This window comes from Octopus sinensis, linkage group LG8, assembly GCF_006345805.1.
Source record: "Octopus sinensis linkage group LG8, ASM634580v1, whole genome shotgun sequence".
Taxonomy (NCBI): Eukaryota; Metazoa; Mollusca; class Cephalopoda; order Octopoda; family Octopodidae; genus Octopus; species Octopus sinensis.
In genome coordinates this window covers 67653444-67725532 of record NC_043004.1, presented here as the reverse complement: position 1 = coordinate 67725532, position 72089 = coordinate 67653444, and the positions used below count along the sequence as shown (strand labels likewise).

The following is a 72089-nucleotide window of genomic DNA, read 5'->3' as shown; positions in this document are numbered from 1 at the left end:
TGGCCGTCTATTTATTTTATCTCCCACTAGCGATGTAAATGAGGGTAGGTACATGCAGCGGAAGCCGATGTGAGAGCTTCTTCCATAGTAAATACCGTAGTAATGTGTGTTCTAACACAGCACACACATTGAACTCGGGATAAATATCACCTTTCGTGATTAATACTGGTTCTTTTGAAATTGTATATATATATATATACATACATACATACATACATGCATACATACATACATACATACATATATACATATATATATATATATATATATATATATATATATGTTAGTGAGTGTATGTCTGTTTCTTTGTGGGTGGGTCGTTTTGTTTGTACCTCACCGCTTGACAACAGGACTCAGTTTACGTATCGTTACCATAGCAACTCGGACAAAGATCCTGACAGCATAACTGCCTCACTTAAAATAAGTAGTGAGATCAATTAGTTTGAGTAACTGTACAAGGTAGTATTTCAGTATGCTCACAGTCCAAAGTTTGATAATGTATATAGTGAAAAAGCGCTTGTTACTTTGGGGACACCATGCACTAGATTTAAACTGTATAATATAAGCACAAAGGTCCGTTTCTGAATTCCTTAAGAATCATACCTTTATAGGTTTCCTATCTTCCTGCTCGTTAATGAAAGGAAACGTGGTGATTGTGTAAGTTGATGATGGTACAAACTATAAATTTCAATATGTTGTATTTGAAGCCTTCCACTTCAGTTTTTACCCTTACGGCTCTATCTCTATCTCTCCCTGGCTGCAACTAATGTAAAACCCTCTGGATATATCATTTAAATATTTTATTGTCATAACTGATAAGTAGATATTCGCGTATCAAAGAAATTGAATAGTAAACCAATTATTGAGAAGTATCACGAGAAAAGATTGTGATAAATTCCAGTTGTCATCTAGCTCTCTTCATAAATTGCATTCTCATTAAGAACCTTTAACATGTGTCTATGTTACTTCACCATCTCTGTTACTTTCACTGGGAATATAAACACGATTTGAGGGCGATATATAGTAACTTGTATAATGGACCGGTGTTCATCAATATTGCCTTCCATGACAGCTTGGCATGTGAAATCCATTCGGATGATTTGTGGTCGGAGAATGGATGAGCTATCTTTGTCCAGTGATTAAAATGTGTGCGAATAGTATGATCTATGCGTTAATGCCTGCACACAGCATGACAAAACAACAACAACAACAACTAGAACACATCTCCAACAGCAACAGCACAAAACGACATAGAACTACCAAGTTGAAGTAAATATAATTCTAGAAATAAAATAAAATAATATTACTATATTTGAATAAATAAAAAGATTTGAATACGTTAACAGTATTCATCATGATAAATAATTCCCTCTCTCCTATTCCAATAGTGTATTATGGTAAGCAAATATATCATTTCTCAATATCCGAATGGATATGGGATGACACTCTGATTCGAATCCCAATACACAACACAACAGCGTTATTTGCGATTATCAACAACCATCACAACACCAGCAACAACAACACAAAGATTTGGGCTTTATATGATATTCAGCTGGAACAGAAAATTAAAGCCATTGTAATCCTGGAGCAAAGACGTTTCCTTTGCACCCTAGTCTTCTAGGTATCTCACTGAGAAACGGTTTCAGTTCCAGTTGTCTCCCTTAAAATACTCTGAGAAATAAGTCGACAGAGTATTTTCTATGGTTGAAGCTACAAAACGTAAACTATCTGCAGTCGTTGGTGATGATCTTTAGAGCCAAGTCAGGATTGATTGAGAAAACAAGGTCACTTTGTTTTATTTTCAAGGGCAATATGTTTTTAAAAAAATGCAATCGAGTGGTAGAATCATAATATAGTCGAACAAAATGCTTAGGTGCATTACGTCCGGCGTGTTAATTTCTAAAATTAAATTCACCACAGGCAGACATTGCCATTCATCCCTTCTGGGTGGATAAAATAAAGTACCATTCAAGTACTGTGTTCGACATAATCGTCTTCTGTCCACCCATCAAAATTGCTGCTAGTAAACCTTGCCTTCCCTTAAGAGGAATGTTGTGGCATCCTTCATTATATGCGAAGGTAACTGAGGAACCAGCCTTATGCATCTGAAGGCCCAAGAATAAAATATATAGGACTGCATTAATCGGATGCATAATGTATTTTTTGATTATAATAATTTATAAGTTGAGGGATATTTTGCTGCCGTTTCTAGCAGATCAACTGATTATGTAGGGACATGTTATTGGTTTGGTGTTAGACTCCATAGCTTTCTAGATGTTAGTTATCAAAGATATGACAAACATCCTAATCAACCATATATGCATTCGTCTGACTCCATTTATCTCTTCATATATGCCTATTGACAAATTATTGATATATAATACTGACAGACATTTGCAATGCTCTCCCTTATTTGTCACCGGGTCACATTCAGGGATGTAACACGTGTTACGTGATATATGTAGGGGTTTATAATTATGCATCAATATGAAAACGGAGTTGAGTAAATGATGATGTAAACAAATATGCACAAACACGCGCGTGCACACGGACACACACGCTTGTATGTTTGTGTATATGTAAGATCGCTAGCCACCACACGTTCTTTATTTTCTTTCCTTGTTTCATTCTGTGTTCCTTTCTGTAGAAGAGCGTAGGCTCGAAACGTTAAAGAATTTTTCGCTTCCCGAGCGTTATACTAATACATCTGTTTGTTGTCTACAGCACCTCTCTTCGTCGTTTTTTTGTGAATTCTCCCCCTATATCTATCTATCTATCTATATCTCTATCTCTCTATCTATCTATCTATCTGTCTATCTATCTCTCTATCTCACTATTCCTCTCTCTCTATATATATACGAATATATATATGTGTGTATGTGTTTATATATATATATATATATAGACATACGCACATATACATATATGCGTATACATACATATATATATGAATATATATATTATATATATATATATATATATATGCATATATATATATATGTGTGTGTGCATGTATATATATATGTATATATATATATATATATATATATATATATATATATATATATATATATATATATATATATGTAGGAGTCGAAAATGTAAGTTCGTTAAATGAATATAGAATCAATATTAATTAAAATACGTATCATTTTAAGAATTCAATACAATCTGCAAACGGAATTTAATTTTCTCATGAACACCTGTGTTCAAACTGACCACATATCATACTGTATTTGTGCGCATTCTCCGTTAAATGACTTCCCTCAATTCATGGAGCAAAATGTATCGTTTGAGTATCCCTATAAGAAATGTCTAATGGCGTGAATTTTTTTGAACATAAAGGGTATTGCACTGAACTCTTTTGCGCAATCCATTTGCTTGGGAAAATTTCATCAATGTAGGGCATTTTCATTTCTGTTGTAGTGTAGATGTGTCCACATCTTTAAAGTTTTTTTGAATGTTGACGAGACACATCATCTTGGAAAATTGAGGTAAAAAAGACCATTCACATTACTGTCAAAAAAAAAAAAGAAACGAAGATACTCGATTTTATCAATAAATGCACCTTGTTAAACTACTGAGACGTAAGGATGCTTATTTTAGAAATTCATAATCGATTTGAGCAACTAGAGTTTGTGACTGGCATCTTATTGTATCAAGCATAATAAAATGAGGGAAACATTGGACATTTGGAAGACTCGAGGATCGGTGTCCCTGAATTCTGTTATCCTTGGAACTTTTCTGAACAAATTTATTTCAATGGCGTTTATGGTTAACTCGTGCGAAAAATTAATACAGAATTGAAGCTCTATTTAGAGAAAACAGCTATATTTCAATTTGATATATTCACACCAATTGGGAAAAGGCACGCGGAAAGTTACTGAGTGTGTCAGTAATTCGTCTTCCAAATGTAGGAAAACTATTACGTCAAGGACGCAATCTATATTGGAAAGACAAATATACTTCGTAACCTACTATGCTTAGTGTAATATATGAAAAAAATATCCGTTTCGTTTAAGTAAAAATAAATGTCTCTATATACCTTTGATCAGAAAACACGAGATTGCAGCTTAGATGTCTTTACCAAACGTAATAGACGAGCAAACAAAGTCGATAGATTTTAACCGGGACTTGAAATGGCATCACTAAATCCGTTTACAGGAAATTGCCTTATACGCTGCAGAATACAACATACTGTCTAAATACGATATTGTTCAACTGAGCTGGATTCCATATGTTTCGTTTTAACATTCAATGAATAAAGTCATCCATTAGGAATTGAATCTAAAATATATGGAAAAGATCTGGCTGAAGCAATGAACAATATATATATCCCCGTTCACCGAATCTCTCTCTCTCTCTCTCTTTCTTTCTCTCTCTCTTCATTTTAGACATTTTCTACCCCATAGGAAAACATTTTCTGTCGGCTGACATCCATTCTTGTCTTGATTTGTCAAGAGAATCACTAGCAAAATATCTGATGGGAGATGGAAAGAATGGTAACATAAAAGACCTGAAAAACCCAAACCGTCAAAAACAAAGCAAAAAGTATATAAATATAAAAAAAAGTATAAAAGAAATAACAGAAATAATTATTGCGAGAGAACTCTGTTTTGATGTGTTTACATTTGGCATTATTCTATTTCTGTGTTTTGTGCAGAGTTTTGTGTCTTGGTGATCACAACATTGTGCTTGTGTGGTCGTATCGGAATAAGACTTGAATGGAAAAATAATATTAGAGACGATGTTAGTGCAATATATATATAATATATATTATATATATTATATATATATATATATTATATATATATATATATATATATATATATATTATATATATATATATATATATATATATATATTATATATAATATATATATATATATGTATATATATATATATTATATATATATATATATATATATATATTATATATATATATATATACATAGTGTGCGTGTATGTGTGTGTGTATGTGTGCATGTGTGTGTGCTTTTCAATACAAAGGGCCAATAAAACAAGAGTAAGGTATCAACGCAGCAGCAGCGGTCGCGTCAGCACTAGCAACAGCACCAGCAACAAATGTGTACCACGATTATGACAACGAAACAGGAAACGAAAATATAATTACAGCAACAGTAACAAGAACAATGTGAGAAGATGTAGCAGATTTATGGGGGGGGGGTAGTGGAAGGACTACAAAGGAAAAAACAGTGTTACTTTGTTTCTACCGACGACGGGGGAATAAGAAGCAGAGGCGGTTTATGACTGTAACGACCAGGAAAGAGAGACATGATGAGAATGATAATGATGATTGTGATGATGATTATATTAAAAGAGGCTTTGGTGCTTGCAATTGAACAATAAATAAATAGACAGATAAATAAATAAAATAAATAAAATATTGGCGGAGCAAGAGAATAGGAAAGAAAGGTATGAAAGAGATGACTGCGTTGGGGAATTAGTTAAAAAGGAAGTGAAAGAAAATCGGATGAATGAGAGCAGCAGCGAAGGAAGTAAAGCAAGTGGAACAGAAGAAGGTGGATAGAAAAAGAGAAATGGGGATGTTGAGGGAAAACGAAAGAAATTATAGAATACTGTAATAACACCAACGACAAAAAGCGGCTATAAATGATAAGATTTAATATCAAGAACAAAAAAAGAAATCAAAAATAAGAAAAGAACTGCGGTATTAATATTTAGAACCAGGAAATAGATCGTCGCAGAGAATCAGTGGAGAAGCGAACAGAATTGGTTGCTGTTTATAGTTTATGATGTTTAGTTTCTAAGTTTTCAGTTCAAATCTCGCCCAGGCTGCTCTTGGTCTTTTATATTTCCGGGTGCAATGAAACAAACTACCTTGAGGGTAGCGAGCTGATTTTGTGGACGAACGTGACAGGAAGTATGATATGCCCACGGGTATATGGCGTAGTGGTTAAGAGCGTGGACTACTCCCCCAAAGATTCCGATTTCGATTCCAAGCAGTGACCTGAAGAATAACAATACTGATGATAATAATAATATAATAATAATAATAATAATAATAATAATAATAATAATATAATAATAATAATAATAATAATAATAATAATAATGATAATGATAATAATAATAATAATAATAATAATAATAATAATGATGATGATAATAATAATAATATTAATAATAATAATAATAATAGTATAATAATAATAATGATGATGATAACAATAATAATAATAATAATAATAATAATAATAATAATAATAATAATAATAATGATAATATTAATAATAATAATAATAATAATAATTATAATAATGATAATAATAAATAATAATAATAATAATAATAATAATAATAATAATAATAATAATAATAATAATAAAACCATGTCTCAAGGAAATCCAAAAGATTGTGCTAACAAGTACTGCCCACATCCTTAGAAAAACCCTATCAATGTAAATGTTTGTGTTGTATTACATGGAGATATTTCTCTACTTCCCGTCCCCAAGCTTTCAGCTATATTTCAACAACTCTTAACCTTCTCTTGCCCTAGGGCACTGGTTGTGCCCCGGCAAGTGATTGCATCAAATATGCAGATTAAAAGTAAATGACAATAATAATAATAATAAAATAATAATAATAATAATAATAATAATAATAATAATAATAATAATAGAAACAATTCCTATCATAGTAGGTGCATTAGGCATGATAAAAAATATTCAGACAAATACATAACAAAAACACCAGGACTTACAAACACATATATCATACAGAAAATTGCACTACTAGGCACTGCACACATCCTACGCAGAACACTTTCCATACAATAACCATCAGAGCATCACAACAAATCACAGCACATACCCAAGGCACACAGAGCTGCGCTCGGTAGTGAAGTGAAAGCACGCTATAAAAATAAAACTACTGAATAATAATAATAATAAATAATATAATAATAATAATAAAATAATAATAATAATAATAATATAATAATAATAATAATAATAATAATAATAATAACACAACAGAAACAAGATGGTATAAGCACACACCAGAAAAGGTCACAGAAAACGAGAAAGCAACCATACTCTGGGATATGCCGATACACACAGATAGAGAAATTAAGGCCAACAGACCAGATATAGTTGTCAGAGATCATGAAGAAAGAAATGCTTTCTAATTGATGTATCAATACCGGCAGATGACAACGTTTCTCTAAAAGAAATGGAGAAACTTTCAAAATACAAAGACCTGGAAATAGAGGTAACCAGAATGTGGATTCTAAAAACAGAAACTATTCCTATCATAGTAGGTGCATTAGGCATGATAAAAAAATATTCAGACAAATACATAACAAAAACACCAGGACTTACAAACACATATAACATACAGAAAATTGCACTACTAGGCACTGCACACATCCTACGCAGAACACTTTCCATACAATAACCATCAGAGCATCACAACAAATCACAGCACATACCTAAGGCACACAGAGCTGCGCTCGGTAGTGACGTGAAAGCACGCTATAAAAATAAAACTACTGAATAATAATAATAATAATAATAATAATAATAATAATAATAATAATAATAATAATAATAATAATAATAATAATAAAGCTTCATTCTATCATCAAGGAAAGCAAAAAAATTGCTATTGATCTCGTGCAGGATACCCAAACTGAACAACCCGAGGGAAGTACGGCAACTATTGTTGCAAAGAAGGTGAAAATGATGGCAATGAAAAAGCGCACGAGCAATTGGCTGACAGGTGGGAGGAGAAACCTCTGCACGGCAAATATGTGACCCGCAGCAAACAAGCTGATGTTGACCAGAAGCAAACCCATCAGTGGCTGCGGAGCTCAGGGCTAAAAGCAGAGAGCGAAGGTTTCATCCTGGCTGCTCAAGACCAAAGCCTATTAACCCGGAACTACCAGGCCAATGTGATGAAAAATGGAGCAGACCCAAAATGCCGATTCTGCAACGACATGATTGAAACAGTGGACCACCTAATCTCTGGATGTAAAGTCTTAGCACCAGTGGAGTATAAATTAAGACATGACAGAGTTGCCAATATCTCCACTGGCTAATAAGTCGGCATTACAATATCAAAACTGCCGACAAGTGGTATAATCACCACCCTGAGGCTGTAACTGAAGGAGAAAATGTAACCATTCTGTGGGACTTTCCAGTATATACAGACCGAACCATCAAGGCCAATAAACCAGATATTGTTGTGAAAGACCAAAACAATAAAGTTTGCTTATTGATCGACATGAGCATCCCCTGTGATCATAATATCTCAGCGAAAGAGTTTGACAAGCTCAGAAAATATAAATACCTACTCATTGAATTTGAGAAAATGTGGCATCTCAAGGCGGTTACAATACCAGTGATCGTAGGAGCACTAGGAATGATCAAGAAGGGAACCGAAAATTATATGAGAATGATCCCTGGCTTACCATCCCTGCAAGAAGTGCAAAAGATTGTCTTAACTGGTACATCACACGTATTGAGAAGAGCATTGTCGATGTGAGAACTGTTGCTGCTCATGTATTTTAATTTAACTTTAAAAAAAAAAAAAAAAAATGAACGAACTACTGAGTTTGGTTTAATGGCCTACCAATATACACTATGAGTTTCTTTGCCCTAGGAGTCGGGAAGACACTCGGCAAGAAATGGAAGAAGAAAAAAAGAAGAAAAAAAAAAAATAATAATAATAAGTAATACCTTAGGAATGAGAACTCAGGTTTGAAATTTCCCCAAGACACCTGAATAAGGCTGGAGGGTATATCAACCGAAACGTTGTTAACAACAAACAAGATGTGGACGAATATCCGTCGAATGTAAATCATGTAAATAAAGTATGATATCGGTCTGTGCAGTGATTAGTTATTTCCTTGCCCTACCCCTTATGAGATTTCTCAAAAAATATTAATTTATCTTTTTATCTTTCTTATTTATGTCATAGCACATCGGCCATGCTAGAACAATACCTTGTTCAATTCTAGTGGAACGAATCGACTCCAATAATTAATTCTACTTGTTCTACTTATTCTATCCGTCTCTTTTGCCGGTCGTTATGTTGCTATGGAGGTTAACCGACCAACACCTGGTCGAGGAAAACAGAGGGACACATACATACATACATACCTACATAACCTCTTTCTTTCTCTCTCACGGTCTCTCTCTATCTCTCTCTTTCTCCCCCCTCTCTCTCTCTATCTCTCCATATATATATATATATATATATATATATATATATATATATATATATATATATATATATATATATGAGATAGTATGTATGGTTGGTGATTGATGTGGTTAAAAATTTCTCATTTCCAATTGTATCTCGCCTCAAAATCTGAAAAGCGCCAAGGGAACCGGTTATTTTGGTTAGAAGGAAAAAATCTTATTTTGTATAATATTATTGAATACTTTTGCCATGAAGACTTAAATATACATAGTCCTTAGTCTGTGATTTTTCATGTTATTTCACTCGTGCATATATATATATAGATATATATATATATAAATATATATACATAGCAAAGTTACTTCAGTTTCTGTCACAAGGCTTTGGCCGGTCCGAGTTTACAGGAAAATACTCTTACGAAAGTGCTACAAGCCATGAGTGAAATCGGGGTAATGTGGTTGGAAAGCAGGCTTTTTACCTCACAGCTACATCTGCGCCTAGTTTAAGAGTGGAGATGTGTCCTTCCTGAATAAAAAAAACATTAGATTTAGTTCTTCCCAAAACTCGTGACCATTTTCCTGTTGTCGCACACGTTTGAGTAAGTGTACATGTATGTGTGTGCGTGTTAGCTTGCATGTCTCTTTCCGTATCATTTCTGAGTTTGATACCACGTTGCTTTGTGATATGCCGTCTAACTTAGCGCTACGACAAATAAGAGAACGAAAAGCACAACACATGAAAATATCTGTTGCTGTTCATTTTCGATACGATTTGCAAAACCCATTCAAATCGGAGCCCTGTTATCACTGCAGTGCAATGACCGACGAAATATGTGACAAGAATACAGAATTTTAACGAGCGGTCACGGACGGAACACTTCGAAATTTTAATTAATATACAAATATAATGCGCAATACTATTTCACTGCACCAATGCTCCAATATATTCCTTATTACATAATTTTCCACCACCACCACCACCACCACCACCACCACCACCAACATCACCACCACCACCACCTACCATCAACATCACTACCACCACCACCTACCATCATTTTACTACCATTGCTGCTGCTGCTAATACTACTACTACTACTACTACTACTACTACTACTACTACTACTACTACTACTACTACTACTACTACTACTCAGCAATCACCAATAGCTATCGCTACAACCTTATGCTCGAATAACGGGTGTGTATGTGCATGAGCATAAGGTATTATTAGAAATCAATACTAATATATTATATAACTAAGTGGAAATATGCAGAAATATTAATCACTTTTGAAAATTAATATCTCTAATGGATTACTGTATTAAAGATTTTAAAGATTTTACTTCAATATAAAACCCCTTTAGCTACTGTATTATATTGAGAAACTACATGATCTGCGACTTCTGTTAACGTACATCACCAAGAGACCGTTGACGAATAGCTCAAACTTCAAGAAGTTAGTTAATAAATGAGTGATTTAATAATAAACTTCGTGATTATAGTTATGAATTTATGAATTTTATACGGAGAAGTTTAGGTAGACTTCAAGTGTGTAGGTCCAAACCGTATATATTTATTTATTACCCACAAAAGGGCTAAACATACAGGGGACAAACAAGGACAGACATGGGATTACGTCGATTACATCGACCCCAGTGCGTAACTAGTACTTTATTTATCGAGCCCTAAAGGATGAAAGCTAAAGTCGACTTCGGCGTAATTTGAACTCATAACGTAATAGCAGACGAAATACCTATTTCTTTACTACCCACAAGGGGCTAAACACAGAGGGGACAAACAAGGACAGACAAACAGATTAAGTCGATTACATCGACCCTAGTACGTAACTGGTACTTAATTCATCGACCCCGAAAGGATGAAAGGCAAAGTCGACCTCGGCGGAATTTGAACTCAGAACGGCAGACGAAATACGGCTACGCATTTCGCCCGGCGTTCTAACGTTTCTGCCAGCTCGCCGCCTTATATGTCCAAATCGTATACAGTAGTCCCTCGCCAGTGGAGACGTAATGGCCCAGTTGCTAGGGCAGTGGACACGCGTTCGGAGGATCACGGTTTCGATTCCCAGACCGGGCGTTGTATGTGTTTATTGTGCGAAAATACCTAAAGCTCCACTAATCTCCGTCAGGGGGTGGGGTGGGTTGTTCGACCCCTTTTGTACTCTTTCGCCTATAATTTTTCTCACTGTCTCTTCCTGTTTCTTGAGTAACGCTGCGATGGAGTGGCGCCCGTCCAGCTGGGAGCAACACATACACAGAAACCGGGAAACCGGTCCCATGAGCCTGCCTAGGCTTGTGAAGGGCGCATAAATAAATAAAAATCTCTCGCCATATCGCGGTTCACCCATCGCGATTTATTATTTAAGCTTTCGTCGACTCATCTGTAGTGTTGTTTTGCATTTATAATAAAATAAATATATGCAAAAAATAGTACAAAATTATACAATACAGTACTGTTTCTACTTCGAAGATTTTCACCTGTCGCAGGAGGTTTTGTAACATAACACCCGCAAGATTCGGGGGATTATTGAAGTTCGAAATCCCTACCCAAGAAGGTAAATTTGAAGTCTAAATTTTATAGACATAGGTATGGCCGGGCGCTTAAACCATGTACTTTCGGGTTCGGTCCTTCTGCACGACACCTTGGGTAAGTGTCTTTCACTGTAGCTCCGGGTCAATGAATGCCTTGTAAGTGAATATGGTAGAGCGTTATATATATAATTGGGTGTGTATGTGACTATTTTTCTGTCCTACACGCCGATGGACAAACGGTGTTGGTTTGTTTGCGTCTCCATAAAATAGCTGCAGACATAATAGAAAATAAACCTAGCCTGAATAGGAAACTAGAATGGAACACTAGCACACACCACAACATATGACGTTAGAGGATCCCAATAAACTGGTTACGTTATAAGTAAAACCGAAAACATAATAAATAAAATACACAGATAAATAAACAAATAGAAATAAATAACTATACATTTTTATTTATTATTATTATTACTAGTATGGTTGTTATACATACATACAAGCATATGTAATGATAATAATCAGTGGATGTAAACACATGAACAAAATAAGAATAAACAAAAACAGTAACAACAAAAACAACGTATATAAACAGAAGATACAAATATTTACAGGCATCCCCCACACACTAAATAAACATAGACGCACATAGAGATATAAGCATGCGCAAATGAAGACATACAATAGAAATAGAAAATGGCTGACAGTTAGTAAGGAGAGACACAAATAAGTAAGAAGAAAACAAAGGACCACTGATGCGGTCACAGGAGTGTGACGAAAGAACTCTGGCCGAAATAAGATTAAGATTAATGTAAAAAATAAATAACACTGAAGCAAAGTAACACCAAATATATAGTGCGTGTGTTTTTATTGGCTAAACTGGCAAAATGACCATTCCGAAATATAATAATATAACAATATATATATATATATATATATATATATATATATATATATATATATATATATATATATATACTTGAATAAGATGGGTCATCAATGAATGACCTACGTTAGACGATCTTTTATTAATTGTAACTTGTCTTTTCACTGGGATAATTAAACAAGGAATTGGAGACAATCGCCAGTGATCACTGAGAGAGTGGAAATAATTTAACGGAATTCGAAATTTCGAAAATATCATTATTATACTACAGTATATAAAACTTCCTGTAAGACCGCCATTATCATTACTATTATAAATGTAATAATAACTTTAGCACTATTCAGTTTAACTTAACTTGAAGTGGTTACATTTACTATCGTACTCACTTTTTCACCGTTTTTGAGGAATGTGATAGGCTGATATAGAAATATAAGATCTTTAATATAACCAATTTTTTAACAACTAGAAAATTCCAATAAATATATATATATAAAGTGATGTGATAAAATGTCGCATATATGTTGTCGGACGCTCTATTTTCCTGAGCTTTTGGATAGCTAAGAACGTAGTAAATACCATTTCATAGGAACTTAATATCATTAATATGTGTAGAAATAGGCGTCTCTTCTAATGGTTATTCAATTTCTGTGAAAGTAAATGTGTTGTAATTGAATGCACAAATGAAATTGTAATTCAGAGCCCGAATGTTCATTATGCAAACGACGTTAAGAGGCAAGCGGTATCAGAAGGCAAGATATATTTCCACCAACTTCCATTTCTTGAAATTGTGAGATATCTATTTAAAATAGAAAAAAATACCCGAGACAGTTTTTAATGTCATCATTCAGCAACAAATTCATTCTGGAAATGTTATTAAAAAAAAAAAAAAATCTCAGACGAAATCTTAGGAAATTCCTGAGATCGTGTACGGAGATGGCTTCATTACCTCAGAAGTGTATTCGTTAGTAGGCATAAATTTACCTGATGAGGGTCATAATCATGAAGAATTAAGCTCCATACCTTGAGTAATAAGCAAATTAACACAGCATGTTTGAGGTATTCGTAAGAAGGCGTCTGAGATAAAGAAAGTAGTTGTGCATGATTTGTAAAACTTGTGAAACATTTATCTCTATATCTATAAACGGCAAAACGTCTGTGTATCTGTGTGTCTGTGTGTCCGTTATACAAATCCAGTTTTTACGTAAAAGGCTTGTATTTTCTATGGGCTTTCAAAACTGTCTTAGGGTGGTTGTGAAGACCTTTTCGTTTCCCTAGTCACCCAAGAAAACCGTTAAAAATCGATTAACCGACCCCTTATGCCCATACGTTATGGGCACATACGCATTGACAAATCCAGTGAATAAAAAGTTCCAACTAGCTCATAAACAACAAAACGCGCCCGGGTTGAAATGCGATAAGATTCTCAGGTCTTGATTTAGTGAGATATTTTACCCGCGACCGGGCAACGCACAAAAAGCAGTAGCACTAGACCCGGTAACACCGTGTCATAGTGCTAGTTTGGTAATAAACCTGTATTATGAATGGCACATGTTCGAATCCTGCCAAAATCGCTTTATTTTTCTATCCATCTCTATGGTGTCAGCAAAATATGGTAGTAGTCATGGAATGAGTATTTCAACTAACGTCACCTCAAAGTTGCCGAGATCTTGCCTCATGAGAAAAACATTGTCCAAGACACAACAACTGCGTCGTATTTCAACGCACGTTTTCAAACAGTTGGCTATTTTTTTATTGCAATTCATAAAAGAACAACAACTAAAACATAACAATAAAGAACTAAATGAACAACAAGGTGGGGAGAAAATAAAAATGGGTCAGTGTTTACACTAGAATTCACGAATGTTTTATCTGTTTTTCTTTTTACTTATATATTTTCGTGTTTGATTCTTTATAAAACATATGATGTAATGATAAAACTTGAGAAATTATATGCATGAATTCTTCAGTTTAGGTTGAAAGCTGTCAGTTAAGGCAAATACACAAGTTCTGTGTTGTTTCTTTTTTTTTTCTTTGTTTTTCTCTCTCTGTTTCTCCTTCTAGGTTTTTCTCTTTGAAACAAAGGAATAAACAAACACATTGAAAGCGAACATATATTTCAAGATAAACTTCCAGACATCGAAATAAACAATGTTCCAAGGTATTTAACACCCATCACCTTTATCTTCTCAATCTTTTATTGTACACGTTTCATTTCTTACAACGTTCAACTTTTCTAGTTTTCAAAAGAGCATTAGTCATTATTTTCTTTTATATAATAATTATTCATTTTAAATATCTATTTACTTATTTATTTATGTATTTATTGAAGTAGGTTATTTGTTTATTCTTCATCTAGTTTGCGTGTACTGGTTTGTTTGTTTGTTTTTTTCAACATTCTGCTTCATTGATAATGTTCATTAATCAAACGTGTCTTGCAAAGACACACACACACACACACATATATATTTATACACGCACACAAATACATGCATACATACATATTGTACGTGTGTAGATGATATGTATCTGTGTTCAGGAATGTACATCTATCTATCTATCTATCTATCTATCTATCTATCTATCTATCTATCTATCTATCTATCTATCTATCTATCTATCTATCTATCTATCTATCTATCTATCTATCTATCTATCTATCTACTTACCTATATACCTACCTACCTACCTACCTACCTATCAACCATTTTATATGTGTGTATATATGTGGAAATGTATATGTAAAAGTTCACACATAAATACACAGACACGCTCATATACGCGCGCTATTTCTTTTGCTCTCACACAAGTAACACAGACGTTCATGTATGTGTGTGAGTATATATATATATATATATATATATATATATATATAGATACATACATACATACACACATATATATATATATATATATATTATATATATATATACATACATACATACATATATATATATATGTGCTCGTACACACACAAATGCCCACTATTTGCTTTTTTCTCACACAACTAGTACACACATTCATTCGTATATGTGTGTGTGTGTGTGTGTGTGTGTGTGTGTAAATGCATGCGTATATACACACGTACATACACGCACACACATTTATATAACACTGAGTTCATGGTTCTTGCCAAATTTTTGCAGCGACAAGGCGATAGTTGATATGATATCAAACAGAAACGTAGTTCTTTTACAGAGCGTGTATGTTAAGTCTCTTCTATTTGATGTAACTCCACTACACAGCCCAGAAGCGTGTATCTTCTCGAATGTAAAATGTTAATGTCTAGATAAGTAAACAAAACTTCCACTTGTATCATTGGATTTTAGAAGGAAGAAGGGAGAAAGAAAGAGCTTATTACTCGTTTCTATTTTATTCCTTTTGAGTAGGTATATTTCTCCTGTTTTGATATCAGAACAGAGACGAATTATTCCAACAAATAAAGAATTCTTCTGGTGCGTAAGAAATTCATGTCGGAGACATGAAAGTGGAATTTCAAAATCTGCCGAAATTTGATATTTGGAAACTTAGAAGGCCAGAATCCTTCGAAATAAGCAACTGGATGTTATTTATTCGGTGAGAATAAATAACATCCAGCGGCATTTCTCCATTTATTACACCGAGTTTAAATTCCATCGTGAGAAATTTTGTCTTCCATCCTTTGGTACTCCATAAAATAAGTACCAGTTCAGTAAGTTGGTTCGTCATTTTGTCTTTTAGCCAATACTTGAAGCTAATATCACACACCGAGTTCGATCATTAAGAAGACTACATATGAATTGAGGTGGAGCAAATTAAAGGAGTAGACCCCATTAATTAAGCCTTGTTCATATTGCAGACCTTGAGAAAGGGAAAGCAAGGTTTTCCTCTGTGGGATTTGAACTTATAATGATGCGCTCTATCTATAATCATACAATTTGAAGAATTACAATTCGTCACAAGCGAAAATGGATTGGGAATAGTATGTATCAATTAAAGAAAGTTTCAACAGTATAATATTTGAGATATTACTGTAAAACCACTCACACCCCATATAATTCTACACTCCGCCTTCATCTCTCAATTATTCATTGCCCATTCTCCCCTACTCGTCGGACAAAAGCCTTCTACGCATGCTAGTACAATGTTAACTTCTCTTAAAGACAAGTGGGTATTTCGTCATCACCAGTTACAATGTTAAGAATTCTGAGATTGACTCAAGGGAATTTTGCACAATGTTTTGAAAATCAATTAGTTTCCATTTCCACACTGCTTCCATTTCGTTATTAGCTCCCTCTCTCTCTCTCTCCCACCCGTCATTTGTTTCTACAAGTGCCCCACCCACATACTATTCGTCTACTCCTCCACAATGTTTCTCCTCTTCTGTTAAGTTCTCACCATCAACGTCGTTCTCGTTTTCGTCGTCGTCGTCATCATCAGGATCATCATCATTATCATCATCATCATCATCAGCACCACCATCATCATCATCATCACCACCACTACCACCACCACCACCATCATCATCATCATCATCATCATCATCATCAACACCACCACCATCATCATCACCATCATCATCACCATCATCATCACCATCATCACCATCATCATCATCACCATCATCACCATCATCATCATCATCATCATCTTCAACAACAACATCCACCTCCTCTTAATCATCATCCTAAACAACCACATCCTCCTCCACCTCCTCATCGATAACGATAGCATCATCACATTAATCAATTTAAGTCGTATATTAAAAATTGCTTTCTTACGCAATGTCTGCTTTTGTGCTAATTTCTATCTATCTATCTATCTATCTATCTATCTATCTATCTATCTATCTATCTATCTATCTATCTATCTATTTATCTATATATATATACATATATATATATCCATCTGTCTATCTCTCTCTCTCTCTTTATATATATATATAAATATATTTATATATATATATATATATAATATATATATATATATATATATATATATATATATATATATATATATTAAATATATATGCCTATTGCATACTTTCTATCAATCTCTTTCCCCCCCTCTCTCTCTCTCTCTATATATATATATATATATATATATCTATCTTTATACATATGTATATATGTATATATATATATATATATATATAAATGTATATATCTATATTAGCACTATTTCCAGGCTCGTGGGCTCTTGCGTTCTATGCACGCGCGAATTAAGCTAAACTTGGATGAAGTTCAATCAAAATTCAATTATTTTGGTTTTAAAATCAAGCATTTAATGCCCTCTATTTTTGCGCTTATGTGTTCCATTTCCTCAATAGGAAGTACCCAGAGGCGATTCATAAATTTTTGTTGATCAAATAATTGCATTGTTTAATTATTCTTTTAGATCAGTATTTCTCAACGGGGATTTCAGGGGAGAGTTTCAGGGAGTCTCTGGTGATGTATCGTGATGATCAAAAATCTGGCCTGCTAAAATTTGGTTAAAGTGATTCAAAATGCAGACTCAACGCAAAATGGTCACATTTAATTCAAAGCATTAAAAATGGTATGAAAACAATTGGTATGTGTTCACAAAGTCCAAACGATTAATACGAAAAAACCCTTCAGGCTACATCCTGAAAATTCATTTCTTGCCGAATTTCTACAATGTTTACGGCGATTCGTTTTTATATCTTGATTTTTTATTTTTCATGCAATTTACGCATGCTTGCACGCGTGGTGAACGCAGTTCACGTCGAACAGCTGACTGAATAAAGTTCACTGTTCAATGCATGGGATAAGGCCTAAACAAACACATTATCGATTTTTGCACTTGCGAGATGAATTTCGGAACAGAAATAGCGCAGTTCAATTTTCATTAGCCTAAACTTATAATCGAACGAATAGCACATATTTCAAAGTGTGAAGATTGGTTCTTATTCCACCTGTCTTTTTTGTGTAACTAGTAATTCATAGAGATGTAACCAGACAAACAACGGTTTTCAGGTAGGGCACACACCCAGGTCTGTGCTTATGCTGTCTCTTTTATCAATTAACAGTAATGTATCCTACGTCAATTTATAGTGGTGTACACTATATCATTCCACAATCTTATACATTATGTCAACTGATACTGTTACATTCCATAACTTTGCACAGCGTATATTCTCTCTGTATTTGCAATACTATATTCCATGTAAATTGACAACAGTATACTGCATATTCTTCATTTGATATATTTCATGTCACAAGACAGTGTTATATTCCATATGATTTCGCATTGGTATATTCTATATCCTTTAACATTCCGTGTCAATGGACACATAATACATGCAATACAGTCAAATACATTCAGTCTTTGGCTTCAATTGATAATCGTGTAATTGATACCTACAATTTACAATTGGAGATTGTAAATTGCTAGAGAAATACCCAAAATGCTAACGAAAAACCTTCAAGTTCCAGCCAAAATATAAAAGTGTTACAGTCACAAATGCAAATCTAATTGTCATTATCACAGACAGCTTCCTGACAATCATCTTCAGGTCCATGGACATTATAAATGCGTTTTGTAGCGACACCACTTTGACTGGAATAATTTTTGTCTTCCGCTAAAAAAAAAAAAAATGTACAATCGTGCTGCTAAAAATAGCAGCCAGAAAAACTACAAGTTATAAGTTACTGTTTTAAAATACAAGGACACACTACATAATGTGTTGTGTTCCTTTATACAGAGATGACTGACTGGTCTTCCTTGTTGATGTATCTGTAACCATTAGTCTACATGATCAGAGCTGTCGAAAGGCTAAGCAACAGCTTGACCATCTAGAAATAGTAGTCAAATTGCAGCAAATCAAACGCTCTCATTTTCAAAAAAAACAAAAGGACAACATTCTGTGAGCCTATTATGTAAGAACAATAGGTTGGTCCCGTATAAGAATATGGCTGATACGAATCAACAATAGCCTCTGTAAAGAAACCAGAGCAGTTAAAATATGAGACTAGTTAGATATCGACCGTTTATATGCTAATATTCTCCCCAGCCATTTTAACTCAGCTAACTGTGAACTTTAACGAAGAAAATGGTAATAGAATACGGAAATTTTCCGCAATAATGATTATATATTATCTCAGAACTGTCTTCCTCTTTCTTTTTCTCTTTAAGAAACAAAATTTTACAATAATTTATCTTACATAATTGCGTCAGAGTTAAATGATTTTCAGTTGTTTTATTTTTGCAAAGAACTTCTGATTACTATGTCAAATGCAGCAGAAGGAATAATGCAAATCGTGAAAAAATATATAAAAGCAAGGAAAAAAGAAACAAAAATTACTACGATAAACAACAAAGGAAAGAAAAATACCTGTAAAATGTAATCAACAAAGCACTAAACAGCTAAAGAGGAGGGAAAAATAATAGATAAAACAGATACAGAAAGAACAATGATATCAATGTCTTGATTACTTAGTAGAATTAAAACTTTTAGCAATGATCACATGTTTAAAACAAAAGCAATAAGACGAACAAGAAAAGATAAAAAAAGATATTGTTGCTTAGAAACGATAGTAATAATGGCAAGAAGTGAAGGAGAAGATGTAGATATAAAAAAAGAAAGAGTAGAATAATTATTTAAGTGGAGAATTCAAAGAAGCATTACAAGCCTAAACAAATGGCGTTTGAAATAGAAAATGACATCAAATCGAATTGGAACTGTGATAACAATTAACAAGATGAATAATAAGTTTTTTTCTAATTATAGCACAAGACCAGGAATTTAGGGTCGAGAGGAAATCACGAGTAGAAAAATCTCAGTAATTGATTGGTACGTTAGTTTATCGACCCTGAGAAAATGAAATCAAGTATACCTCGGCTGAATTATAATTCAGTTGATTAAGTGCTGAAAGAAATAGCGCAAAGGATTTTTGTTCTGTGCACTAACTATTCAACACGGCCCAAGTATTAAGGCCATCAATTACTAGGAAGCGGGTGAATTGATTGCATCGACCCTGGTGTTAAACTGTTTCTTATTTATAGACACCCAATAAAGGTAAAGTCCACCTTGGCGGCATTTGAACATAAAATGTAAATATCACAGATTTGCTTGTCAGTTGTTTGACCTTAACCAGTTGACCATGTCCCTTAGTGGCTGACGATATGTGCATTTCTGATCACGAGCAGAAGTAGTGGGGGAGCATCATAGCCATGTGTTGAGAGGAATTCTTTGGAGTTTGAATAATTCACCTCTGGAAACATGGGTGTTTCGTTCAACATCCTTAAACAACCCTTACTCAGGGACATGTTAAGCGGGATGGGTTACTCGACCAAAGCAAATTTCTAACTGGGCCTCACCTGCAAGGTCATGTGCTGTTTATCTTGATATGCGATCACCATGTCGCGCACATATGGTTGTGATGCATGTGCCTAGTGTACCCTTATCAGATGGGGAGTCATGATGGGTATACTGCGCTTTGTATATTTTACCCTAGTGTCACTTTGATGGCATGCACTGTTCTCTCACTCAACAATAATAATAATAATAATAATAATAATAATAATAATAATAGCCAGCAGATTCGCGGAAGGGGATAAGTCGATTTCATCGATACCGGTTCTCTACTGACAGAGCCCGGCGTGTTCTTGTACATAAAAAAAGAATAAAAGTCGAACAGCTCATGCGTAAATATACATAATTTCATTGCATTAATCAGAATTGTGTCTCGGCAGGAGACACAGATGCGGGCAGCGGCATCAAACTCCCTTGTTGACCAAGTGCCGCGTATCAGAGGTGGATTCACATACTAGTGTAGCTCATTCAACGGTGGTGCCCCAGCATGGCCGCAGCCTTCGGGCTCAAACATTTTTAAGGATTTAAGGATTATATATATATAATATATATATATATATATATATATATATATATATATATAAATTCATATAAATAAGGATACGATCGTTAATTTAAATGAAATAACGATCTTAACGATCTTATCAAGTGGCCAGCATGGAAATAAACCTTCAAAGGTAATAGTTATTATCAAAAATTATAACTTAGTGTATCTACGAGATACTGCCATGCTGAAAATAACAGCCAGTATATGATTCTAAAACCACCTTAAGTGTCCATATAGTACAGTAAAATTATCGGATAATTGTTTACTAGTTTTATTTTGTCTTTTCTTCTTCTCTCCTTGTGCTATATAAACACTTAAGGTGGTTTTTGAGTCAGATACTGGCTGCTATTTTCAGCATGGCGGTATCTCGTCGTAGATACCCTAAGTTATGATTTATATATATATATATATATATATATATATATATATATATATATATATTATATATATATATATATATAATATATATATATATATATATATATTATATATATATCTTAATACAATTAGATTATGCAATGATATATTAATATATTAGATTCATTTAGCACATTATAGTATAAGTGGCTCGCAAGCAATTAAAAAGCAAAATTGGATTAATAAATAAACGGTGCAATATAGCAACAGCAACCTACCCTGAAAACCACAAAAAACACTAACCTCATTATTTTTACGGGAAACGGGCGTAGCAAGCTAAATTCATCTTTCCCTTGTGAGATAACTCGCCAAAAAGAAATAGCTGGACACACACACACACACACACACACACACACACATACACACACACACACACACACACACACACACATATTGAAAGGTTGATAGAGTCACTATCGCGCAGAGCAACAAGGTAACAAGAATTTCGTCTGTCTTTATGTAATGAGTTTAGTTCTGGTGATGTCTATTTTGGCTGCCATCCCTTTCTAGATAGATGGAATCAATACAGGCTGAACATTGTGGTTGATGAAATCGATTTACACCCTCCCTCCAAATTGTCTGCCTTGTGCAATACACATACTTGAAATCAGTATTCATATTGCATAAAGGAGACTGGCTGGATTACTAAAATCTTTCAGCGCATGTTTGAGAGACCTCCTTCGGACATGAATGCCCATGAGATTGCACCTAGAAAGTTACCCTCCGAGGTACAAGTCACGCAAGGTTGTTTATGGAAGGCCACCAGTCGTCCATGCGTACCAGACTCCCATCCCTACATCGCTGATTTTATCCAAGAGAAAGGCAAAGGCCGATACAGCTTGGCACCTATGATGTCGCAACTCATTTCTACAGCTGAGTTAACTGGAGCAACGTGAAATAAAGTGTCTTGCCCAAGAACACAACACGCAGCCCGGTCCGGGAATCGAACTCACAACCTCACGTTCGTAAGCTCGACGCTCTAATCACTGAGTCATGCAACTTCACATGTATACAACTGGTCTAAAGTACAAGTAATCATTGGTACACCGCTCCTAATGTGATACATTGCTATAGGAGCATGCACAGAAAAAAATGATTGCCCAATATGAAGCCACACCGATATGTACTAGGCAAAATAATTACTTAGCATATTCATGTCTCGTATACGTCTGAGTTCAAATGTGAAAATATCGACGGCGTATTCCTTGCTATCTAACACAATATCGAAAACATGAACACCGTCTAAACATAGCAAAAACCCTCGCCGTATTGATGGTATTCAAAATATGTCTAAGCGGCAACTTTAAAAGTTTACATAATATAATTGCATTGGCGATTGTAATATACGAGTTTTAATTAAATATATTTAATGTTCTTTGTTTCGACGCAATTCCATTGCTTACAGTGACTCAATAAAATGTAGCAGATGTTTTACATAATAAAGTTTATGTGTTGTTTCGAAATTCTGAACGAACGAAACATCTGCAGCAGATTTCGAAGAAAGATAGGCGCCGATGTTGCAATACGTGATTGTGCGAAGTATATACTATCTTTATATAACTTGGAATGACAATATATTTCTTATCAGTAATATGTGCTGACCAAAAATACATACATTCTTCAGAATATGCTGATAATTGACATAATCATACCCTGAAAATCATAGGAGGCAAGCAGTATCTAAGTTGTTATTCAAACGGTTAGAAATAGTAGCAAACGGTCAAAAGATTCCCTACTACCTTAGCAAAAGAAGGACTCATTAGAATTCTAACAAAATATATGGTCGCGACAAAATTTGGCCAGATGTAATTTTCATAATTTGAAATTTCAAGCTAATTGAAATAAAGTGAAATGGGACATTGCACAAATTTATATAGCTAAGGATCTATAGGAAATAACGTACTTAAAAGGAAACTTGTCACTTTTTAATTTTAGGTAGGAGAAACGAATACGAACCCTTGAGAGTGACACTCAAAGCAAGGGGAGATAATTTAAAAAAATTAGATAAGTTTCACGGGTAATTACCCGAAATGTCTGTTTGGTCGACAAGATCTAATAAGATGCGAACAAGTCCTTGGCTATCACTGTACTTGATAACAAAAAGCAGACTTCACTTTTACGCAAATATCACTAAATTCATGTGAATTGTTTTGGAACGCTTTAACCGATCCTTATACTTTAGAGTTACTAACAAATGCCACAGAATTTTGTTTACTTTTACTAAAAGACAAACCATTGAACATTTTACAGATGTCCTGTAGTAATTGATCTTAGTCTGTTTTTATGAAGGGTATTCCTTTCAAGCACGCATTCATTCTATTGCTCTGTAGATGAATAGTCGTTCTACATACACGCATATGTATCCATAACAGAATTTTCAATATGCCACCTTCAAAGGAAATCTATGAAATATATAATGAATGCATTGTTTGAGCTGCAATTAATAAAAAGACAAACAAAATTTTTCTGGTTTCGCTCGGGTGACAGTTTTAACTATCGCAATCTGGCCAACTGCTTAAATTTAGCGGATTTTCACTCTGTTGCAGATATTTAGATCTAGCCTCCGGTTTCAGGATAGCTTTAGAATTCCATCCCAATCATCTCAACTGCTTCATAAATGTTCATAAGTTCTATATTTTCTCTTGAGTAAAATATATGGAAAATACACGAGTTAAATTGTATTTCCTCTTTATTACCGTTAACTCAACAGCAAATGTTACATTACGCCATACAGCTATGTGAAGTAATGAGATAACCTTTACGTAACCGTTTTATTTATTTGGAATATTAAGGAAATTCTCTTTTACATTATACCTGCTTAGCTAAATAAATGATGCAGTAATGCAGCCCTTCACAGACATGAAAAGATACAACGATGGTGATTGAAAACACTTTCATCCAGGGTCTGGCCGATTGGGGTTGATTAGGGTAAAACAACAGCAAAAATTATACAGCGGTGATTCATATGGTTCGTATACAATTCTATAATTGTTATATATTCAGTGATCAATATATACGCGAGTTTACGCGTAGATGTACATGTATGAATGCATGTATGCATGTATGTTTGTATGTATGTATCGATACATACATACACGCACATAAGCATACACTCGTGCGTACTTGCGCAAATACACACGAGCACATGCCACATTTGAATATTCAAAATGGGAAGTTGTGAGCCATTACAGAAGCCTTGACAATGTACATTCGTAGCCTCTTCTAACTCATTATTTTACAATTCCGTTGCCATATATCGCTTTGTATGTTGCTTCCTTTTACTTCACCACAATTACTGCTTATTCAGTCTTTATGTTTAGCTAATGTATTCCTTGGAGGATAACATTTCGCCTGCATCAACCACACTAACCAACCTCTGCCACGTCAGATGTGAAGCAAAAGCAAATTAAGATTACCATTTATTTCTTAGTTTACCAATTTATTTTATGATGACATGTGTGCTCTGATTAACAAAATCAGAAAGGTATATGTATGTGTGTATGAGTATATATATACACAAGTGTTTAATTGTCTGCCAAAACATCTGACGAGCCTCCGTGGAGTGGATGCAGACGTTTTCAAACGTGTACTTCACCTCTGGCTCACCGAGATCCAGGGATGAGCCAATATCTAAGCAAGAAACTCAAAAGAGGGCAGTAACATCGTACTCCATCCTTCACCAAAAGCCTCTCCGTAAAAGGTGGAAAGTGGAATGATGATCACAATGGCGGTGCTTCAGCATGGCCACAGTCATTGGACTGAAGCAGTTAAAAGAATAAAAGAAAGTATATATATATATATATATATATAATATATATATATATATGGTTGGTTGGCATCCTTTTTGTCTCGGGAGACAATGGAGTTGCGCATAAAGTAGTCTAGTCCGGCTTTTACATTTCATGCCCAAATACATTTCCTGCTGTGGCTGTGTAGTCCTATCTTGGACAAACACTCCGTCTGGCAGGGACCGCAAATGTAGCGAATACTGTTCCTGGCTGGTTGTAAAGTCATAGTTTCTTGTTGACGTAATTTCTTGTCTTTCCATTTCTCCTCTCTCTCTCTGTCATTCCTTTGTATTCCCTCTTTTACGGTACGTCGCCATTCTCCACGGTTGCTGGCAATTGCTTCCCAACTGCTAATATTGATGTTGCAGGCCTTCATGTCCCTTTTGCAAACATCCTTGTAACGTAAGAACGGTCTATCCACAGACCTAGCACACCTAGCAAGCTCTCCATAGAGCCTGTCCTTGGGGATTCTGCCATCTTTCATACGGCTAGCACCCCCAAGCCATCTCATACGTCCTTGTGTGAGTCCAGCTGAGTCTGGAACTCGTGTCAGGCAGGGTCGTCACTCCCTGAAGTAGTGAAGAAGTTCGCTACCCATTACCTTTTCAAATAATGCTAAATTATTATAAATTTTTCATTTTTTTGTCTACGTTTGTTTTATATATTTATTTTCAACCACTAATCTTCATCATTAGCAGTAGCAGAAGCAGCTGTTGTAGTAGCAGCAGCAATATCACTATCACCTAACCATACTAGAGGCAGCGGTAACAGCAGTAGTAATGGCTGTAGCAGCAGCAGCAGTAGACGTAGTGGCAGCAGCAACAGCAGCAGTAGTAGTAGCAGAAGCAGCGGTGGCAGCAGCAGCAGCACTAGCAGCAGCAACAGTGGTAGCAATAGTAGCAGTAGTAGTGACAGCAGCAGCAGTGGTAGCAGCAGCAGTAGTAGTAGTAGTAGTCGTAGTAGCTGTAGTAGCAGCAACAGAAGCAGCAGTAGTAGCAGTAGAAGTTGTAGCAGCGGCAACAACAGCAGCAGCAGCAGCTGTATTAGTAGTAGTAGTAGTAGTAGTAGTAGTAGTAGTAGTAGTAGTAGTAGTTGGTTAGCAAGAGGTAATCTATAAATAGATTCAGCAGATGGTGGCGAGGTCAGCCATAGAGACAAAGGACAAGAGACCCTTCGGGTCAAGAGAGGTCAAAACTTGTTTACTACTACCAGTTGATACTGGGAGCGCTGCCTTGAAAAGCTATTCAACTTGTTATATTTGCAATTAATGGTAGGAAAATAATAACAATAATATATATACACACACATACATATGCATATGTATACACAAACACACACATATTATCTGATATTCACGTCGATGATTTTGTAAATTTCTGAATTCAATTGTGTTGTTGCAATAAAAGTTGTAAAAGTTGTGTTTACGTATTTGGGTAATATATTAAAGTGTTTAAGTATTCTTCAGATGTTCGTTTGTCTGTCTATTTGGAGAATACAATAAGACTTTTGCAACGCACATTAGTTGTAGATATTAAAGATTTTTTTTATTTTTATTTTAAGCTGACCGTTTGGGTGTTCGATAGTTGTAGGTATGTAAGTTTCCTAACTTATTTTATTTTGAGGGATATTTAAAATATTTACAGGGAATTGTAAATATTCCAGTCTTTGGGAACAGTAGGAGGAAGAGCAGGTTCACCTTGTTGGATTTCTAAATTTCTTTTTCTTCTGGAATTTTTCTTTTATTTTTAAAAGTTTTGCTGTGGTTTACAGTTTTTGTAGTTGTGCACTATGTATGTATATATATATATATATATATATATAGTGGTTGTATACTGTCAACTTAACGTGACAGTCCCGTAAAGGGAGTTACGCCACCGCTGTTTAGCCCTAGGAAGCATCGACGCCTCCTGTCACATTTCCTGTGTCCTTATATATTTAGGAAGGGGAGACAAACACCCCCAACAGCTAGGCCTGCATCTAGAGATATGCATGTTTCTGGGTCTTGCCCATCATCAGTCTAGAGTAGGAAGGCCTGCTAGCTGAAGATAATTGTCTAGACTTCGTATATATATATATATTTTTTTTTTTCAGTGAAGTTTGTATATATTAGCAGGTGCTTACTTCCATAATTATTTATCGTGCATTTAATTGTGTTGTTACAATAAAAGGCATTTTTAGATATTCTGATGGTCAAGGGAGAAGGGACGACAAAATGTTCACACAAAATTGGAGATATATATGTTTCTAAATTTTTTGTTAGATGTTCGTTTGTATGTCCAAAGCTGTAGATATGTAAGTTCCTTAACTTATTTTGAGGGAAATTCAAATTACTCACAGAAAACAGTAGATCTTCCAGTTTTTTACAGTTGTATTTTCAGAGCAGCGAAGAACACGTCCAGCCTCTGTCACTAGTGTTCCGTTATTTATGGGGTCCATAAAACGTGTTTCATGGAACGAGATAAAAATTTCATTTAATATGAACTGGCAGAATTGTAAACACGGCAGAAAATAGTTTTCGCGGTATTTCTTTGAGTTCCGAGCTCAAATTCCACCGAATCGACTTTGCCCTTCATCTTTTTTCCAGTCGGAAATATATATGCATGTCGAGTACTGGGGGCCGATGCAATAGTTTTAATCCCTCCCTGGAAATTGCTGGACATGTACCCAAATGTGAAACTAATAATCACGGGATATAAATGCCAGCTACTATAAGTTGCATTCCATTGATATTAAAATAGTGTAACCAGCCATTTATTGTCGGATAATCATTCAGGTTCCTGGTTGTGAGAGCAAGTATGCGTGTGCATGCACACACATACACGTATATAATATATTATATATATATGTATATATATGTGTGTGTGTGTGTGTGTGTGTGTGTGTCACGGGATCCCGTGACCGATCAGGCTATCAGATGTTGCTACCCATCGCTGGTCACAATGCGCTCCGTATTGTTCTTGCCTTCAAATGAGGCTACCCCGCTGGCTAAGCGAGAAGACCAACGGAAGAAACAGTGAGAGAAAGTTGTGGCGAAAGAGTACAGCAGTGATCGCCACCACCCCCTACCGGAGCCTCGTGGAGCTTTAGGTATTTTCGCTCAATAAACATTCAGCACGTCAGGTCTGGGAATCGAAACCGCGATCCTTCGACCGCTAGTCCGCTGCCCTAACCACTGGTACATTGCACCTCTACATACATATATATACATATATATATATATATATATATATATATATATATATATATTATATATATATATATATATAATATATATATATATGCATACATATACATACATATATATATATATATTATATATATATATATATATTATATATATATATATATATATATATATATATATATATATATATACATATATACATATATATAAATGAACGTTTGAGCAGCTCATTTTATTTTATCACACTAATTAGGGAATCCTCATGAAAACATCGAATGCTGAGAACAAATGTTATTGCTGAGACTATCCAAGAACGCACTTTAACAAAAAAAACCATCACATGAACTAGAGATGCGTTTCAAGAACGATACCATTTCGATATTTATGGCTGCATTTCTAATCGATCTCAGACTAATAATAGACAACAGGACAACACTGAGTGAACTGGACCACTGAAGTTGTAATCATAGTAATGATAACATTATCGATATTGATGATGATAATAATAATAATAATAATAATAATAATAATAATGATAATAATAATAATAACAATAATAATGATAACAACAACAATGTTAATAAAAATAATAATAATGATGATAATAATAATAATAATAATAATATAATAATAATAATAATAATGATATAATAATAATAACAATAATAATGATAACAACAACAATGTTAATAAAAATAATAATAATGATGATAATAATAATAATAATAATAATAATAATAATAATAATAATAATAATAATAATAATAATAATGATAATAATAATGAGGAGGAGGAGGATGACTCAAAATCCACCGCAATGAGGAGAAATCTCTGAAATTATCCCCTCACACCAACCCCGCAATTTCGCTTCCCATTCTATCCACACATTCATAATTTCAACTCATCTCTTACCCCGTCTCGCCGCGCTTCCTCGCATCCTCTCATCCTTTTTTTCCTTATTTTCCTTCCTTAATCTGCTGTAACAAGTCCTAATGATGTCTCCAAAACAAAAGATTTCGCCACCATTAAGGCAGAGAAGTGGACTTGAAAAATTACATTATTAAATAAACGCATTGATTGATAGCTGTCGTATCGAATGGAGTTCAAGAGAGAAAACTTTGTGGAAGGAAGGAAGGTCAACTATCAAATAATATAAGGAAGAACACGATGACTATAAATAGTCGGCTGATGTTAGTTGGCAACATTCCCATCAGCTTATCTGTTCAGTTCTGCCGGGAAGTGTGTCTCGCTCTCTCTCTCTCTATGTCGCTTTGTGCATATATATATACATATATGTATGTATATTCATATACATACATATATACATATATATAAAGACGAATTACAATAACATATATATGTATATATAATGGTGTACGTATAATTATAGATGTCTATAGTTGTGTATATGTATATATCCATATATACATGCATATATGTATATCTATATTTATATGCATAATTGTATATTTGAATATCTATATGCGCATATAAATATATATATATATATATATATATATATGTGCGTGTGTGTGTGTGTACGCATATATATATATATATATATATATATATATATACATATATATAGATATATATATATATATATATACAGACTTACATATATATATGTATATATATATGGATATATATACATATATATGCCTATATTTAGTGGATGGTAAAAGAGAGATAGAAAAGGAGAGAGGGGAGGGAAAGAGACGGACACGAATGTTGCTGTGGTGTGGTGTTATGGATGACCACACATGAACAGAATGCAAAGAAGCGTTTTAAATAGATTTGTATGTCGAGTTTTGTTGACTTTGAATTAAAAACAACAGACAAAACGATAGAACACAAAGTCTGTTCACATAAACACTTACAGAAATATGCATTATGCGTATATGTCGTATGTTATACGTGTTGGGGTATAAACTGATATTTATGTGTCTGTGTTCATGTGTAACATAACAGAGTAAGACACAATCACACACTCATATGTATGTGTCTACGTACGTATGTATGTATGTATGTATGTATGTATGTATGTATGTATGTATGTATGTATGTATGTATGTATATATATATATATATATATATATATATATATATATATATATATATATATAAACACATTTCTAAGTATATTTCAAAGTTGATAAATATCGTCTCCCTTTTATTTCTCTCATTTCTTTATCCTCTCTCACTGTTTGTGGGTAGGTTTGTGTGTGTGTTTGTACATATATATATATATATATATAATATATATATATATATATATATGTGCATATGTTTGCACACACATAGAGCTACAAACATATATATATATATATATACGTATACATCTATATATATGTGTGTCTATGTGCGTGTGTTTGTGTGTGTGTGTGTGTTTATCTATAGCGTAATTTTTTGTGTGAAGAGGCATACATCTATATATGTTTCCTTCTCGTTGTTTGGGCGGTGAATAATGTTTGCGTGTATAAATATTGGTGCGCGCGCGCGCGATTGTGCCCGTCTATTCACTTCCAAAATTTTATACGTTAAATTATTAATGGATTTCTATAATACTCGTAAACAGATTCGGTGTTACGCAGCCGTGTATATACGCAAATATACTCACACCACATACAAGCCACCCATCCACGTACACCCGCCCCCACACACGCTTGATGTTTACTATCATCATCATCCTTATTATCAAAATCATCATAATCATCATCATCGTCATCGTAGTCATCATCGTCAACATCCTGGTTTGTATTCTGTCTTCAAAACGAAGACGAATAGAAGACATTATTCAAGTCGAATGCTGGTTGCTGTTTGACTAAAACAATCCGGAATAGGCAGACTCAGCTCTTGTAGCCATACCTGAAAGCTTATTTGAATAATTTCTATTTTGTTTTTCTGATAGTTCTTACTGCATCTCTATTTGATCTCAGGTATCACCTCCTGAATTTTCTCTGGTGGAAATTGCACATTCAATCGACAGGGTTTTCCTGGATCATAGGTGTTCGTGAATCTCCTGTCTGTATTCACTCTTTGTTTGGTAGGCCTCAATCAAACATTGTACAGTTTCCCTAGGGGGCAATCATCCCCGTTCAACGAATCCTTCTTATTTTAATCATGCTCTGCTGAGCGTGGATGGGACTTTAGCGGATGTCCTTCATGGAGGTATCCTTAGACCCTTCAGTTTCTTTAGACACTTAAAATAACTGCACTTAACGTTGAAGATCCGCGTATGAAGATATTTTGAAAATAACTCGCGTAGTGATGACCGTGCTAAGTATTATTACGGTTTGTCTTTTGGCAAGGCATAATACCCTTACAGCCACCCTTCCAGTGGCATGTGAAGTCATGGGGCCGCAGCATGGAGGATTGTGAAGAATTAGTGGTAAACTCATTTGAGCCAACGGTGCTTCTCACGTTAAATCCTAGAGGATTAACGGTCAGGATCACCAAGCCCAATCCAGAGAGTAACTGCGACACATCGATACAGGAGGCGTCTATGGTTGTATAATCAGCTAATGAAAGATTCATACTAACTCAATCTCCCAATTCAAATTCATTAAAATTAAACTGGATGGTGACAGAGAATCATTGGAATCTGCGGAAACAGCAAAAGCAAGCAAAGAAACAAAAAAAAGCATTTTGAAAATGATATAGAAGCTCCTAAAGGTTTGCACTTATTACAATAGATATCGCACGAGTCGGTGGGGTGGACGATAAGAAGAGAAGAGGCGAGTGCGATGGGAACATTTTAGAGGAAGTGAGAAGAGTCCAGCTAGCTGCAAAGAACAGAAACCATATTGTAGTAGTAGAAATGGCAGAGAGAGAGAGAGAGAGAGAGAGAGAGAGAGAGAGAGAGAGAGAGAGAGAGAGGACACAGAATGTCTGGGTATCAGAGGATGGAGGACGTCTGTGAGTGACTTAGTAGTTAATCTATCAGGTGGCCAAAACATTGGGAGTAAAATTGGCTAAATAGAAACTGTGGAACGCTGCCAAATGAAGTACAACTAATTTAAAGAGCCAACTTTATCTCACACCAAATATCTAACCAATGAGTGAGAATGAAGAAACCTGTGACACACAGCTCCCTCGCAACAGAATTACTTATCTGATATTTCGTAGGTTGCCAAATATAATGCGAAATTTGTAGTGAAATGAACTAAGTCTAGAAATTTCAGTGAAATTTTTGAAGTTACTTCTGTGAGTAAATTATGAACTTACTTTTATCAGTAATTCCGTCCAAACAGAGCAAAAAAAAGGAAAAATTAAACACAAAAGCGTTTAATTATAAGCAAATTTAACGAAGTGTACAGATTAAAGTGAAATTTATGAAATTACTCATGTCAATAAATTATGAAATTACTTTCATCAATAATTATGAACTTCTTTCTTTCAGTAATTTGTCGTTATTGTTTGTAAATAGCGATTGAAAACTTACAGTGAATGTAATAGAGACCGAACTTAAAGTGAAACAATGGTGACTAAAAATATATACTGAAAAATGAAAAAAGGATTGAGAGTGAGTGAGTGAGTGAGTTAGAGAGAGAGAGAGAGGAGAGAGAGAGAGAGAGAGAGAGAGAGATAGTTAGACAAAGAAATAATATAGGTCTAGACAGGTAGATATAGGTAGATAAGATACAGACAGATACATACAGAGAGATAGGTATATATACAGATAGAGAGATGGAGATAGAGAGAAACACATATATATAGATATAGATATAGATAGGCAGATATATCAACATAGATAGATATAGAAAGAGAGATATATTAATATAGATAGAAAGATAAATTTGTGTGTGAGTGCGATATGTCCCGTGTTTATAAGCCAGCAGTATCTTGCCGTTTACTGTGCTAAAACCGAAGGTAATAGTGGGTCTCTTGTAGAACACTTAAGTTATTTCTTTTATGTTATATTTATTAAAAGAAATCCTTTGAAGAAACATTAAAAGATTCTTAAAAATTTAAAAGGTACTTTATTTACGTGTGGATGTTACGTCACTAACTCTAGAAAACCCGAAGTAAATATTGTAAAAATTTTTCAAAGACGTGAATGTAATATAAGAAGCAGTAATTTTCTATTGTTGACAAAAAATTCAAATGAAGACCCTAACGTATGCCTGAGGTCAAATTATTCATGCATGATAAGCATGGATGTAATCAGTGAAACCGTTTTCGATTGAAAAGTGAATACACACACATCTCTATTTTATATTATATATATATATATATATATATATATATATATATGTATGTATGTGTGTGTATGTATGTATATACGCGCATCCAGATACACACAACAGACACACACACAGACAGACAAACATACACACACACACGTACATTTTCTGTTTTGCAAAATCGTTTATTTCCAATTATTGTTTGCATCAATTTCTTAACACAATTCCATGATAAAAGACGATTCGTCCCCATATTGTTACTCATACTAACACAAGGGCAATCGACTCCACCTTCTTTTATCGGTGAAAATGTCCAAGCTATTTGTCAACGCAGACATTTACATATGAACCTAGTTAACTACACATTGACCCGTAAACTCCCAAGGTATTTCTGCATCCCTAAATATAATCGCTGTTACTGCGAGAATATCTTTCATATTTGACGGTGCAGGAGAAAACTACAACCATCAAATAAAGGAAATATATTGTTCTACTTTAAGTAATATATCATAACATTTTACATGATACGTAATGTGGATCCAATCTTTTATCTTTTTTTCTTTTATCTTTTACTTGTTTCAGTTATTTGTCTGCGACACCCCAATGAGGGATTTCTAACCGAAAGGATCGAACTCAGTACTACATTTTTAAAAGTCTGGTATTTATTCGTTCGAATCCTTTTTGCCGAACCAGTACTGTTACTAGGACGTTAATACGCCAACACACCAACACCTTATGTTAAGCGGTGGTTACACACACACACACACGTACACACATGACTGACTTCAGTTTCTCCCTCCCAAATCCACTCACAAGGATTTGGTTAATCGGAGGCTAAAATAGAAGCTACTTACCTATGGTATCATGCAATGAGACTGAAATCAGGTACCATTTGTTTGAGAAGTAATCTTTTTAGCTTTTGAGTCTATATGCAATGTATGTTATAAAGATGCAACGTTTTAATGTTATTCTCAGCTAATTTCTATTATGAGTATACAACAATTTTGACAGTACGTGTATACTACTGGATACATACACACATACATGAAGCACTTTAGTACAGACGACGTCAACTGTAAGCGCGTACGATCTTATAGCTTGTCTGACGCATTCCGAGGTGTTTTTCTAAATTTTCCTTTGTAATTGTGTGTAGATATACACATCCTCTCGGCACCTGAGATGTAATCCAGCGGGTTATCAGGGATGTCAAAGCTGAAAAGAGGGATCAACTAACACTCTGTAATTATTCAATGCGGGCAGAGTGCATGAATTTTACATCAAGTTCATTGATGAAGAACCCCCATTAACGACGTAATGTACCCAGCACACATAGTCGTTATCTGCGAACCGTTCACTTTTGATTTTGCTTTTCGTTTGGGCAGTGACTTTTAGAGAGGAGGTATGTTCAGAGTTTAAATTTTTTGCAGTATTTTTGATAGTATGTCATTTTTGTTTCCGTGTTTCGAGCGCCTCAAACTCACAGACAAAAATTCGCTTTTATTTGTTTTCGAAGGTTTATTACCGAATATATCACCCCTGACATCTGGCCACATAACTCCCCAGGCTGCAACCCCATTTATTATTATATGTGGGGCGCAGTTGGGCCAGAGACCATCAAAACTCCTTGTAACACCAAAGATGAACTGAAGGCAAGAAGTTTGGCAGCATTCGCCGTCTTAAATAAGGAGACCGTCGAAAAACAGTTGCAAAAGATTCCGAAGTCGTCTGGAATCCGTGGTTGAAGCCAATCCTTCAAAGCTCGTGTGTCATGCATTCGAACATAGTTGCCTGTCCACCCGGCTTGCTCTCTCCTCAGTAATGTGCAAATTCTTGGCAGTTCAGCTCTGAGCGAATATCGGGACCAATTTGCATTAATGCTAAAATACAGTAAATATACAGGATGTGGTGAATAAATTGTCGTCTAATTTATGCAAAAATGTAAATAGCACTAACATCTCATTTTGATATATTTACCAAACTTACGTGAAAATATTTTTACGGAACGGAATCCGTCGTCGCCCGTCCCGAACGGCTCACACAAGTTCCGCCACGGAACCCAAAGAGGCGGAGAGAGGAGATACAGATAGATACTGCCACAACCTCAACAGCACAGAGATACAGAGGCACAACCCGAGATACAACCCAAAGAGGCAAGGCAACAACTGGCAACACTGGCTTATATTCAAACAACAGTTTATACGACAATCAATTGCTACACATCAAATACATTTAAGGCAGACATTTAAAGGAAGACATGCACGTGACTACTCAATGCATCATACAACAGATCAAAGCATTTAACAACAGCATTTCAAGATTACAATCCAAAGCATAATACAACATCATGTAACAATTCAAGAGTACACGTCCCAAGACAACAGTTCTCTTAAAGTCTCTTTCTGAACATCAATACCACAACTCGATAATCGACACATCGACAGAGTCTCTGACTGTTCTCTTCACTGTCAATACCCTCTCCATCTGTTCTTAGATTCCCTTAATCTGTCTTCCTCTTTCACTTCTTCAAGGGGTGCTCAGAATGACCTCCAATCGACCGCACAAGGTCAGAAAGGTCTCATTAATCTCCCACTAGACAAAGGACCCGTCACTTTTCACCAGACATACTGGAACCATTATTCCTATGTGGGTCACCAGAAACACTACACTAATTAAACCCGAAATGCACTTAGCCAACCGTAACAATATATTGAAATACTAAAGAGTAAATGTATCCAATAAAATCGTCATTGGCTTCAATTACGGACTCCACACAGCTTCCGAATCTCCTACAGGTCCTCTCGACGGTCTCCTTGTTTAAGATGGTGAATGTTGCCACAATCCTTGTTAGTCTCTCGCTCAACTGCAATCCACACATAATAATCAAGATGGTTACAGACTAGGGAGTTAAGCGGCCTGATGTCAGGGGTGATGTGTACACAGAAATTGTCTGACAGTCATGACTGGGTTATGCTTGTGTGGAATGGTGCACATTCCTGCTGCCAGACATAGGGTCTTCCAGCAGTCAGGCTCTTGACTCAGGGCAACAATACCTCCTCTAGGCACCCGTGTTGAATCTCAGGCTGTGTGGAAAGATGAATGCTGGAATAATGTCGCCATCACTAGTGACCACTCCAAACACCATCATGTGACTGAACGATTGGGGAAACGGCAAACCATACATATATATATGTATGTATATATATATATATATGTATATATATATGTTTGTATATCTGTGTCTGTTTGATACACCATTCGCTTCTTTTGCTGCGCTCAAATCTCATTTGCGAACCCTTGGAAAAGGAACCTCTACCAAGTATTCTACCTGTGCGAGCGTAGGCTTCAAACGTAAAAGACTTACTCAGTTCCCGAGCGTTAAACTAATACAGGTTTTTTGTTGACACACCCGTCTTCTTGTTGTTCTTTTTGTAAATTTTCACTACAAATACATGCATACATACATACATACATACATACATACATACATACATACATACATACATACATAGATGGAACAAGAACATAGCAGGCAACAACAAAACATCCGGACAGTTAGACGATACAAAAAAGGCTGGGAAAGTAGAAGAACGGGACATTCGGAGCTTCCTATCCTCAGCCGAGTCCCAGTTTATCTTAGCAGTTTGGACCGATTACTCTCGAGAGAGCTGCAATGTGGCCGGCCCCAATAATATCTAAGCTAAGACCACTTGATTCCTTGGAAGAAAGTAAGCGAAATTATTCGAAAAGAAGGAAGAAATGGTACGCAATTACAAACAGAAACAGGACATTAACAACAGGTTTCTTTCGACTAAGGACGAATTAAATCAAGCTGGCGTGTGTGGAAGTGAAGACTTAATAGATGGAAATAATGGGAAGGAATGCAAAAGATGCTAGACAGATGGTAGTCAAACCAAGAACGAAAAGTCAGACTTGGTGGAACACAGGTCACGTTGAAGGAGAGGAGAGAGGTAGGGGCAGAGGGATTGAAGAATTAGTGAGAGACGAGAAAGAGAGAAAAAGAAAGGAAAGGATATAGAGTGAGGTGAAAGAAGAGGGAAAACGCATACATACATACATTCATACATGTATACATACATTCATTTTGTGCATATATATACGAATATAGATTTGTAAGTATATGTATATATATATATATATATATATATACATTTTTCTTGAGAGATGAATGGGACGCTTGAGTAAACTTCTCAATAACGAAACTCTAATGATAGCTGGAAACAGTCGTAAGTCAAATTTACTTCAATGAAGACAACTCTATAACGACCATTACATATGCCTTGTCTTCATATATATATATAATATATATATTATATATATATATATATATATATATATATATATATATATATATATATATATATTATATATATATATATATATATATATATATATATATATTATATATAATATATATATATATATATATATACAGATATATAGATACATAGATAAATAGTTAGATAGATACACTTATCAGATTAGGTACACATTTATACACTTGCTCACACGAATGCAATAACATTTATGCTATACACGCACAACAGCCCTGCACAAACAAGTAGGCGCGGCCAGCAAGCACACACATATATGGCTTCATAGGTGTATACATAGATATTATATTTAAGAGAATACAGTCTTAAATATATAAAACCTATTTTGTAATAGATACTCCAAAATGAAAAGAAGAAAAGATGACAGAGAAATACAGAAACGGATTCAAAGAGTGAGACAGAGATGCAGAGAATTTCCAACTACCAAGTCTACCAACACAAGGTAATATACGAAGTAAACTAGCGCACTGATTGAGTATTTTATGACTAGATCCGAACATAAAACAACTGATGTCTAACAAGGCCCATTAAAACTACGGCAATTTATGAGTTGCAACTCAAGGGAATAAATGCTATTATCTGCGTTATATATTTGGTCAATAACGAATGAACACACGCGTGCAATATTCGCTAAAATATGTTTATGTATTCCGACCCAATTCTTTTAAACATCATTCCACCACAAACAACTCAATACACAAGGTGCTGCATTTCATTCTGAATAGAAGTGATAGGTAATAGGTTTGTGTGAGTGTGTGAGTGTGTGCCTGAATGTGTCTGTGTGTGAGTGACTCTGTGTGTGTGTATATATATATATATATATATATTCATCCATTCATCCATCCATCCATCCATCCATCCATCCATCCATACATACATACATACACACACACACACACACACACACACACACACACACACATATATATATATATATATATATATACAGAAATGTATGCATCATATGCAAATGTATATATCTATGTGAATTTATTCTGTGTATGGGTATATAAACATGTTTTGTGTGTGTGTATTTGCATTTAAGTATGTGTATACGCGTGTCTCTAGTTTGGTATTACTTAATATAAGAATTCGTCTATTCTCCAGTTTGCCGTTCTTCCTCTTTTTCCAGTGCGAAAATCGCCAAGATGTAACATCCGATTTAGTCTTGTATTTTGCAAGTAACCAATATCAGGAACGACCTCGCCTGCGTTAAGCAACAATAGGAGAGATGAGGAGGATATTTTGCTAAAATTTTTCTTTTGTCTTGTATTCATAATTTTTAAATATTCTGACTCGTCCAATGTCTTTGCTGCACGTACTATGTAAGCAATCGTAAACGTTATTTGTCATATTGCAAATTTGGACCCCATAGAGAAGAATGTTTTCCACAGGGAATAACATAAGCCGTTTTGATTGTTAAAGGGCTGATCGTCAAGTCAAATTTTATGGAGTTTCTTACAAGTGCCTCAGGTTTTTCCTTGTATTTAAGGAAGTCACTCCTTCCAGTTAATATCTTTCGATGAAAAGGACTGGTATTGAATGTCCCTTCGAATTATATGCCCTTACTGAAACAATAAGGGCATATAATTGCTTTTCATTCACAAAGATTGTCTTGCACCGTCTTCTTTGCAATTTTTAATTGCCCGGCCTTGTCTACAGTATTCTCAGACGAGGTTAACATCTGTTGTAAATCAAACATGAAATTGAGTACATGCGAAATCGAAGGGTGGGCAGAGAATTGAATGGTGTATATAATACATATTGTTTGTGGTCTTTTGGAGATTTTACAGTTAAATCATGAACTAATACACTGGTTGTTATGAACTGATGATACAATTGTATTTCCCGAATTTCCCCAACTTGGCTTATTATAAAACCAAACTGCTGATATACGTTTCTATTACATCAAGCTGCATGAAACAGGACCTAACTTTGCTTCATCTAACCAATTACATATAGTATGGAATTAAACACTTAGTCTGACAACGAAAATCCACCTATTTCTTTTGATAATAACGAAAGTTGTTACCAGGCCAAAATTTCTGAATGTTACCAACAAGCCAACAGTCCGGAAGTTGTAAACTCCCTTCATGAATATGAACTACTTTCCTGTTTTAAAAGCTGCCGTTGTCTGGTACCGAGTTAGGGAGGAGAGCGTTTGGTTTTTCTTCTTCAGCAATGAAATCAGTAATTTCGTTAACTTTTTCTCTCATTGCTTGAACCAATATTACTGTTACTGTTACTTGTTTGAGTCATTTGACAGTGGCCATGCTGGAGCATAGCCTTTAGTCGAGCAAATCGACCCCAGGACTTATTCTATCGGTCTCGCTAAGTTACAGGGACGTAAACAGACCAGCATCGGTTGTCAAACGATGTTGGGGGGACAAACACAGACACGCAAACATATACACGCACACACATACAAACACACGCACACACACATACATACACACATACACACATATACATATATATATGTATATATATATATATATATATATATATATATATATGTATATATATATATATACATATATACGAGGACTTCTTTCATTTTCCGTCTACCAAATCGACTCACAAGGCTTTGGTCGGCCTGAGGTTATAGTAGAAGACACTTGGCCAAGGTGCTACGCAGTGGGACTGTACTCGGCACCATGTGGTTGGTAAGCAAGCGACTTATCATACAACTACTCCTACGCCTATGTTATGATTATCATAAGAGAATCTCAATTGTTCTTAACGTAGTGAACTTAAGTCTTCTAACAGACATATTCGAAACATATGGAACGCACATATTGCCGTACATATGCGAATGCATAGATATGTTATAATGCTCACTGCTTTATTTTGCATGTAGGGTCAGTTTATAAGGCTATACTGTCTGTTTGCTATTCAGTAGTAAAGCAGTGTGACAACATTGAAGCTCACGTGCCTTATATGTCTGTCTGTTAGGAAGAGTTGCTTGCTAGAAAGCGAAAGACGTAGACCATTTGCAGGCGAAAGAAAAGTGACAGATGATGTTCTATAAGAGTTCCTATTTATACCTATGGGAATAACTGAATATATGTCCTAGAACAAAGGCAAATATGTACTTTATCTATCTTCATCTCCAAATGACCGTAGAATTCTTACTGAAACAAAAAGACCAAGTTGGACAGGTGACCTCATAAATTTCCGAAAAGGGAGGAAAGGATACCGTTGGAAAATCTCGGCTAAGGTTTCGATTCTTGGCTATGGATCGAAGAAATGAGTTCTTACAGACATATGTACGCGCGCACACACCCGCACACACTCGCACACACACACAAACGAATATACACATAAACATACATATATAGAAAGACCAAAACAGAAAGAAAAATAGAGATGTACATATTTTGCATTTTAACAGACTGTATACACATTGCATTGTTTTGTATTTGTGTCAATTTGAATATTTTTGAATGAATGATTAAATTCCTTGTTATCCTTTTGTAGTTAACAAGGCCCCGGGATGGTTCATTTCTCGTGTAATTATATAATATTAGACCTGGTATAAATATTTTGCAAAGTGGATGTCATAAGCGTTGTTTCTTTTGTTTGTTCGGAGATAATAGGAATTCCATTTCTCTTTGCATCGGATGTATTCGCCACTGTATTCTGTTTAGTAATAAAGCAGAATATTTTATTCATAATTCTTATTTTAGTATTTTAACGATCGGACTCGAATTCTTAATTCAGTACAAGCATCGTCAACAAATGCATCTTATTGTTATGGTTACTAAAATAAGTAGGCAGGATGCTGTTTACATTGGAAACAATTTTCGGATCAGCCATATCTTACAATTGACGTCATATTTTCTGTTGCCAGAGACACCGGTGGTAAAGAAAGGAAAAGCAAAGGCTTATATAATCTGACATATATTAACGGAATGCTTATTGCAGCTCCATTTCAATATGTATAGTTTAATACGCGCAGTTAAAACCGTGTTCAAGCATAGTAAAACGTAATCGAGGTTGGATCATGCGTACGAGTCAATTTAAACAATTTATACCAAGACAGGCGTGAACATTGTGTCTTGCAAACAACTTGCACATGCAGGGGCTACCAGTCAAAAACTCTGCATACCGGAAGCCAGCAAGTGTATGAGGTCATCAGGAGTGAATGCGTGCCGTTTCGGGGCCCCCCTCAATGATATGGGGCCCCGATTACTAGATAGAATGGTTGTCAATAAAGCTCAATAGTCTTCTAACCATCGCTCATCGTCTCTTTTTAAGCAAATCCAATGGCTAGCCTTCTCCACTGTAGTTTGGATATCGGTCATGGTGGTATTGACTTTACGATATTATGAAAATCAAACGCGGCGAGCTGGCAGAATCGTTAGCACGCCGGGCGAAATGCGTAGCCGTATTTCGTCTGCCGTTACGTTCTGAGTTCAAATTCCGCCGAGGTCGACTTTGCCATTCATCCTTTCGCGGTCTATAAATTAAATACCAGTTACGCAATGGGGTCGATATAATCGACTTAATCCGTTTGTCTGTCCTTGTTTGTCCTCACTGTGTTTAGCCCCTTGTGGGTAGTAAAGAAATAAATATTATAAAAACCATTCATGCTGAATCGCTAGCTATAATTTTATTTTTGCTGAATCGGTAACTATAGTTTTATTTCTGCAGTATTCGTGACGTTGTTTGTCTCAACATTCTTATAAATGTAGGTATCTGTTTAGTATCTCTCTTATTTTAATTTCTTCTTTCTTTTTTTTTTTGTAACGACGGCACTGTTTTCTAACAAATGTACTGAACTCCATCGTTCGAATGTAGATAACAGAAAGAATGTCACATTTTGAATTGAAGAACAATCTTGCATATTTTAAGTATTCCTCTTACAGATTGCATTTGCAATGCGTGTGTTATCCCATTTCTGGAAACACTATATTTCCCAGAGTATCACTGACTCGTTGACTACAAAAAAATAAGTGTACCTATTAATCTAACTGTAAATTTATAATGTAGGTTCCGAAGCTGAAGGCTTCGTAGTTAAAAGTAACCATCCCCTTTCTGTTTGATTTTTGCGAGCTGACCTCTATGACGTTGTGCACTCTTATAGAATTTTCATTGGAATTTTAACATCAACATGGTACGTATGTGTGTATTATATATGAATATGTGTTTCCTTTTATATATGTATTCGCATGCATATAGTTGCATATCTAGACATGCTTGTATATACTTAAATGATAAACTGGAAAGTTTTACAGATGTTTATAGTTCCAGTGATGAATTGGATCTGTAGTCTTCGAATAAGCTTCGAATATAGTTTTGAGAAGCTTAATTTCTCAACATTGGTATGTAAGCAGTGTGTTACCTATCCAAGTACCTCCCAAATTACAGTTATAAGCCTGAATTTGTAATCTGGATAGAGTAACTACAAATTTCTCAATAGTTCAGCGTAGGTGTTTTCTTTTCCGCTGATCTTTAGCTTTCTGTTAGCATCAGCTGAGCAGCTGATTTCTACAACTCTAAACAATTTTTCTTCTGTATCACAAATCATTATGTCAGGTCTGTTGTGCTTATATTTCACTGAGGGTTTCATTGAGACACTCCACTAGTACTACTTTTTATATGAATAGCTATGGCTTCCACCACACTGTGGGTTCTTATTTCTTTGTGTTCCGGGTTATCTTCGCGACGGATATCGTTATAGCTACAAAAGCATGAATTACCGGTAGATACAAATGTGATGACAGTTTCGGGGACTTCTTATGATGCGAGGGATATCATCGGTGTTACTTCCACAATGTCTGCAACTGTTGTCATATTTTGATGCCATTCTTACATTTCTGTCCCTTTTCTGCATCGGGTATTTGGCTGATATATCCTGTTCTGTATTGCAAACGCTTACCCCTCAAAATGTGAAGTAGTAATCCGGTCGTTGGTCACTTATAGGCTTTTTTCATGATCAAAATTGCTTTCATTTCTGAGCTTTCTACTAACATAACCTTGCATGGTCTCCTGCTGATATACGCTCATCCTTACAGCTGATGACACATTGAGATAGAGTCGTGTGACTTCCTTTGCCATTCATTTAAGCTTATCAGGCAAGGACTGCTGCTCAAGGAGCTGCCTTCAAAGATTTATAATGTTATCACTAACATGTATGCAAACATGATAAAGGGATTACCTCGATTTTTGATGGTTAATAGATGTTGCCGAAAGGACATGATACGTCATACAGTCTGGATCGATATTAAGACTCTGCCACTTTGTTTTCGTTTCATGTAGAGGTGTTGTACGTCACTGTTGTTGTGGAAATTAGGTGTACTGGTTAGCATCTTCCGTGTTTTACATACGTGCATGTCGGAAACATAGGAGAAGGAAAGATCCAGAGAAGGGAAGACAGAGGAAATAAAATCGACAATGGTACACACGTGGTCACATTTTGAAAATATATATTATATATAATATATAATATATATAATATATATATAATGTATATAATATATAATATAATATAATATAATAATATAATATAATATAATATAATATATATATAATACATATAATATATAATATATATATTTACTAGAGAGCTGCACGAAATCCTTGAAGATTTATTGAAGAAGGGTCCTCAGCCCTATATCTCAAAATACAAGTTAAAACTACGAAGCATTAATGTCTCGCATTTCTTATAATTTACATTCTTTTCGCTTTTCTAGCAAAAGAACAAACCATTGATATATGCGTCTGTGTGTGTCAATATGTGTGCGTTTGAGTGCGTGTAGACGAAATATATCTGCGTAGGTGGGTGTATATATGCCAGAATACACACATACGCACACACAGACACTTACATAATTAAATCCATTTTCTCTAAATATTTAGGCGCAAATATTTATCATAGTTCACTAGTTCACTCGATTAATTTGGCCGTCGCTTCTCCAGGTCTGTTTTACTATCTCTCTCTCAATCTCTGTTATATATATATATATATACATATGTGTGTGTGTGTGTCTATATATATACATACATATATATGTACACAAATTTTTATCTCTATCTCTGTCTATCTGCATCTCTGTCTCATATATACATATGTATGTATATATATGTATATATATATATATATATATATATATTATATATATATATATATATATATATATATATATATATATATTCATATATATACATGCTTCTATACAGATATAGATATATTCATAAAATTGATAAATTCTACATCATTAGGCAAGTAAACCAATTCGATTGTCCACACTGACACACAGACATTTCCGTCTAAATATTCGCTATGTAACACCACCCTCATTCTATATTTCATATGAGATGTGGTATGCAGCTACACACCATTTTGCGACGCCAAAGCCCACTCTCCCGCACTAATTCTGCTCTTGTTCTCGATTGTTGTTATTACAATGGGGGAAATCTGTATCTTATAATTGGGTAATAAATCCATCTTTCTACGTAACGAGACGTTTTAATCGAATTCCCTTATCGTAAATATAATTTTATGAGAATACATACCCTACCATCCACATCGTCTGTTATTATTCTTCTCCACCTGCGTGTTCAGTATAATTGAGATTCAAAGTCTCACCTTACCTATAGTTTATTGTAATTGTGGATGTTTTTAGTTTCTGGCATTTGTATGTCGTGGTTCATTCATTCATTGATTCATTAATTCATTCTTTCCTTCATATATATAAAATCTATTATTCTGAGATTATTTTATGCATTATATATCTCTTATCTTTTACATATTTTTACCTACGTTTTGTCTATCAAAATATAGGTTGCGGCTCAAAATTTGAGTCTAAACTCTCGTTTATGTCTATCAATGCACATATCTCCAAACTTTGTAAATATTTGAATTCCATTTCAAATGTGGATATTTTGGATGTTGGTACTGACGTCCAGGTTATTCACAAAGAAATGAATCTATAATTATAGATATTTCTAATTCCCATTTACAGAGAAGTTTTACCTAGTACTTCAAAACCAAATGTTATTTCACCTTTAGTATTAGGTTGTTCGGAAAGTTCGTGCCGATTTTTAAAGGACAGAAAAAGGTCAATAAATACTTGTCATTGCATTTTTAATCAACCACATATGAACCATTGTGTTGCACAATGCGTCTCTATCTTTTCTTTAACTTGAAAATATCCTCTTCCCAGAATTTTGGTGGTTTCATGGCAAAGAATTCATCAAGGTATCTGTTTATGTCATCCAAAGAATTAAAATTTTTACCATTAAGACTATTCTGCAGAGACCTGAATAAGTGGAAATCCGAAGGAGCAATATCTGGTGAATATGGAGGATAGGATAACACATCCCAGCCGAGCTGCAGCAATTTTTGTCTGGTTCTCAAAGCATCAAGTGCCGAAAATGTACTTTCTTATCTTCCATTTGAAAGGGTGACGGAATTAACACAGGTCATAAGAACATAAACCTTCTTCCACGAAAAGATAGCTTAAACTGTGCTTTAAATGGAGGTGTAGTCAAATCCTATTTTATGGACTCAACCGTGTTCTAAAATAAGTCAAAAGGTAAGCTACTATAAATCGGCACGAACTTTCGGACAACCCAATATAATATTGCCGTGTTTTAATATGGAAACGTAGCTGATTTATCTCGAGGTTCCAGGTTAGCATTACTGAAACTAAAACAAGGACTTGCATTTAATGTATTGCGAGTGGGGCTATTTTTGAAAGTTACCGTTTACACTGACACATATATCAGTGTAAGATAGGAAGCGTATGAAGTGTGAAATACCTTATGAATTTGTCGAAAATAAAAGCAAAAGACAAACTTCTGTCCAAGACGCTATTACTAACTTGAGACAATGGACTCCCTGAATACCTACAAAAATTATAATACTATTCATGCTTTATTGACTATAAAGTATACTTTGAATCTTTAATTCAATTTAATTAGTCTTACTAATAGCTAGCTACCACGCTACATTGTAACCATCGATCTCTATTTCTTAATACTGATTTCTAACCGTTACTTCCCATCATGATACTTGATATCATTAAATTAAGAACCATAAGGTATTTCACACTTCATACGCTTCCTATCTTACACTGATATATGTGTCAGTGTAAACGGTAACTTATATCTATAAGACTGCCATATTAATATGGCAATAACAATTAATTTCCAGTAACGCTGCCGTAATCTCTTCTAGAGAGACTTAGTAATTTTAATATTTCTATTATATATATATATATATATATATATATATATATATATATATTTATATGTATATACATATACATATGTAGACACACATGTATTTGTGTGCGTGTATATATATATATATATATATATATATATATATATATATATATATTTATATAGAAACATATATATACATATATATACATACATATATACATATAAATGTTTGTGTGAGTTTGTGTCACATAGAAAAGGCAAATTTTAAAAAAATTATTTCGATGCAATATCGTTACTAATTTAACAAAAACAAAATAAAACAAACATATATAAGCACACAATATTTCCTGTTAAGCAACTTAAATAAATAAAACACATAACGTATTATATACAGAAAAATATTTAGTATATTGATAAAAATGAAGATATCACTTCTGTGTATTCATAATTTCTCAAGATTTTAGACGAGATTCCGCCTCAATATAGATATTACATTAAAAATTCAATTACTTATTTCATATTTTTTCTATTTGGATGATTTTCGTAACGTGTATGATATTGGCATAACTCAATTTTTTACATCATTACGTTCAACATTATTTATTTTCTCAAAACATAGATAATTCACTTATTAATCTAGACCAATAAACATGTAAAGATTATATATAATTCATTGGAGGCGATATTAAGTTTAATTAAATTCATAATTCATTAAAATTTGTTTTCATTTCATTGTAAATGGACGTTTCAAACGAAATGTATGTACGTTTGTGTATGTTTTTATGTTGGTATTGCTTCCTCGTATATATATATATATATATATATGTGTGTGTGTGTGTGTGTGTGTGTGTGTGTGTGTGTGTGTTTGTGTATATGTGTGTGTGTGTGTGCGTGTGTGTTTGTATATATATATATATATGCATATGTGCATATATGCATATGTATGCATATATGCATATATATATATATAAATATATGTATGTGTATATATATGTGTATGTGTGTGTGTACATACATTACCCTATATGTACTTTTATACATACGAATGGATAAATATGTGCTTATACGTAGCCATGTATGTATTTCAATAAATGAATATATATATGTATATATATATGCCAGTCAAAAATTCTCCGCACTCTCGCCATAGCTTATCTTTATTACTGTCACACTGCCTTCAGCGCATGCGTGCTTACAGTGGTACTATCATGGTCACGTGATCTAAGTTTGAGCCTTGTCGTGTCATTTGTCTTCCTGGGTTTAAAGTGTAAGCATGGCCACTCCACTAGCAGTGTGTCCCGATAAAGGTGAAAGAATAGTGATCCGAGAGATAGGGATGGAGAGCCGATTCCCATCTCTTGAGCTTGCTAAATCTTCTCGTCAGTGACGGAGGTTTTTGGGTGTCCTGCCCCTTATTCGTACGTCACGCTTGTCTGGCCACTTTTAAACCTCGATGCACTCTACACACTTCTACATGGTAGTGCTCTGACTCCGTATTGAGCTAAAAGCCTTCGATGAATTTCAGCACCTGACACACCTTCCGATGACAGAAATCTGGCCACTGCTCTTTGTGCCTTTTTGGCTCACATTGCGAATGGAACGGGTATGCTTTCACTGTAATGCTACAAAGCAAAATGCCGCGAACAGGCTCAAAATTCGATCATCTTTCCACAATCGTACCAACTATAAGCGTGCCTGCATAGAATGCAGTGTGGCAATAAAAAATATATATTTTATGGCAAAAATGTGGATAATTTTTGACTACATATATGCATATGTATGCATGTATGTAATGTACGTATGTTTATAAATGTATATATATATATCTGTACATACATACATAGACACGTATATATATATATATATATATATATTATATATATATATATATATATATATATATATATATATATATATAACAATGATAAATATCAAAGTGAGTTATAGTAGCGGTAACACATCGTGACGTATTTTTGCCATTTCAATATGGCTAACCCCTAAGGGTGGATGCTACTGTAGTTTTTAGCCCCAGGAGGACACACTCCTCCAGCTGGCCATAGACACACTATCTGTGTCCTGTCAGTATTTGCAAAGGGAAGTCATCCTTCCCGTCTTCAACTTATGATACACACGGACTCGAGTTTCGAGGTATTGACCTCTCGTCAGCGTGTGACAATCATAGTTGTCGCCGAGAATTAGATTTCCACCACAAATACTTATACTTTTTCCAGCGTCCACTGTCGCTGATATTGAAAAAGTGAAATCAAACAATGATAAATATCAAAGTGAGTTGGCCGGAATCAGATCGCCATGTTGATTCGCTAGTTTCTGCACGCATTTTTTTCTCTCCTTGTTTCTCTCCGTGTTTCTTTTCTGTGTATCTTTCTTTTGCAGAGCGTAGCCTCGAAACGTAAAAGACTTGTTTTATTTATATTCCTGAGTGCCATACTAATACAATTGTTTGTTTATATTCCACCTGCCTTCGTCTTTTGTTTATTTTCATAAAGCTTCCCGTTATATATATATATATATATATATACAGGGAGAGTTCACAAAAAAAAAAGAACAATACAGGTGGTTTAGACAACAAACAGATGTATTTGTTTAACGCTCGGTAATAAAACAATCTTTAACGTTTCGAACCTACGCTCTGCCACAGAAAGGACCACAGAAAGAAACAAGGAGAGAAAATACAGAATGTGGAGGGGATAGCGATCGATCATATATATATATACACTCATACATACATATACGTGTATCTGCATAATATATGTGTGTGTGTGTGTGTGTGTGTGTGTGTGTGTGTGAGTATGCAACTTTAAAAGATCAGTGATTGTGTGTCTATATACACATGCATATGTTTATGTATATACATACACATATTAACATGCATACAGTACTAACTTTATATATGGGTTGGTAAATACTAAAAGCAACAGACACTAAGAGAAATAATGTTCCATTTGGTGAGCAATCAATGCTGTTTGATGAGAATTGCATATACGATATGATCTTTTTCTCTGAGAAATATCATTCCTAAAAGTCTAAAGCCGACTAGGAGTTTCTGAATAAGCTTGAAGAATAGCATTTGTGTCACGTGAAACAGGGGCCATGGGACCGAAGAAAAGAAACATCAATTCGCTTTTACTGGGCGGAGAGAGAGTGAGTGAGATAGAGAGAGTGAGTGAGAGAGAGAGAGGGGGGAGAGAGAAGATGTGTTCGCAGCGCGTTCTATATAGAATAGGAGAAATATTTCGCATCAGCGAATGATGTGAACGAAGTTTCAAGATACGATGGAGAACGAGAAATTTCAAAGAAGATTTTTTCCAGAATTTTATAGTATTAAAATTCCCTTCAGTACTAACAGTTTATTTATTTCACTGTGTGAAACGTTTGGCTCAATGCAATAATTTGAGTTCTCTGCTTGATCATTATTTTTTAATCTTTTCTTGAAAGCTAGTTATGCTCTTGAATGGAAAAACGAAATATTCCCTCAAGGCATATGTGATTTAGAGATATCACACAAAGTTGATCTTACGTTTCTCCATTTAGATTTAGTTCAGTATAGATTATTTCACATTTTGCCTCACATGCCGCTCTCTCATTAAGCGAGAAGTCAGACAGCGTTTTAAAACATGGAGAAATTGATATCAACTGCTTGCTTTTAAAGCACACGTGAAGCATGTATACATAGTATTCAATTTGCATACAAACACACAAAAGCACAAACTCACACACATACAAACACACATACATAAAAGCACACACATACATGCACAAACGCATGCATGCATACATACATACATACACATATAATATATATGTATCATTTATGTATGTATATATATATATGTACGTAATTATGTATATTCATATAAATATATATACATACATTCATATATATGTGCGTGCTTGTGTGTAAATTATATGTATATATACGTTTGTGTATATATATATACGTATGTATATATACGCATATATATATATATATATATATATATATATATATATATATATTATATATATATATATTTATATATTATACATATGCATATATGGATATATATTTTGCGCGTATACACAAACATTTACAATGAAATCTATGTGCGTGTGCACTCGCTATATGAGTTTGAGCGTAAGTTTATATGTATATATATCTGTCATATATAATATGTGTATATATATATATATATATATATATATATATAATGTATGTATACATAAGCATTTTTGCTTGCATAAATTCAGCAAGAAATCCAGTATATACATAGCAACATATACACAAGTATCAAGTTTATATAAAACGTATTAATAAGGAATAAAATATATTTCTGTATATGGATGTGTAGGGATAACTTCCTGTATGTCTCTGTGCCTATAATTGTAAGTGAGTGCATTTTGAAGTGTATTTAAGTATATATATTTCCAACAAATCACTCTCTAAAAGGTTTTTAACCGGTAAGTAATGTTTCCACTTACAAATGTACAGTTGTTATATATTGATTTTGTTACATCAACTCATATGGAACTATAATTCCTTACATTATATGTATATATATATATATATATATATATATATATATATATATATATATATACAAAATTTATTTTAAAAATGAATTTTTTATGTGTTTGTCTGCGTGTGAGCCCGTGTGTGTGCGCTTGTGTTTGCGTGTTTGAATGTACGGGTGTTTGTTGTTCGCGCTCGTATCATAGCGTTTTCATCATCCGTAATATAATGATTAAATTTTGAAAGCCTGATGGAACGGCCATTCACTTTCCTGGATAATAAGAATGAAATATCTTTTAAATACCAACCTGTTATGTTTTCTGAATTCAGTCTTAGTCCTTGATACACATATGACTGGAGGGACACGGTTTTATTATGGCGGTATGTTCAAAAGTATACGATTTTATTGTTACTTATCAAAATTAAGACCCTGTGGACAAAATCTTTTGGATGGAAAATACGTCACCCTTGATGCGCATGCACGGGCTCAACTCACGCAGGCTTTCACGGTTTTGTGGAATCTATCACGTTCTATAGCTTATTAACACGCCGATCTTAGTGGCTATTATCCTTATTAGTTCATAATGCGCTTATAATCCGTGCTTCCTCTTCGATACTGCACCTAATAGATCATGTAAAGTATGACTTCCTTCAGTTTAAAACGGTCCAAGTTATACTGTTGATCCTATTAGTTTCTGGAGTTTATAAAATCACAGACAACCTTATCTAGTTGTTCCTATAATCTCACGGGCCGCATCAGCTTCTGGTAAACCGGGTCTGAACTTCAGGAACAGAGGAGAGCGATTGTATGCTACGGTATATCATTTAATAGAATCTCATACATTCTATCTCAGGTTATATTATTATTTATCATAAGATCATCCGATATGTTAACACCAGTCAGTTTGTGCATTTTGTTGAAATTCGATAATTTCAATATCTTGACAATTGAGCAGTAAGACTGGAATTTACAATAGAATATAATTAACTGGTGTTACATAGCAATGAATCAGATAGCAAAACAAATATCTTCTGCTCTTGACGTATCATCATCGTTCAACACTAGACATACCCTAGAGTAATATCTATCGTATTTATTTTAGTATGAATAGCTTGTAACAATTTTGTGCGCACTAGTCATATCAGTTGCTGTTACAGGAAGAATAGCATCGGAATTTTCGACTGTGATTAGTAGATAATTAAAATGATCATATCTGTGTAAACAGTGGTACCGTTCTGCATATACATCTATGGATGAACATATGTGTTAGAATGGGTGTACACATACATGCATACATACATACATACATACATACATACATACATACATACATACATACATACATACATATATATATATATATGTATATATAAATATATGTATATATATAAATATATATACATATATACATATATACATATATATATATATATATAATATATATATATATATATATATATATACATACACACACACACACACACATATATATATTTATATATACACATATATGTATTTATATGTGTGTGTTAGTGTCTATCTTTGTCCCCGCTGATGTGCTTATTCCCCCATAACGTAGCAGTGCAGCAAAAGATACCGACAGAGTAAGTACCAGGCTCTCACACGCACGCACACACACACGAGCACACGCACACAAGTTTCTCACCTGTAGTACTTCTATCACTATACTACCCGCCGTCGTTATCTATCTGTCAGTATGGGTTTCCATTTTCCCGCTCGATTGTAAACTTCTTTTCTATTCTGGCCCAAATCGACGTGGAGGCCTTTCGGGTGGATTTTTATTGTCTTCTGAATATCACTCGATTACTGTATGAATGCATCTATTGCTGCGTGCATGTTCAACCTAGCGACGGAACTACTGTTTTTTGCATTCCCCTAGTGTCCCATATAATTTACTCTATTCTCGAAATACCTTATCTGGGATATGCTCTCGCAGTGATATTGCTAGGAAGTATTTTGCCATGCCCTGCTGCTTTGTTGCTAATTGATGCCCTTCCTTCTTTATTATAGGGCACGACTCACTGCCTGTAGGAGTGCTATGATGTCGTTATTGAAGGGGCGACTACGTAGAGATTGTCCAGCTTCACTTAGAGCACATAATATATAAAAGCAAACGACTTCGACTCTGCTTGAGATTTACTGTTCGACAAGTCTGTATATCTGCGATGGACTGGCGTCCCGTCCAGCTGGAGGGGGGGGGCACATACGCCACAAGAACTGGAAAACCGGGCCCATGAGCTTGGCTAGGGTTGAAAAGGGCAAAAAATATCTGTATGTAACAATGTTTTGATTACGTAATAATGCGTGGAGTATCGTTTCCTGCATCCACATACAGCTCCGAGAGTTTGAACTTTTTTCAAGTTCTATGATGGTTATTTATGTCGATCAGAATCTACAAATAGAATTGATGTATACAATTAAATTATTATTGTTGCTATGCAGAACATTAAGCAGAATACGGATCTTACATGCATTGACGAATAAGCAAATTCTATACGCCTGAGTTTAGTTTTCAATAACACTAGATATTTTGAGACTCACACATGGAAAAAAGTCGACAAGTAATCTCAGACTAAACACAATTAGAGAACGAAGATGTATAACTACATCACATTTTTGAATATTTGTTCATATATAGTCATAATATCATTAAAAATAAATTTAAAAAAATCTTCAATCAAGTTCACTTTGAAACGTGTTACAACGCTTTTTCATCGAATGTTGTAATCGCAATATATTACGTTGCAACCATTGACAGCATTGTATGCTATCTACCACAGCACATGTTTGACATGTGAAAGAAATCTAATCACATCTTATGCTTAAATATCGTATTTGAGAGAGAATTACATTCTCAATTATGAACTCTTATATTATTTCAGTCGATAGATCACCTGAGTTGAAATCAGTAACCTTTATACTCACATTTAGCTTTATTTACATGAAACTAAATATGTTACATTACTGCATAGTCTGTTCTGCTTTATCTCTATTCTATTATATTGTTTTCTCTTGTCGAGCTAAACTTTTTTCTTTTTTTTCTGTTTGATCTGAACAAGTTTTGAAGTAAAAGCTTAAAATTGTTTTCTTTTTTTCCTTTGAATTTGACAACTACTAAGGAAAATCGTTACCACGATAGTAAAAATGTCGAATAAAAATGTACAATACATAACTTTAGTGAGAGATAAGCATTGGAGACCTACGGGTAGCATAGCTTTAACAGCAAAATAAATAACGTTCGGAGTGGATTCGGTGCAAGGAAAAAGTTGTAAAGGTCATAATGCAGAAAAACGCATATATTCCAAAATTAAAATAACATGAACAGAAAAAAAAAAAAAAATCCACAATTATTTTTTGCTCAAGTATTACATCATATTTCAGACACACCGTGTTCCTTACTAATGAATGGATACACGTTCCCATCCTGAAAACTGGTGTCTCGATTATAATGAACATTTCTCCCCATAGATTGTTGCCCGATACCTCAGTCACTCAATCCACAAGGGCCCGACATTGATATGCATACAGATATATGTTCGTCCGACACAACATACAATGTATGCATGTATAAAAGCGGCGAGCTGGCAGGAACGTTAGAACGCCGGGCGAAATGCATAGCTCTGTTCCGTCTGCCGTTACGTTCTGAGTTCAAATTTCGCCGAGGTCGGCTTTGCCTTTCATCATTTCAATGTCGATTAAATAAGTACCAGTTACGCACTGGAGTCGATATAATCAATTTAATCCTTTGTCTGTCCTTGTTTGTCCTCTCTGTGTTTAGCCCCCTTGTGGGTAGTAAAGAAATAGAAATAGGTATTTCGTCTGCCGCTACGTTCTGAGTTCAAATTCCGCCGAGGTCGACTTTGACTTTCGTCCTTTCCGGGTCCATTAAATAAGTACCAGTTAAGCACTGGGTCGATATTATCCACTTAATCCGTTTGTCTGCTCTTGTTTGTCCCCTGAGTGTGTAGCCCTTTGTGGGCAGTAAAGAAATAAGAACATACAATGTATGCATACCGATAATGATATACATACATATGTTGTCATCTTTAAGTGATCTTGCGCAGTGAAAATGAATAATGCACCGAGTAACTTGCTCACTCCATCCGCGACTCTCTCCACTCCAAAGAGAACAATTCAAGTCAATTAGATATGGAAATGGATGCAATGCATGACCAAATTGTCTAATCCTGATTCAAAATTGCCCTCTACATTCAACAAATAATTACTTCAACCGTCTTCCCATCGACTGAATTATGAAATAGTATTCCGCAGAGTCCTACCGAGCCAGTCTTCACCCGCATGTGTAGGGGAGCCGTAATATGCTAAATAAATTCCAGCTGGAACCCTGAACGGTGCTACTGTACGGAGTCAGAGTAGACCTGGGAACAATTGTGGCTAACGTGCGGTTCCACTCTATTCAAAAACCTGGTCTCCCTAACCTGAGTCCAAACGCAGTATTTTTAAAAGTCATAGCTAGCACGTACATACAGACACACACATACACACATTCAAACAAACTCAAACGTACACAAATATGCAGTATGTATGTTTGTATGTATGTATGTATGTATGTATGTATATAATGATTTTAAAATATGTAAGTTTCAAAGAGGAGGGAATTTTGTTCTGAGTCATCTACTGCTAGAATATTATTTGCAGATTTCAAATTGACATACTGGCAATAGACATATTTCATCATAACTCGAATTCAAAATTTACAATGAATCCCAGAAAAAGGTCAGAGGAGAAAAAGTCGCGAATTCATTACACCTAAATATGTTTTCATTAAGTTAATTAATATATTATGATCTTTCCTCTTATATATATGTAATGTGCAATTAAGATATTGAATAAAATGTAACATATATGCATATGTGCAATGTTGTTTTGCAAAATGTGTTGTTATTGCTTAGAAGAAATGTATAATGAATTAATGAGGGATTTGGTATTTAATTTAAATTAAACTAACACTTAATTATGTGTTAAAATTCCAATAAACCCTTATTTGATATCGTGTCAAAACTAAAATCTATAATTTTGGGAAATTTCAACAGCATAAAAGACAACACACACCCCTGATTAGTTCTCATGAATTGAACACTGAATTCTCCTCGTATTTGTCATTATAATCTTCAACTGGTTCTTCATGATAGTTTATGGAAAAGAAGAATCCTACTACGACATATTCTGTCGTTTTCTATATTTTCTATTCAAATACTTCGTTTACAAAAAGGCACCATGCAGAAGAAATTTGTCTGTCATTCTCAGCCAACGAAAAGTCCTGCATCGACTGATAACATTGACGCAGATAGTATTCAGAATCATCACTCTGTGAAGTCGCTCATAATTCTATATATGTGTAGACATTACTCAGTCTGTTTTCAAGAAGACAGTCAACATATAAATATACAATCAGAACTCAAGTTTCACTTGTCTGCATTTGCGAATTAAATATCACGTTTGTGGACAACAGTGCCGTTTGTCTGATTTGTGCCGACAATATATAATTTCTGTCTGTATGGCACAGGCAAATAAATTACATTTGTCGGGGTTATATAAATAATCTTTCGATATACAGTGACCAAATCTATAATGTAATACACAATGTAATACAATACAATGCATTATGCTATAATGTGAAATATAGCTATGTGTATACCTATGAATTTATGTTATGCATAGATGTATTTATTAGTTTGGACTTAATCAAGTAATTAAGTAATCCATATGTCTGCAAATGACGTAATTACAAGAGCGTTGTAGAATGTAAATAAGATTCATTATATTCAATTCTGACATGGAATAACATAATTCACCCATAGAAAAGTATTTCTATATTTAACTGATGAATACAATATATAACAGAAAATAAGGCGCCTAACCCCTCGCTGTCAAAAGAATTTTCATATGTTTGTCCTCAACAGACATGTTTGATTCGGAAATTTTGGTTTAAATACTTGATTAATAAAAGCAATTCATGTCATTAATCAGAAGTTACACTGGGGGTGAAAACATTTGTTAATGTATGTATGAGATATCGTCCCCAAGGAAATATGTCCTGTCTATTACACGTGATAAACAGGGTATGCAAATAATTGTAAAAAGAACTACATTTTTTAGGGACTTCAAATATATTATTTGGGAAAACAGAACAAAATATCGAAGTCCTGAATTTCATTATATACTCTTCCCGCTTTCAAACGCTCTCACTCTATTTTACGTGCACACACACGCACGCACGTACACACACACACATACACACACGCACACACACAAATGTACGCACACACACGTACATGCCTCTTTCTGTGTGTGTGTATATATATATATATATATATATTTCGATTTTGGATTTGGTTTGCAAGACTCTTTATATGAGTTCGTGTGTTGAAGCATATTCGTTGTGTCTGGGGAGAGTCATTTTCTTTTTGTGCCTTATTATTTAACACACTCACCGGTAAAATTTCCACTTATTTCTTATTTTTATATATATATATATATATATATATATATATAGGTATATATGTATGTATATATGTATGGATATATATATACGTATATATATGTATATATATATACATATACATATATATATACGTGTATATATATATATACGTATATATATACATCTATATATATATATATATATATATATATATATATATATATAATATATATATACGTATATTTTCATTCATTGTATTGCGGCAACACTAGGCATCAGCTGAAAGAATTTATATGAAGACATTGACTCATTTTGATGCACAGTATATTATTTCAGTTGCGGAACCAATACGTTACATCGACACAAAGCAACAATCAGTGGATATTAAGTGTTGAGTGACAAACACAAGTATAAAGATACGCGCTCATACACCGTCGTACGTTTTTGCAACAGAGTTCTTGAGTTATCCTCTAAAAAATAAACACAATCAACATTAGCCGGGCGGCTTTAGGAGTGAACCTAAGATCACACTCATGGAAAGCAAGCTTTTTACCGACATAACCATGCCTGCGTTTATATATGTGTGCGCTATTATGCTGGTGTGTCTTTGAGACTGAATAATATGAATATCGATTGAAAAATGGTGTTATTACTAACACATAGTAACAAAACATCTATACTCGTATAGATTTTTTAAAACACGTATTTTTTTTACGTAAAAATATTTACTTGTTTTGTTATTATTGTCAGAACAAACCAAACTAAGGCAACATAGAACTGGAATTTGTTTGGATGATGACGTGTATATTAATGAAAAAAAAAATTAAATTATTACAATTGAAAAACGACAACAAAAAGCAAATAATATTTCGACAAATTGCTGCGAACATTTTCTTATTGGTGGAGATATTCAATTTCTTATATTTGAACTATTTGATGAAGTGTTATTTTAATAGATGTACTGTTATCATAAAAAATTTCAATAAGTAAATAATAGCTCATATAAAATTATTTAATGGAAGGACGTCAAAATGTAACGAAGAAGTCAGTTAATCAATCGTATTCTGGAGATAAATACATGTGTATGTATATCCTGTAGACACTTGAGTATGTATACAGATACGTATATATATACATATATATATATATATATATATAATATATATATATATATATATATATATATATATTATATATATATATATATATGAATGTTTGTATGTATGCATCTACGTATGTGTGTATGTGTTTGTATATATATATATATTCATGTATATATATATATATATATATATGTGTGTGTGTCTTTCTTTTAAACTTAGTGAAAACATGACTATGTTATAATTTAATCTGTTTTTAAAACATATAATCGGATCTACGCATCATTCTTTTACATTCCGCTTGTAACAATATATTTTCAATATTCTTCTTTTTCGACGTTTGCAGGGTATGTTTCGCTCATCTTCATGATTTTGAGTGGCTTTGGCTTCTCTGCTGCCATATTTCATAAAGGCACCCTTTATATTTCATAAAGGCCTTCATTTTAGTAGTTTTTTTTTTTCGTCAGACTATGTCTTTTAGAGTGTTACTGCTCCACGACAAAACTGAGCCTGCATTTCTAACAGGTCAATGTCGTGTGTGAATTGCTGCATTCAGGTGCAATACAAGCATTTACTTCGAAATCGGTCTGCTGCACTATGAGGAAATACACACAACACACATACACCCAACCACCAACAGATACACACAAATACACACACTAACACAAAAACCACGCATATAAATATACATATACATATAATATATATATATATATATATATATATATATATATATATATATATATATAATATATTACACACACATAAAAACACACACAAACACACAAACACACAGACACCAATATATACTTGTGTGTCGCGCGCACGCGTGTGTTGACTGAGTAACAAGTTGGCGTAGTCCCTCATATTACTTAAGAATTTATGGGTGTGAAAAGCCCTCGACCTATTCCTTTGACATATGGACAGGGTGAAGAAAAATAAAAAGGCTACTAGTTCATTTGAATACATGTTGTATGGCGTCCAGCTATCTGAAAGTTTGATGTCGTCTGGTAAATGAATACACGGGAGGACCAGTTAATTATCATTTTACTCACCAAATTTCTCTCTCAGATTCAATCATTTAATGTAGCTGCACCCCAGCTTTTCTAAGTCTTGTGAAAGCACTCGGAAGTTTAGGCCTCTACCCAGACCTTTCTTGACACCCTTAAAGCAAAGACCATTTTAGCACATCCGCGTATGTGCAACATATTAATATATTGTTTGTTTGTGCATTGTCCCACGTCCGTGCTCGGTCACATCTCAGTCTTGCCTATTGAAATTATACTGACATCTATTCTGTGGAGGTGGTGGATCTTCAAGTTCCTAATAATTGGTTTGGCGTTTTATATTAACGGGTCCGCCTTGGAATATAGGTGTGTTGTCTGAGTTGCTTTGATTAAAGACATGTCGGTGAGTTGTGTTAAAGGGAAACTGTATAGAAACCCGTTTACTTATTTCTTCCATTCTTCATTAGTGGACATAACACATCTTGTCATAAGGTGTTTTACAAGAATATTTCTCACAAAAGCATTTGTCATATTGGAAGATTACTTGTTGAATTTACACTGTTAAAGGTACTTAGTATAAGATCCATGGCTGACGACAATTTCGCCACGGTTTTGTTCATTTATAAGCGATAAAACTAGAATGAATTACGAGAATATACATTCATTAAGTATAGAAAATATATCCCATAATACCTCCTTGCTATTTCCAACCTCCATATCTACGCGCCATCCGCTGCGGCCAGGTTTTCCTTCTAGAATCTCCTCTACTTTGATATCTTTGCTGGACACGTTACGTTACAACTCTCGGAATATAATATTAAAACCAAAAAGCTTACCGGTTTCCAATAGTACCGGCTAGTTCTTCATCGAAACCTAGCAATAAAGCACAAATGATTAATCCAATTCTTTACTTGAAGGTTCAAATCTCGCATCGGTATATCGTTGCGAAAAGAATTTTTTCCCAACACATCGACGCCTGTGCGCATTTCTATTAATTTATATTTTCTTAATTTGCAGCATTTCATATAATATGGCATTCGTCCAAACATGCATGCAACTACATATAGTTTCCATATATGTAACACTACCAAGTCAATAGTAAAATTTGCTTTTATTCTCTTCTTTATTGTTTTTATTCCTTCAAAGTCAGAAACATAATTTCCTTAAAGCCAAATCTGTTCATAAAATAACTATATTTTTGTGTTTTAATAATATTTATTATTGGAAATTGTCTTAATGCATAATAATTATCTTTCAAGCAACATCAAGAAAATTCAATGATATAAATAAAAGCGAAGTAAAATTAAATGCATTAATATACTTAACCATAATTGAATACTAATGACTGAGTAATTTTTCAATCAATGCATCCCACATTTAATGTAGATGCTCTGACAACTGTACATTAAGAACGACAGCATACAATCCCGTGTTGTTTATGTATTTAATGCAAATTACAAGGGAATGGTTTTCTGCTTAATGTTTTGTTTAAAGAAATATATTTTCAAAAGATTATTATTGTTCTTACGTCATTTACGTATATTACGCTGTGTACGTAAGTTTGCGTGTGTATATATATATATATATTATATATATATATATATATATATTATATATATATATATATATATGCATATATATATACATAAATATATATAACTAAATATATATATATATATATATATGTGTGTGTGTGTGTGTGTGTGTGTATGTATATGTATAAACATTATATGTGTGTTTGAGACAGGGTGGGGAGAACTGTGCGGTATGTGTGGGTGTTGTTGCGCGTGTCTATGAATGTACAGAAATACATACATAATATATGTCGCCATACAAGCACACATACGACAATGCGTGTTTCTTTAATATACAACCACGCAAAACATATCATATTTTAACTAAACGATGACAACGCATTTCAGTTGAGTATACATTATATATATTAAAAGGGAAATTTTGAGAAATATTTTCCAAGTTTCACCGTTGACTGTCTTATTCATATTTAAAAACTGCTTGAGTAATTAGTCCGCAATTTTGAAGCTACCATACTTAAGCAATCATTTTAAATCACCATAAATTTTCCCTGAATACTTATATATAGACGCAGGCTTGGGTGTAAAGTAAGAAGCTTACTTCACAACCATATGGTTCTGGGTTCAGTCGCACTGAGTTGCATCTTGGGCAAGTGTATTCTACAATAGCTTCGAGGGCGTACAAAGCATTGTGAGAGGATTGGGTAGACGGAAACTGAAATAAACCTGTCGTGTATATATATGTCTTTGCACACCCCCATCACTTGACAACTAATGCTGGTGCGTTTATGTTTGGGCAAACTAGCGGTTCGTCATAAAGACCGATAGGATAAGTATTAAGCATACATAGAATTAATCCTGGGGTCACTTTCTTTAAGGTACTGCTCTACCGTGGTTGCTGTCAAATGACTGAAACATGAAAAAATATTTTTAAAAAATAAAAGAATTCCTTAAATATGAAGACAGCAAACGCAAGTAATCCATTTTGTTCGCTGATACGTCTATGATTTGCATGTGTTTGCGAAAGTGATATCAAATATACCACACGCAGAAAATAAGGACGATAATACAGTACACGTTACCTTGGAGAATGCCCAACTATTTCGAAGACATACTTGCCTCAGCAGCATTTCACCTGAAGTATGTTATACGGTTTGACATGACGTACAGTGTAGTATATGATATCAAGAGCGTGTAAAGGAACGTTTTGGTTTGTTGATATACACACGAAAAGTAATAAATGTCTAAGGATATTAATCATCAATATTTTCAGAATGCTTCTCGGCAGACATATTTAGTTGAGACGATAATATTCTCACCATAAGCTATACAGTCAATGTGCTTCTAACCAGCCTACAAAGCTAATCTATCTATCTAACTACCTACCTACCCATCTCTCTCTCTCTCTCTCTCTCTCTCTCTCTCTCTCTCTCTCTCTCTCTATCTATCTATCTATCTATCTATCTATCTATCCATCTATCTATCTATCTATCTATCTATCTATCTATCTATCTATCTATCTATCTATCTATCTATCTATCTATATATATATATATATATATATCTGTATGTCTGTCTGTCTGTCTATCTGTCTGTCTGCCTATTTATCTATCTATCTTTCTATCTATCTATCTATCCCACCAACAGGATGCATTACGCTCACTGTTTTTCACGCACCTTGCACTTAATTCCAATTAACACCTCTTATTATGCCAGTACAATATTCATTAAAACCGTCATCGATGCAATTATTACATATTGCTGTATCACTCTCTTTTTTATAACTCAGCAAGGCGTAGCGACTATAAGATATGTTCATTATAAACTGCAAAAAAGTCTTTAAATTAATCTATAATTGATATAGTCTAAACTTGTTCAATGTATATATATTATATAAAAAATACAAAATGGGACGAGAATTCAAACCATCAAGACAGTTAGGTGATACAAAATAGGGAAAACAAAACATCCTGATAGACGATACAAAGAAAACAAAGACGGGTCATTCGGAGTTTTCTTTCATCAGTCGAGTTCCAGATTATCTTTGCAATTTCGGCTTGTTGAACTCGAGATTGCTCCAATCTGTCCAGCCCAAAGAAAACTTAAGCTAAGAGTATGAGATTCCTTGGAATAAATCAGCGAATGTATACGAAAACTAAGACGGACAAAACAGAGAAGGTTACTCAAATACAAATAACAGAACATAACAACAGTTGTCTTTCGACTAAGGAAGAATTACATTATGCTGGCGTGTGTGGAAGTAAAGCCTTAGGGCAGGGATACAAGATTTCACAAGCACAGGGAGGAATATAGATGTTGCACGGACTGCAGCCGAACCAAGAAAGAAAGGTTAGGCTTGCCCGAACACCGGTCACGTGGGGAGAGAAGAGAGAGCGGTTGGAAAACCCTTCTTGTGTTACCGTTGACTAATGAATAGGGAAGGGAGGTAATTGTCCTCATACATGAGCTTTATTCAAAATACTTGTAACAATGTAAAAGAGACTGGTATTTCTCCATAATACCAGATATTGTTGTTAAACACCATATGACGAGAAATATTAGCTATACTAACCAAAGAGAGAAGTGATATTTAGACGGGTTTCTACGCAATTTCCCTTTAACAAATTTTCCTGATGAGACTTTCAACAATATAACTCTGTGATAGAATACTCATTTCCAAGGTAGCACACGTTAAACCAAATCTATGTGACACTTCACAGCCCATCACCGCGTGGCCTAGTGGTTAGCCTTTTGCACCATCAATCGCTAGATCATGGGTTCGATTCTCTGACTGGGCGGCGAGTTATGTTCTTGAGCAAAACACTCCGTTTCATATTGCTCCAGCCTCCCTTTGATCAGAGATCGGGGTGGCGTCATTTAAAAGCTGAAGCAATGAAAAAGCGCATTGAGACCAGCGAGGTGTAGCAACATCTGGTTCACGTGATCACAGTTTTATGTTTTATTTTCTATATTATTTAGTTTTTCTATACAAAATTAGTGATTTCAATTCACAAGTGCAGGACATGGTGTAGAGGTTATACAGCTTATAATGAAGATATGAAAATGAAACAGAATACAAATATTTCCACATTCCACATAAACACAAGTTGTTTTAACTAATTAACATCGAACTTTGTCAGACAGCATATTAATACCTGGTTATTCTTCTCACATTTCGCTGCACCATCAAGAAAACGTATAAGAAACAAGTGTAAATAAAGATAAATTAATGCTTAGAAAAATGTAATGAAATGAATTTCATTTAACCGAAACGTAGAAAAAATATGAATCTATAAAGAACAAATGGTTAGCATAACTGAATATTAATGACATAGCAACTGAACAATCGTTGCAACTGAACTTATATTTAAATTAGCGCATACCATTAACAATTCTGACTTGTAAATTTAATTTGATATTTTCCAATATGAAATAGCATTCGAATGGTTAGCAAATGTATGCATGTATATATATGTATATATATATATATATATATACATACATATATATAGATATAGATATATATACATATATACGTATATATATATACAATATATATATATATACATGTATGTATATATATGCATATATATATATATATATATATATATATATATATATATAATATATATATATATATAATATATATATATATATATATATTATATATATATATATTTAAGAAAGTGAATGAATTATCCTAGTATGGATAATTCGGTTAACCGATACCTGGGTAGCAAATTCACGTCAGAAAACATGGTTGAAGCTATATGCCAAGGGCAGAGATCCCGTGTTCTCGTGTGTAAATTTGTGTGTTTTTTTTAACTATGAATAAATGAAAGAATCGAGTCGAACGACGATTTTAACAAAATTCCTTTACTCTCGACGCATGTTTCGAAGGCTGCATATTCCTAATTCCGAAGAAATAAAGGGTGCATTATACCGCCATCTCATCTGGAAAGACAAGGAACTTATGTCAGTACCATGAAGAGCAAAAACCTTTTAGATGACTGCCCACGTGATGTCCACAGTAATAATGAGTGTTTCTTTAAAATATCCCGTTATAAGCAATGACGTCAAATTTGGTTGGATGGAGAATGTTTTAAAGAGTTCAAGAGTGCAAATTTGGTTGGGAGGAGAAAGCTCTAGGAAGGGGATAGAGTGCAAGCAGTATTGTATGGGGATGCGTGGGTGTATTCTATTGTTAATGAGTTTGAGTGCTTGTGTGTGTGTATGTATATAACTGGATTCGTGTCTGTGTGTGTGCGTGACTTTGTGTGTAGGGTGACAAATGTCAAAAACATTTAGTAGTGAGCTGACAGATTTGAGTCTGCGTGTTCGATCGTGGGTATGATAGAGAGAGAGAGATAGAAAGAGAGAGAGAGGTGGGGAGATGCAGAGAAAAAGAGGAAAACATATCCCCAAAAATTTAGTAGTAATTCTTCATGTAACGTAGTAGAAAAAAACAAATTGTCTATGGTGGTGTTGTAGAAGTGAAACTAAATTATTAAAATCAAAGCGGTTATCTATACTAATCATTATTCATATGAGAGGTAAGTATGTCTCTGCCAATGTTTGCACTTATAGGACTTTTCTATAATTGTGTCTACCAAAGGGAATTTGGAGAAAAGGATAAAGAAGAGTTCGGAATTACAAAGGCCACAGAATTTCCTGCCCTTATCAAAAAGAAAAGATACAGATAATATGGACCAGGTACAGATAAACTGGATTGGTCCACATTATCTGTATCTTTTCCTTTCTCCCCCCAACCAAATTTGAACTCTTGAACTCTTTAGAACATTCTCCATCCAACCAACTTTGACGTCATTGCTTATAACGGGATATTTTAAAGAAACACTCATTATTACTGTAGACATCATGTGGGCAGTCATCTAAAAGTTTTTGCTCTTCATGGTACTGATATAAATTCCTTGTCTTTCCTGATGAGATGGTGGCGTAATGCAACCTTTATTCCTTCGGAATTAGGAATATGCAGCCTTCGAAACATGTGTCGAGAGTAAAGGAATTGTGTTAAAATCGTCGTTCGACTCCATTCTTTCATTTATATATATATATATATATATATATACACACACACACACACACATATATATATATATATATATACACACACACACACATATATATATATATATAATACACACACACACACACACACACATATATATATATATATATATATATATATATATATATATATATATATATATTGGAACCAGTGACATTTAACACATTTCTACAGCTGAGTGAACTGGAGCAGCGTGAAATAAAGTGTCTTGCGCAATAATATAACACGCTGCCCGGTCCCGGATTCTACCTCAGAACATCACGGTCGTAAGCTCGACGGTCTAACCACTGAGTCATGCGCCTTCACGCATACATGCACACACACACACACACACACTTAATTATATAAACACACAAAGCAATTCCTATATATTTACACACCTGTATGTTTCACATACATCTTGTATTCAATTTAAACATCCGTATATTTTTGAGAATATGAAATTGACTTAGTATCAAACCAGCCGTCTCTCTAGATGAGAGAAAGGGATGCAGTAACCCAGATATATTCAACAGACTTAACCCTAATCATATGAGGCTCTCAATATTTATAAAATTTACTATTTTACATTGATTTTTTTTTAATTCTCAAAATAAAACCGAAAAGGCAGTGTCTATATTGAAGCTGGTTTATGAATAATTTTATATTCAGAATAGAATTTTCATTTCTAAATAGCTGGAAACATATGGGAATATTAAAGACCAAGAATTTAAAAAAAAAACTTAAAACGTACAAACAAAAAACAAAGAATTTTCAAAATATACTTTAAATTCATGGGAAATTACAAATATTAGTCTAAACTAATATTTGAATAATAAACATAGATTAGTATTCTAAATTTAATCAAATGTGTTTCAGGTTTAAATTAAATAAGCAGTGTTCTGTCCCTACTGGAGTTTAATACTAATCGTTTTACGATTCCTGAGGGACCGTCATTTTATTATCGTCTCATAAAAAACGCAAGACTGAAAGTAAGATTCTAATGTGCTTTGGTATTTGTAAAGAATGTATTGTTTATTCAGTTAAAGCGAAACCAATTTCATTATAAATTACACGAGATTTAAATAACTTTATACTATTCTCACTCGTAACAAAATTTACGATGAAATATGGTTCGGATTCTCAGATATAAAGAGTAAACCCATTCTGAGTGTATGTTTTTCTGCGAAGGTCCTGTCATATTTTAGATAGGAAAGAAACGTATGGTTCTTTGATATTAATTGAGAAATTTGATAAAGGTAATTTTTCCTTATATTGTTGGTAACATAAATCCAGTTATCTGGTAAATTGTCGATCACTTGAGCGTAAATTTCCTGACGCTTCGAAGCGGAAAAGCGTGCAATATCATTTCATATCTATTCACATTTAACAAACTGTTTTTCCTCTAAATAGTGACGCAATGATCTTTGAATAGTGTCCCAGTAATATCTAAAATTGATAGCCAGACAGAACAAATTCAGGAGAGGAAGGAAGATGAGGTAAAACTTTCATACATAGTGTCATAATCTTTTTTCTGAGTGACTTGAGCAATTTGAAGACTTGCATTACCGTGTTAGGAGCAAAACGTCCGGCTTTACGATTAACCAATGTGTGCATCTGTATGTGTGTGTGTGTGTATGTGTGTGTGTATATATGTTTTGTGTGTGTGTGGTGGGGTATGTGGGTGTAATGCTTCCGTTTGTAGACAATAATACTCCACATTAACTGTTTAAATTCGGCTTAACACATCATATCCAAACAAACTCGGTACATAATTGTATGAAGGGGTCATCAGCTTTCCTCTTTCTAGTTTTGAAAAGCCTAATTTCTTAAATATATGTATGTATGTATGTATGTATGTATGTATGTATGTATGTATGTATGTATGTATGTATATAAGTCTGAAACAGTTAAAGTCATGTTAAAGTCTGATACGAACATAAAAGTGTTTGAAAGTCGATTAACGCTAGTCATCAATTTTTCTGTCAACAGAGAATTAATAGATAAATTTATCGTGTTTGTATGTCTATTGGTCAAACAAACTTAATCTAATTAGATGCACGTACTGAACGTATTGAAATTTCCAAGGAAATGAAATGGAAAAACATGAAGTTAATTAAAACACCTCAAACATTTAAAACGTTAATTCTTCTTAATGTTTGCGAATACTGAAGGAAAAATTTCAACATCCATTCTATGCAGAACATTAGGCGCGTAATGAAGTTTGCGAAGGCATGGCGTTAACTGAATAGCCTAATGTAGTCACGTGACGCTCTCGGCCCAACTATGGCAGCCATACTCTATGATGTCTTCGGTTTGTTTTCAGTTGATTGTTTCTTTTTCTCATGTTTGTATCAAGGGGTCATCAGATCAGAACCTTGTAGATCTACTTGGAAATCAACCTGGTCATGTGATGAATGAGTAACAACTCACTGTTCTGAACCCATAAGGAAGATATATCTATTTATTTACGCTTATATGATTTTGATTTCACTTATACATGAATACTGAGCATCTATCTTAAAAGTATATACACACGAAGTATATATATATAAGAGCAGATTTCAAATTTATTTCTAAAACAAACGGTAAGAGACTAACTCATTATACATATTTCTTGATAGGGGAAAGTTAATTTTATATCTGAACTGAATTAAGCCTTAAATAAAATAATATTTCAATTTTGTTTTCATGTTCCAATTTGGTCATTTTATTCAAATTTGTACACTTTTCATTTCTGTAATCCCTTAGAAAATGGTGACGCCATAAGATAAGTCTTTTTGTGAGCTGCAGTTTGAGAAATGTGAATCGATTGTGCAAGTGCAACGTGAAATTCGCTGCCAATTCAATAAAAATACACCTCGTCACGATCAAATTTACGAATGGCATAAAAAATTCGCAGGAAACGGTTGCATTTGTAAAGGTAAAAGCACCGGTTCTCATGGTGAGTGCATACTACCTTAAAATAAACTTTAAAGTTTTCCCTGTCAAGAAATATGTGGAATGTGTTTGTGTCTCTTACCGTTTGTGTTAAAAATAAATTTTAAATCTGGCCTTTCCTTTTGAATAAACATGTATGTGTATATATATATATATATATAATATATATATATTATATATACATGTATATATATATATATATATATATATATATATATATATATATATATATATATACATACATAGATACATGCATACATACATATATACATATATACATACATACATACATACATACATACATACATACACACATACACGTATGACTCATGCATTTGCCGGTATGATGTCATGGCTTGGTTGAGAAAACTCTCTTGAGGCCTCGGGTGTTAAGGCATGTTAGAGTCATGGACAGTCTAGATAACTCAATTTCAATCCTATCTAGGTGTGACTGACATCGATTGTTCGCCATATTTGGGGCTTGTCAGTGATTGATAATATTTTTTACACTAGTGCTGCTTCTATTTCATATTTGAATAGGAAAACTGGAAGACCGTTCGAGGGATACGAACCCACATTATCTAATGCCTGTCATATATATATATATATATATATATATATATATATTATATATATATACATATATATATATATTATTATTATTATTATTATTATTATTATTATTATATTATTATTATTATTATTATTATTATGCCCACAACAATTTACGCGCTCGCACACGAACACACAGACACTACGCGCACCCACATATGTGTATAGATATGAGTACATATGTGTGTGTGTGTGTGCATGTACACATTCAGATATGTATGTATGTATGTATCTATCTATGTATCCATCTATCTATCTATCTATCTATCTATCTATCTATCTATCTATCTATCTATCTAGAAGAGGCAATTAGAAGCGGCATCGCATCCGACGTTTTGGCGGCGAGGTTGGCCCTCGACCAACACTTCAACGCCAAACACGAAGGATGTGCTGTCAGAGCTAGGATGCGTGCTCTAAGGAACGAAGGTGTTGGAGCCGCGAGAGAGGCCCGGGTGGCAGAGGCGCAACAGGGCAACAAAGCCACCATTCGGTCACTGGTAGATGAACAGGGGCGCGAATTGCTCGAGCCAAGTAAAATGTGTGAGGCCTTTCAGCAGCATTTTGCCCGACTGTTCGGGACGAGTGGAGGGCAAGAACGTAGGGTAGACTTCAGTGCCTACCTACATAGCCTGCCACGACTCTCGACAAGAAAGGCAGGGTGCTGCGAAGGTGCCATCACGGCGGCGGAAGTGCGGGAAGCGATGGCAGAATGCTCGAGGGACAAATCACCGGGTTTGGATGGTCTACCCTACGAATTTTACTATTGTATGCCAGACTGTTTGGAGACGTCTTGGCAGCGGTATACTGCAACTGGCAGCAAAACGGGAGCATACCCGGTTTTGTGAGTCGAGGAGCTGTAACTCTGCTGAAGAAAGATCCAAACAAGGGAAACATTATAGATAACTTTAGGCCAATCACTCTGCTCAATGCAGACCTGAAAATTTTGACAAAGGTGTTAGCCAAGAGGTTGGCGCTTGTCATGGAGAAACTGGTCGACAACGCACAAACGTGCGCCGTGCCGGGCCGGAGCATCCATGACAACCTCCATCTGATGCGCTACATCATAGACAGGGTAGTTAACGAACCTGGCATGGGTGGGGCCCTGATCAACTTGGATCAATCGAAAGCCTTTGATAGGGTAGACCATCGATACTTGGGGGCAGTCCTGAGAGCGGCTGGTTTCGGTCCCGTCTTCCGCGGCTGGATAGCTGCCTTGTACAGAGGCATCCGTTCGGTAATTCGCGTAAATGGACATCTATCGA

At 34.4% G+C, this 72089-nt stretch overlaps 1 long non-coding RNA gene across 1 annotated transcript; it reads left to right on the top strand.

The window, feature by feature from the left end:
* Positions 1-46726: 46726 nt before the first annotated feature.
* Positions 46727-68634, top strand: LOC118764442. Its single transcript, XR_005000254.1, has 3 exons — positions 46727-46843; positions 51090-51095; positions 68624-68634. It is a non-coding gene; the product is annotated as an uncharacterized LOC118764442 (long non-coding RNA).
* The last annotated feature ends 3455 nt before the right edge of the window (positions 68635-72089 follow it).